This window comes from Electrophorus electricus, unplaced genomic scaffold (genome assembly GCF_041902795.1).
Source record: "Electrophorus electricus isolate QZ-2024a unplaced genomic scaffold, ASM4190279v1 Scaffold96, whole genome shotgun sequence".
Lineage (NCBI taxonomy): Eukaryota > Metazoa > Chordata > Actinopteri > Gymnotiformes > Gymnotidae > Electrophorus > Electrophorus electricus.
Window position 1 is genome coordinate 162,749 of NW_027658813.1, and position 72,089 is coordinate 234,837.

General features: G+C 38.5%; 1 protein-coding gene, 2 long non-coding RNA genes and 1 pseudogene across 3 annotated transcripts in view; 2 read left to right on the top strand and 2 right to left on the bottom strand.

The window, feature by feature from the left end:
• Positions 1-7,678: 7,678 nt before the first annotated feature.
• Positions 7,679-8,578, bottom strand: LOC145656900 (uncharacterized). Its single transcript, XR_014122489.1, has 3 exons — positions 8,542-8,578; positions 8,001-8,071; positions 7,679-7,766 (listed from the first exon to the last, which is right to left on the bottom strand). It is a non-coding gene; the product is annotated as an uncharacterized LOC145656900 (long non-coding RNA).
• Positions 8,579-28,286: 19,708 nt separating this feature from the next.
• LOC145656906 (cytochrome P450 2K1-like) lies at positions 28,287-36,593 on the top strand (annotated as a pseudogene).
• Positions 36,594-51,944: 15,351 nt separating this feature from the next.
• Positions 51,945-61,372, bottom strand: LOC145656903 (TOG array regulator of axonemal microtubules protein 1-like). Its single transcript, XM_081709812.1, has 15 exons — positions 60,279-61,372; positions 59,697-59,760; positions 58,200-58,331; positions 57,615-57,949; positions 57,391-57,403; positions 57,065-57,232; positions 56,613-56,783; positions 56,305-56,517; positions 54,729-54,846; positions 54,405-54,510; positions 53,868-54,103; positions 53,327-53,485; positions 52,874-53,000; positions 52,291-52,403; positions 51,945-52,092 (listed from the first exon to the last, which is right to left on the bottom strand). The coding sequence occupies exons 1-15, from the start codon at positions 61,311-61,313 to the stop codon at positions 51,945-51,947; spliced, it is 3,138 nt and encodes a 1,045-aa protein (XP_081565938.1). The 5' UTR covers positions 61,314-61,372.
• A 10,274-nt stretch (positions 61,373-71,646) lies between these two features.
• Positions 71,647-72,089, top strand: part of LOC145656909 (uncharacterized) — a 1,780-nt gene continuing 1,337 nt past the window's right edge. Inside the window, exon 1 of the long non-coding RNA XR_014122490.1 lies at positions 71,647-72,089. This exon is cut by the window's right edge and continues 636 nt beyond it. This is a non-coding gene — a long non-coding RNA (uncharacterized LOC145656909).

Here is a 72,089-nt window from a genome sequence, read left to right on the forward strand (position 1 = left end):
ATAATTGTATGGAAATGCAGAGTTTCAGTAGCTAGTTGGCGCTATAGCTTGCTAGCTACGAAGCCGCCGTCTTAGGATGTCAAACCCAGACTTGCTAGTGGGATGCTTTTTCCAGAGCACCATGTCACAAGGCCAAAATGATGATAACCAAGTGGCTCGGTGAACAAAACATTGACATTTTTGGTCCATGGCCAGGAAACTCCCCAGATCTTAGTCCCATTGAGAACCTGTGGTCTCTCCTCAAAAGTGCAGGGGACATGTAGAGTATGTCAACAGTACAATCCCAAACCTGCAATTAAGGTGGCACCCGGTAAGTATCCGTTGTCATTAACACCAGGGGAAGAGATAGTAATTGACTACACAGACATGGTGGACTCAGCACAGGGGTACACGTACGTGGCCAAAATCTGTGCACAGACAAAATTAAATTTGGTTGACACCTTCCCTTTGGCATTAATGCAAATGAGATGTTCAGTAAATGCAACAACTGGTTTTACCCCTTTTGAATTGCAGACAGGTCGAGGACTTCCAGGACCCCAGGGACCCTTAACAATAAATGAGAAAACAAAGACATCTCACACACACATCATACTTTAATGAATTGCAAAGTATCGTTTCAGCTTTCTCCACGCAGGAGGGGGACCGGACAGGGAGCAGACAAACCCAGACGATACCCGTTAGGGACTGGGTGCTGCTGAGAGTCATCAAGAGAAAATGGAGTGAGCCGAGGTGGACAGGTCCATTCCAGGTGACAGAAAGAACCAGCCACGCCGTACGCCTGAAGGGTAAAGGGGAAACGTGGTTTCATCTGAGCCAGTGCGCCGCCGCAGAGTCACCGCAGAGGAGTCTGCAAGAGACAGCGAGGGACCTTGCTGAAACATCACCTAACTCATGAGTGTCATTTTACTGGTAGCTTTAGGGGTCCACCTTAAGACTCAGGTGTCCATTACATGGTATAGTAAACTATGGTTAGAAAAGCATGTTTAAATGACGGTGGGAGTGATTTATCACACTGTAACCTGACTTAACCTACACATGTATTCCCACCTTTGTGTTCCTCAGCATCCATTCATATTTCAAATAAAAATGATGACACCCCTCTATGGGTTCATAATATTTCTTTATAGCAATTCATCAAAAGCTAATATCAGTTCCACATATCACAACAGAAAACAGATCTCCAAACAAATCTTGGTGTAAACTACCATATGAAAATTTACTGGGTCCCTTTGCTTTTGTGTCTACCTACACTTGATACAGCATGATTAGGATCTCAGAGAGCGTTACAGTTAGTAATGGAACTACAGGAGCCACAGGAAGTATGCTATTATTGGAGTGAGAGAGAGGGCAGGAGAGAGAGAGAATGTGAAAGAGAAATGGGACAGCACAGGACGCTTGCAGTCTGGAGAGATGGGAACAGAAACTAGCCAAAGGAAAAAATATGTAATAATACTTTTGGCATAGCAGGAATCACACTCTGATATGCCACTGGAAAAAAGATTTTTAAAAGGCATTAAAAGGGATAAAAGGCTCTTGGATATGATACATGGACTATACATCATACATTTTGCACATCTCTTATTATGTATGTGTCTGTATAAGAAAAGATGATTAAAAGACTAAATGAATAAAAAAGATGATTAAATACAGGCTGAGTTTGTAATAATAACAATGCTTGCTAGGATTAGCAATACAAAGACAAATAATCTGGAGAAATGCAAACATTCTAGGGAAACTGGACCAATAAGAATATGGACCTCATTAATCTGGATGGAGTAAAAATAACCACGTCTATCGCTAATCACAAAATGGAATGCATTATTCCATACTGATTATAAATGTGCATTTAACCTTCATTTTGCTGTCCAGGAAGCCATCTGAACCTTGACAACCTGCATATGGAATATGCATTAAGATTATGAAAAAAAAAGACTTAAATAGCCTGAGGAATGGGTGAATATAGGTCCTTGAGTGGTCCAAACACAGTTTTGAGAAAGGAAAGCATGTTGCTGGAAACCATTTCTGGCATAATAATAATAAAAAAAAAACAATCATTTTAATGAAGAGGGAAATTGCATTTGTTCCAGGGTATGTGCTGTCTGTACTCTCTGGACAACTGAAGAGCAACTGACAAAAACATTCTCTTCCCAGCTGCTGCATCCATGTATAAAATATTAAGGCCAGCAGACTTAAAATGACATGTTTCTCAATATGGACATGTGTAAAAGAGCTGTAATAAAAGAACTGCATCTTTCATCGAATTTTGCTGTGGTATATTCTGTTCAATTAGAAGGATTTAGTTAAACCACTCTGTTTTTTTTGTCCCCTGCCACCAACATCCCTTGCTGTGGGGGAGTGGCTGGTGTGGAGAAGCATGACGAAGCATTGTTTACTTTGAATCATGTGTCCAGAGTTACACATCACTTCACCCAGCATATTTTTTTAAATTGCAAAAAATTGTAGGGGGAATTGTGATGTTCATGGTAACGTAGAGTGTGCTTCACACTGCATATTAGAAAATTACTGCACCTTTTTTTGTCCTGTATCATATGACTTGCTATGTGGGTGTGTGTGTGTGTGTGTGTGTGTGTGTGTGTGTGTGTGTGTGTGTGTGTGTGTGTGTGTGTGTGTGTGTGTGTGTGTGTGTGTGTGTGTGTGAGTGAGTGTGTGAGTGAGTGAGTGTGTGAGAGAGAGATTTATCATAGTCTGGCTCCACATGAATAAGTACATAAAGGCTAAATTACTGTGCTGGAAAATGGAATCAGTCCACCAACATTTTAATTGCTTTAATATAGAAGACAATATGAACATCAAAAAATTCTGATTATTTGAGTGCTTTGTATCCTCAGAAATAATTGCACATAAAGCACAGTTTAATCAGTCTAGTGGTTAACAAATCTTGCTACCAAATGATGCCAAGTTACCTCTTACTTTTATTCACTTTAAATGTGGCCTGGTACAAAAGAGGGTAAGAGATTGTGAAGTTGAACTGACCTGAGAATGGTTATCTCTGTTCTAGCTGTACTCTGCTGTGATCACCTTTTCTTTCCAGAGGTCAGTTAGCTGAATGAAGCTTGGTTTGAATGAATTTCATTGGGCAACTGTGCTTATGACTGCAAGGAGCACTGTAGGGCATCCCAGGTGACAAATATCTGGAAATCAGCAGTGAATAATGAAATGCTTAGGTAAGACTGGTCATCACTGCAAAGAACACCAGACATGGCATGAAATGTCTTCCAAATTTGGATCTACTGACAAATTGGTTTCTTAGCTGCAATATTCAGAATTTCTTCTTGCTTTCTGGGCTTAAGGAGGATGCAGTGGCCACTGTTTGTCATCCATTTCCAAATGCTTTTTGGGACTATGCACTAGTATGAAAGCATGCATTAAAGCTTGAATGTATGATTTCCTCAACCTGGGCTTTCTTGAAAGCTATAACAATGAATGATGCAACATTGCACAGCCAGTGCTATGGCTTCTCCTGTTTCCAAGGCAACAGCTTACAATGCACATGGTGGTCATGCACCACCTTACATGAGTCCTAAAAATAAAAGCACTACAAAAGGCTGCAGACCCCCAGTGTAGCCTTGCGTCTGCTGTGCTCATTAAAGTCTATGAAACCTTGTTTGATCAGGACCAATAGTAATTTTTCATCAGCTTACACTAATGGTCTTTGTAATGATGAGCGTTAATGATTAGAGGGGGTATCTCCCTCAATTATAGAGTGGATGAACTCTTGTTATGCAATTGATTAATTGACAGAGGTGCTGCAAGTTCAGGAGCCTCTCAGTTGGAAAGGTGTAGGAAATACTGCAGTCAGCAAGGTATCAGCAAGCACTTAGAGTGCCAGAGAGTCTAAGAATAGAAGCTGTTTTTTTCTTGGCCTTCTGTTTTTCAGTGTGGCAGCATCGCTGAAAGGTCAAGATGTTGTTTTAGCACACAGAACCACCTTTGAGTAACACAAGACAAAGAACGTGTCTTTTCTGAGAAGCGTGTAAAGAGACAGCAATCACTTGCTAAAGCCTGCCCAAAAAACAATAGCATCGATCAGGGCTCTGCTCTGCTTCAGACAGGACTAGGGGAAAATGCTCTGACAGATGTGGTGATCATAGAGGGGAGACAATTGCATAACTATAAAGCAGTTAATGGATTGAATATTTAAATTACTGCTTTCATGTGCAAGTGGGTCCACCCAAAGTAGCTGATTAAAGCTTTTGGTGGACCTACGGTCTTTCCATTGTCTCTGCATAGCCATGAAAGCCACTAACCATTCACATTATATAAAATGATTCTTGGGAAGTTGAAGGTTCTGGGTGGTTGTATTTCTACAAGCCTTATTAAGTGTCACTATAAAATATCACAGGAGAAATGCTGATGAAATGCCAGGATCAGATTTAGCCTTGGCCTAAATGAACCAATCTTGTCATGGCATATTTGTTGTCATGTTGTGGCAAATCTTGGCCTAAATGTGTCTGCTAAACATTAAGGCTATATATCCAAAATCTGGGCAAGCAGCCAGATCTCTCTACATCTCTCTCTTGCGATCTCTCTCTCATACAAAACACATGTACACATGCATTCTATCACTGGCTGTTTCATAAACCCCCAGACAGTTTCTATCCTCTTACAGGTCAATTCGGAAGCATCTCCAGCAGAATATCAAGAAAGAGGTTGAATGAGACTCCAGGTACACTCTGTCACTTCCAGCGCAATCACATATTTTTTATGACTTTGGAATGTGTGTTGCGGTCATTTTTAGACATCTTTTATTGTGCAAAAACGGAAGGGTTGGCACAATGAAATTGGAGTTCCATGTAAATGGTTGTGTGTATTATTGTGAAAATTAAGTAAATGTAACAAGAACAAGACAGACCAAAACTCAGCTCAACATTAAAATCCAATGATATTGTTTATTATAGAACAGTTAGTTCTTTGATTAGACGATAGAGATTTCATGAGTGCTGATATAGAGTATAATGGTACTCTGCTTTACAAGTGCATTTTATTAACCCTTAATTACAATTGTTATCTATCTTAGATTGTAACATTTGCTGTTATCTCATCAGAGTCACGTCATCAAATGATTTGTCAAAAGACTCATATTTTTCTGTTTGCACAATAAATGGGAACATGCAGATAAATGTACATTATAAAAGTAGCCGGCCTGTGGTAACATAAACCTCCACAAAGTAGCAACCTATGGGAAAATGTTTGTGTTGTTTGGTGACAGTTCAGTACCAGTCCATTTGCGGAGCTATTTGTGTTGACAGAACCAAATAAATTAGTAAATAAACAAACAAATCATAACATATTGTAGATTATTAGTGTTAACTAATAAATGGCACTTGTGGAACTGTTGTATAAAAGCAATATCACATGTGATATTGTTTGATTTAATCTCTGGCAGAACTGGCAGAACAATAAAGGCTAAGTAAAACAATCCACACCCACCTCTTGTAACTTCTAACAAAACTCAGCCTCTTCCCAGTGAGTGACTAAAATGACAATGCAGGGATTTCCAGGATTACAAGGCTTATCAGGGGAGCAAATCAAATACTATAGGCACAACTATATAACATAATCTACCACAGGCACCACCCCTCATCGTATGGATACTGTATAGCAGAATATGGATATGATTATAAGTGTTAATAGAAGTGCCATATGGTAGACTCAGAAGATCCTAATTATTCATCACACTCTCCAGTATATATTTCACTTTTCCCAGTCCTTTTACACAGGGATTCAACTTGACTTATAATTGTGCGTTGCACATGCTTTTCATACATGTGCCCAAAAAGGTAACACCTTGTGTTTCTGTTTGTCAGGGCTCCTTTATCACATAAAACCAGGTTGCGCTGGGTTATCTTATTTCAGCCAATGGGCTGCGTGCTGCTAAGGCTTTTTCATGAGATTAAAGGCACTAATGCTTCAGATTGCAGTCATAATTCACAGAGGCCCTTGCGGTTGTGAGTTACAGCTCAACAGAAGTCACTGTGCCACTTTTGCCAGTTACTGAGCCCTTTTGGAAGTGTATGTTGGAGGTTTCTTGCTTCTTGGGGAGGTTACTGTTTCTTTGTTCTGAGCATGATGTCAAGACAACATTATCTTATCCATTGTACAACTTTCAAGTTCTAAAATGTCAGATTGACCCCTTTTTTGTTTCAGTTCATGACAGATATCAGCTGTAAGCATTTATAAACATAGGCAATTTCCTGAGATAGTGAAAAATAAAAATAGAAAAATAGATAGACTGTTTGTAAATGAGAATGTCCTAAAATCTAATCTGAGCTCCCCAGAGTATGAGCAATAATTCTTTTCAAATAGCATTTTGTTTCAGTTCATTCCTTTTAAGAATGAAAGTCTCTGCATTCAGGTAGTGGAAATCAGGGGTAAAATCAGTGGCAGTTTGATCTGCAGTGATAGAGGTGCCTCAATGATCTACAGTGATCATCTTCACACATTTTCAAACAGAAGAATGTGTAGCTGCAGTAGTCTTGACAGTTTGCCAGTTACACTCTGATGTGAATTGACAATGTTTAGGGACAGCTGCCATCATCCACATTTTTAGAATGAATTCTCTTGTTTAGCAAGGGAATTTTGTTGAAGAAATTTTGTACCACAATGATGTGATTATTTTTTATTGAAAGGAACACAGAAATAAATGTCACACTGGAGTAGTGTGTATAAAGCAAAATAATTTATCAGTCATTGCACAGCTTATACTGTGGGTGTCAATACATATAAGGACCTAAAGGTTAAGGCTGAATCTAAGGATATTGTGCTGGGTGGCGTGTCAAAGAAAAGGGTTACACAAGGGAGTATGCCATACTAACAATGACCAATTTTCTATATGATCTAACAGGAATATATATATAAGAAGTGAAAATAAGAATCAGTAACTACAACAGATAGCACCCTTTTACAAAATATTTTTCATATCACAGAAAGGAACTACTAGATTGTATCTCATAAAATTAATACATTTTGGATATATAAATTAAATTTGTTGTATAATCATGTTGTGATTATCCTGTTCCATGTATTTAATTTTTTTAATTAATTCCAGTATTTAATTTTTTACCATACTGATGTCATGACCAAAATAGACTTCTATATCATTAATTTTTTAAACAATAAACCATAAAACATCACATGAAGCGTGTTATTCTTGAAAACATTTACATTTTTTTATTCCAGTTAAAGAAAAAATACTTGGTCAGTTCAGTGCATGGCCCAGCTGACAGCCAAATGTATACACAACATCTTAGCAAAGTCTGCACAGGCTCAACTCCATTATCCTTGTTGATAATATGGCTACAACCATATTTACTTGCTAAACTCCACCTGTCCTCCAGCACTAATGCACCTCAAATGACAGCAGCTTGTGGGCATCATAACTCTAAGCATAACTCATAACACATCAAACAGAATTGGCAAAGCACTTCTCAGCATCTCTGCAGACAGCAAGTGTTGAATATATCAGATTGGCTTCCTAGAGTGCTGCTGAGGTCATTCTGTTCTGATTCTGAGTTCAGCTTCATGCCATAAGTCAGTGACCCCTTGTGTGCTCACAGTCTGTTTAAATAGCACCTTGGCAATAAGTGTCACAGAACGCTCATCTCCCGCGAGTCATGTGGTTTGGCCCGCCACGTACAGTTGGGAGGATCCCACACCTGGACCTTGTCCTGTCTGTGTATTTAAGCTGTTTGATGTACTTGGTCTTGTCTGCAATGCTGTGGACCTGTGCTTTGCTGGCATCTTTGCTGAACACACACAACAAGAGAGAAAATGTAAGGATTGGTTTATTGTAATAAAAAGAAATTTAATGTGGTTACAATAAATTTAAAACAACAACAACAACAATAACAACAACATAATCACCATCAAAAAGTAGAAAGATTAAAGCAGTTTCAATAGGAACTCATGTTTTTTGCTTTGATTGTTTAAAAATTCACCTGCTGACAATCTGAGGTTGACGGTTTATAGAGGAGGCATACCTCATTCCACCGCAAGGGATATAGCGCCTGCCTCGAGCTGAAGGGGTATCCTGAGGCTTCTCACCCGGGACCTAAATCCACATCAGCATCACTGGGTGATGACTCTCCAGATAATGAAGACCAAATGTTCTTTCATACTTTGTTTCTAACTACTGGGTCTGGGACTGCACTGTGCAATATCTATACCTTACTGTAAATACAATATTTGAACTATTATAATGGGAGATCACAAACTATTTACTAGGAGACAACTGTATTGCCTCATCTTTTTGTACACTGACATCTTTAATATATGATTTTGGCTTAATATATTTGCTGTATATACATACTGCTGTGTACAATGTGTGGTGCCTTGCACTGCTCTGTACTTTAGTATTTGTTTAAAACATTTGTCTACCTTGTCAGCTCTGAGGTGGGTTTCACTAATACTGTGAATAAGTTTAGTGAATAAGCTTTGTTTAGTCAGTAAGCTTACAGCATAGTGGCTGAATGGAATTAAAAATCCTAATCATATATACAAATATATGTGCTGAATTGTCACCTTGGATTTCAGAGTGAGGACAGTGGCCCTGATGGTGGGCAGGTCTTTGGTAGGGATGTACTTTTCCACCATCTTATCAAAGTCGTGATGAGACGAAAGGAACAGTAGCATGCGGCGACCAAAGTACCTGAGACAAATAACAGCCCCGTTCCCATGAGAGAACCATGAGGGAGGAACTTAAGGGTGACTCACAGCACACCAACAAATTGTACCAGTCTACTACATTTACTACAATTAAGCAGAGTCCAATATTTATTAGTATATTTATTTTACCAGGACACAATTCCAGTTGCCAAGACACTCTGTGTCTAAAAAACTTCTATTACTCTACAATTTAGCTGCATTTGCTGACTTCAGAGTGTCATAGTTGGGAGACTAAAAGAATAAACCAAAAGATTACTATCTGGGCATGTGAAAAGCTTTGATAGTTTTCCATCTGATCCTGGTACCAACCTGGTTTCTTGGGAAGAGTCTTGCGCCAATTTGGAGACTGCAGGTAGAATTCGATTAGTCACACCTTTTGTCCCAGACAATAAGCGGTCAGCGCCAATCTTTTCTATCAAAGTAGCCAAATGCTGAGAAGTGCACTTTCTTACTGCAGCATTCAAATGACTTTTGAGGAGAACACAAACGAGAAAAGAGAAGGAAATATTTAAAGGCACTCAAAAAAGTATGACATAATAACAAATATGTAGTAATCTAGTCAATGTATACAGTGCAATGTTTAACTCTTTCATCTTTAAAGTAACTTAATACACTTATCTATGAACTAAAGGCATAATCAAATTATCCTATTCTATTTGATGGCTTTAAAAAAAATCTTTAAGAGGATAAATCAACAAAAATACTGTCCAATGCCAAAAAACATTTCGAAACACCAAAGGATAAGTGAAAATAATAGCAAACAGCAGCCAAAGCGCTCTCATTTGTTGGCCTCTTGACTGCTGCAGCTAGATGAAAGCTATAGCTGAAAGCTAACTGCAAGTTAACTGACCCGAGTCCTCCAGCGAGAAGAGCGTTCATGTAAACCATCGGCTCTAGGATTCTTGCGTGGGTTTCATTCCTCTATTGCTCTGATAACTTCTTTTTTCCTAATTAATTCTTCCAACTCCTGCAGCTCCTCCCCTTGAATTCTAAAATAATCACCTGGAATGTAAACCTAGCCGAGGTGCAATTTGTAAAAGGACATTTTTTTTCTCTCAGAGTTAGAAATCTGGAGAAATAAATATATTAATTTATTACCCCCCATCAGAGGACCTTTAGAGCTTTATTATTAAAAAAAGACAGACAGATGAACAGAAAAACGCAAAATGTATATAGAATATTTTTAAGTATTCGCCATCTGCACCATTACAGGAATGATGTGTGTGTGTGTGTGTGTGTGTGTGTGTGTGTGTGTATGTATGTATGTATGTATGTATGTATGTATATATATATATGGTTATGTGCGAGTACATGTATGTTGGATTGTATATGTACACGTATTAGAGTGTGATATTTATCGTTTATGGATTGGCTCTGTATGGATTTTATCAATGGTGTCCAGTCTAGATGATCGGTTCTGTTATTGATTAATAATTAATAGAATTATTCTATTGATACATAGTCTATCAATAGATTTTTCTATTGGGTGACACTAATATTATTTTTTGTTTTCCAGTTCATGAGTATGTTTTTTTTGTTTGTTGTTTTTTTGCAATAATATTTTTATTATATCAATATAATAATGTTATACATAGTATCCTGTCATATTGGTTGATGATATATCTCCTAGGAGAAATAAAGATGGTGTTGGATGGATATGGTTATTTAAAGCATGGGATATGTTGGTGATGATGACTTGCCAAAATTGCTTGATAGGTGTGCTCTGCCACGTGGTGTGAATGTAATCGTCAGCTGTGTTTTGAGTAAAATATGTACAGATTGCTGAGCTTGTGAAACCAATTTTAAACATCCAATGTGTAGTATAATGTATTATTTTGTACTGAATACATTGTGGGTTAGTGTTGCTGTCATGTGGTAATTATTATTACACATTTTAATCCAAACTGTGGCATCGGGGGCTAGTAATAAATCTTCCTCCCATTGTCTCGATGGGAGAGTAACTGTGAGATTTGATTTCACTATTATTTTGTATATCTTAGATAATAGGTTTTTTGAATTAAGAATGTTTGTTTATAAAATCTGATATGGATGTAGGTATCGGAATTGATTTTTGAACACATAGGTGATCTTAGCTGATGGTATTGTAGGAACTGGGGCTTTCTATACCATATTTTGGGGCTAGTTGTGGGCGTGACATGAAAGAAGTCTTATGATAAATATGTTTAAGGTGTGTAATGCCTTTTTCTATCCAAGAGGTAAAGTTTAATATTTTTGTTCATGGTAAAGTCTGGATTGTTCCAAATGGGAGAATGACTAGTTTGTGTGAGTGTGGAGTTTGATATCTTGTGGAATTTCCACCAGACTGTTCGTGTCATGGCCTCCTTCAAACTGTTGAAACATGGATATTTTTGAATATGAGTCTGGGCACATTTGAAACACCTGCCGCAAACATTACTGACATTATTTCTTGTTTATGTGGTTGGCTGTGTTTCTCTAGTCACAAGTACTTCTGAATGCTCCTCCAGAGCACCCAGAAACCCTCATAGTGGGTTTCTCAACTTGCTCAGACTCAAATCTGAATATCGGCGTCTGAAACATCTTGGAGAGGAACAAAAAACACAACACATTTGATTAAATTGTTCTGGTCACCGGGACCGGAGCTCAACCCAGTGGAGCAGGTCTTGAGCTCAGCTCTGGTAAAGGCTACCAGTGCACTGAAGGGGTCCATGCTCTAAACTCTGGGGTCCCGTCGGACTGACGCGTTGGGAAAGCGGTTTCTCTGTATGCCCACTCATGATGAAAAGATTGTGAATCTTTTATGTGAATGTTTACGTAAATATGAGATTTTACACTCAGAATGTAAATAAAGGTAAGGAAATAAACACATTGTAGTTGATGGTGTTAACAATACCCAGCGTTAGCCTACTTGATCGAATAAACTAATATTATTAACCTATTAATAATACAAAAAAAAAATCTGTATTAACAATTTACTATTTGCCATACAGCTCTGCCTTGAGATCTGAAGTAAATGACTTTATGTAATATAGAATGTAATGTGAAAAAATAAATTCGGTAAATTCTGGCTTTAAAAAAGTTCTTTCAGTGTTACTACCACCTGTTGTAGATCGACAGTCACACACCCCCTCTGACAGCCGTGCTGGGCGGTTGAATGGGGTTTGTGTGTATAGGATATACTAATACTGGACGCTGCAAGCAAACGTGCGGCCACATGCTCTACGTCGGCACTGCAACGAGTTGGGGAGTATACGGCAGGAGGAGAGAGAAAGCTTCGACTAAGTGCATCCTCACCTGGGCACACTCCACATCATTTCCCCTTATGGAACATCCATACCTCCAGGGCACTACGCTCCATCACTCATGCCCAGCACAGCACATACTCACCTGGACACACTCCTCACCATGTCCCATGCTACATTCCGGAGCTCCAGACCTCCAGGAATGCAGCGCACCAGCCGACCCTTTAGGGACCACACTTAAGCCCCCCTCCTCGGGCTAAACCTCTTAGATTGGATCAAGGGCTAATTTTCAATGGATCGCAGCAACGTAGCTGCTCTGCCACTCACAAGAACCTGGCCCAGAATCAGGTCATTTAAGGTCAATTAGCACCAGGTTCTCCACAAACATGCTTTGCAGCTGAATCCCTGGTCCGTTCACACGTGTCTTTGCTCACTGGGGTCCGGGAGGATTCTGATTTGGAGGCGTTCAGTCATAATCCCACACGCACCAAATGTCTGAACCTGCGGTTCCTCTCATACTGAGCAGGATTACTGTTGCAACATCACATCATCAGTAGGGTAAAACTAACCTGTCTCATGACGGTCTAAACCCACCTCACGTTCCCTGTTAGTGAGTGAACAACCCAACGCTTGGTGAATTCTGCTTCGCAATCATGGGAAGAGCCGACATCGAAGGATCAAAAAGCGACGTCGCTATGAACGCTTGGCCGCCACAAGTCAGTTATCCCTGTGGTAACTTTTCTGACACTTCCTGCTTAAAACCCAAAAAGCCAGAAGCCCCATTTTCACGGTCTGTATACCTACTGAAAATGAAAATTAAACGAGCTTTTGCTGTTCTGCTCCATGGGAGGTTTCTGTCCTGCCCAAGCTCACATTAGGACACTTGCATTACGCTTTGACAGGTGTAAACCCCCCCCCCCCCAGTCAATGAAAACATTTTTAATATCTGTGGGAAAAGAGGGAGAAATGTATCCAACAACTTTCTTTTTTAATGTGCAACACAGTCAAAATTGTGAACTCATCTACATGCAAAAACCACAAAAAGCCTTTACAAACTGGAAACTCTTACTGCATAATTAAAACATTATACAACTTAAGAAAAAACATAACATAAAACATCGGTAAACATGAGAATTCAAACAACAAAATGAACCAAGCTTATTCAAACTGAGAAGTAACAGCAGTAACTCTAGGCATGACCCATGGCCTTGCGGTGTGGTGGGCCTCCTCCTCCATGTTGTTGTTGTTGGGGCAGGGGAGAACTTCGGCAGCACCGCAGAACGGTTCGGATAACCCTGGTACCAGCACGCTGTAGTTGACACAGAGTAAGCCATTGGTGTTGGTATGATAGCGCACGTTGTAGAGTGGCACGCCGAACCCATACATTTGACACAGGAAGTGCACAGCATTGCACGTCCGCGAGAAGTGCTGTGGGCGGGGGTCGTGGGAGGCCGCCCCCACTGACTGGAAGCGCGTGGGTGTGAGAAGAGCCTGGCGGACAGGTGTAGGACCCGGAGAGGCGAAGGCGCCCACTTCTTCACGCTCGTCATGTCTGCGCTTGGAGCTGCCAGAGAACCAGTGGGCAGTGATGAAGATTACTCATATAAACCTTACTCATATAAACACCACCTGGATTGGCTTTGACATATTCAGGTGGATTTGGGCATGTCATCCAAAGCACACAGAAGCAATAATCTGTTAATACACCATAATTCTATAATCCCAACCCATCAATAAGAACCCTTAACGGCAATTGAATAGAGAAGGCAGCATACCGTACTGAGTCTGCATTGTCTAGGGTGTTGGAAATTCAGGTTACTGGCCATCATAAATACATTCCAGGTTTACAGTTAATGAGAGGGAGTTTGGTACTCCATCACTACACCTACAAGACAGTCTATAAGGAGGCCACACTCTAAGTGATGTGAAGGCGTTTACTCCAGACCTTTTTGTGTATTAAATGGGTTTGTTCTAGACCTTTGCTAGCTCTCTAGTGCAGGATCTAATAACGTAATGACAAACAGCTGGCTGAGAAACAAGCAGCCATGGGGCCAGTTACTCATGGTCCCGTTAAATAAGAGGATTCAGAACAAACTGAGCAGTTATTATTGTATAGTTCATCCATTATTGATGTTAATTTCTCAAATTAAAGATGTGGTTTTGCAGCTTAATCTCAATGGAATTTTTTAAATTTAAAATGCTCTGAGTTAGACTACAGAGTCAGTACAGCATATGTGTGTGTGTGTACACATGTGCATGTGTGTGTGTGTGTGTGCGCGCGAGTGTGTGCGTGTGAGCACGAGTGTGTGTGCGTGTTTGTGCGTGCGTGCGTGCGTGCGTGTCTAATTGCGCACAAACGTTTCTTGTGCAATGTGAAAAAACAAAGAGCTAGATAGAAAAAGAGAGGGAGATTGATCAAACAAGGAGGGAGGACCTAGCTAAGCTAGGACTGAGGGGAATGACTTCAGGGCAGAGGTGGGTAGATGAATGGCTAAGATGATGGACTGTTGGATGGACTGATGGTGTTCAGTGTAGACCCAAAACAGGGCCTTAAAATCCAGCCTTAGGGGAAACCCACTTAAAGACAGACAGGTGAAGGTTGTAGGTCACATACCTACAATGGGCTTCCCTCACTGTCTATCCATCGGTACGTTACCGATACATACCTGTAGATGGATAAACAGATACATACATAACAATACATACCTATAGAGAGATAGATACATACAAACATACATGCACACAGAAAGACATAAAGAAGAATTTTAGGTCTACCTTTGATATCGAAGAAATCAAGAGTTGTCCTAACTATCACACACACAGGCACTAGGTTAGCTAGCTAACTATTCGACGAAACTGAGTACACAAACGCTATGGTAAAAACCTGTGTAAAAAGACCAAAACCTGAAGTAAATTGTTAACTGGAGATGGTAAATGTCATTAATGCATTATGAGCAAAAGATAAACTCGTATGTCAAATGCACCACGAAAGAGCTTAAACGTACCGCTTGTCTAAACAGACTTTTGGGGGATATGAATAAGCATAAAACAGGCAAGTAAGACACATGAAAATGACCATTGCCGGATTGAAGGAAAACTGATATTCAAGTAAATTATATTCAAAGGTATTTCAACTCGGACATCACCCCCGTGTGGTGATCTGTGTTAACTCTGAGTGAGCATGTTAATAGAGTTATGGTCAGTGCACAATATTTTCTTTTTTAACCTATCTTCCCTCCTTTTTTAAGCAAAGTAAAAGCCAATGTGTGGTGTGTGGTGTGTGTGTGTGTGTGTGTGTGTGTGTGTGTGTAGGCTCATAAAAAGAATAACTGGAGTAAAATATACTGGATGTGGAAGCATGTTCTGGTTCTCCGGCAGCACTAATTGCCAGGAAAGCCCTGCATGCCGCCAAGTCCAGGTCTCTACACCTCTGCACTGTTTCACTCACACATCAGCATGTGGGATGAGCAGGACTAAGACCTTTGAGGGATTTAACCTTTAAGAGATAATCTGTTCAGAACATCCTAAAAAATTTTAGGAAAGTTCTTAAGGGCTATGGTAGTGTTATTCAAAGGGCTATGGTAGTGTTATTCAAATGAGTTCATGAAAGTTTGTAAGGGTTACATTAGGGTTGATCGAAAGAGATCATTCCAAATGACCTCTATAAGGCTTCATATAATAAGCGCTTTTAGCCTCACAGATGTACTATATCTGTAGCCTTTAACAGCAGGCTAAGCTTCACACCACGTCTCTTCTGCCCTCAGGCGGTTGGCAGATGAGATGCCTAAACTGCAGGACTACCTGGAGAAAGAGGACATTGAAAAGAAGCTTCTGAGCCAAACCAATGAGGAGCTGCTCTGTAAGTAAAATATAAATATCTGTAAATATCTGTATAATATGTAAATAAAAGGAAGATGTGGTTGCATAGTGTAGTCATTTGATTATAAATAATCTCATAATAATCTTATCTACAAATTCTGCAGGAGTACCTGGAGAAAGAGGACATCAAAAAGAAGCTTCTGAGCTGAACCAATGAGGAGCTGCTCTGTAAATAAAATATCTGTATTATATGTAAATAAAAGGAAGATGTGGTTGTATAATGTAGTCGTTTGATTATAAATAATCTCATAATAATCTTATCCACAAATTCTTACACATTTACATAGTAACATTCACTCATATACTCAAATTCCATATCATACATAGAAAACGTCCACCTCATCTATTTCAGTTTTTTCCTGATCAATAATACAAAAAGAAAAAAGAAAAAAAGTGAACAGCACCCTCTAGCGATGAACCTCAATTATTTCAAGCGAACTAAAACATGGCTAGGTTAAGTCGGCGTTATCTTACAGCTAGAACAAAAAAAAAATGCTCAGATTAACTTGTGTCTCATGGCACGCAGCTGAGTTTAAAATTAAACACAATTAAATCAAATTAAATTGACCCAGCTGCAACAAGCTCAGCAGCCACATTTAATTTCACTGATTGGTCAGTTAGCCAGGCTATACAAAACAGGCTATTGTTAGAAATTCTGCACATGTGATTCGCTTAGCTTCACATCTCACACTGCTTATAATTATAAGATGACGTATCCACGTTCGTAATAACGTGGTGAAATCTGCCAAAAATGCTGAGACTGAGCATAATAAATAATAAGACAATCTGAGCACTTAGTGAACATATTTCTAAATGAGAAGAAAAAGTTCCTCCAAACAATATAAAGCACACAATTCTATATGGGAAAAGTTACATTTGTCATTAAGAGAAGCACTACTTATTACACAAATGTCAATAACTGTCGTAATATTAATAGTTCAACAGTCTTCCTCTGTCTATTATACGCACTGTACACATGTTAAATATCTGCCTTGAAGTTACAATGAAATGACTTCCGGGCGCACAGAAAATTGTTATATACACACAGACATCCCCATACCAACATAAGCATAGTGCAACTCTATGTTTACGCACCAGGGATTGAGTGGGCAAGTGCGTGTATATGCAAGTTTAAATTATTATACACAAATGTAAGTAGTAGGCTATTTATGTGAAAATGTTTCATATGTATGTACAAGTCGTGTTTCCCTGATTTCTCCCTAAAGGGCCCCTCATAGTTCAGCAGTAATGAGGCTAGTTAGATTTTGCTCAGAATGAAGTACACTTTGGGATGTTATATGTATCACAGTCTCCGGTGAGCCGTACATGGTTAATCAATCCAGGTTGAGGTAGAGTCACTGCATTAATGACACGTCTGTTTGCATTGCCAGTTGTTGCTATGGCAGCAATGAAATTAGGAAATTCAAAGAAAAACAACTCATCTACACTCTTGGAACTTTAGAACCCCATATGTCCTGTGGCCTGATGTCACATGTGAGGGGAATCCCATGAACACCTTTACAAATCAGTCTGTGGAAAGTCACTGAAGAGGACAGAGGAAAAATGAGGCGTTTCTGGAGATGGTGTACTGGACGCATCGAGGACGAATATACAGACACAAAGGATGTGGAGGGTAAATGTAAATATAATGCCACTCACACCTGCGATTGCTGGTGCTGCCACTCATAACTGCGGTTAAAATTGCTTTTTTGTCTTTAGCGCTGCATTGTCGCCTCTATCTCCCAATATTTCATAATCCAGGCTTTAGAAATCTATTTTTTAACAGTTAACAATTTACTTAAGGTTTTGGTCTTTTTACCACAGGTTTTTACCATTGCGTTTGTATACTCAGTTTCGTCGAATAGTTAGCTAGCTAGCTAACCTAGCTGATTTAGCTAACCTAGCTAGTCAAAGCAAAAGATCCGTAACAGTCCTGTGAGTAGCCTATTTTAATCACGCTAAAACGACACAGTGGTGTATATGACGTCACTGTGTGTGTGTGTGTGTGTGTGTGTGTGTGTGTGTGTGTGTGTGTGTGTGTGTGTGTGTGTGTGTGTGTGTGTGTGTGTGTGTGTGAGACAGAATAGAACAAGTTATTTTATAAAGGTCCGACTGCACGCGGTGTTGACATTACGGTCAGAGCGCAAACCGACACTGCAAAATAACGATTGCGTGCCTTTTCCTCATATTGGATAGTTAGGACAATTCTTGATTTCTTCGATATCAAAGGTAGACCTAAAATTCTTCTTTGTCTTCCTACGTGTATCTAATTACTTTTGTATGTTTGTATGTATCTATGTATGTATGTATGCATCTGTGTATCTGTAATTATGTATCTGTGTGTGTATGTATGTATCTATCTATCTATCTATCTATCTATCTGTAACTATGTATCTATTTATGTACGTATCTATCTGTATCTATGTATGTATGTATCTATCTGTGTATCTATGTATCTGTATCTGTGTATGTATGTAAGTATCTGTACTGTATCTGTGTATGTATGTATCTATCTATCTATCTATCTATCTATCTATCTATCTATCTGCGTATGTATGTACGTACGTATCTGTATGTATGTATGTATCTATGTATCTATGTACGTATGTAACTATGTATCTGTGTATGTATGTATGTATCTATCTAACTATGTATTTGTATGTATGTATGTATGTATGTATCCATCTGTAACTATGTATCTATGTATGCTTGTTTGTATTTATGTATGTATCTATCTATCTATGTACGTATGTATGTTTGTATCTGTATGTATGTATCTATGTATCTGTAACTATGTATCTGTATCTATCTATCTGTAAATATGTATCTGTGTATGATTGTATGTATGTATCCATCTGTAACTATGTATCTGTATGTATGTATGTATATATGTATCTATCTATCTATCTATCTGTAACTATGTATCTATTTATGTACGTATCTATCTGTATCTATGTATGTATGTATCTATCTGTGTATCTATGTATCTGTATCTGTATCTGTATGTATGTAAGTATCTGTACTGTATCTGTGTATGTATGTATCTATCTATCTATCTATCTATCTATCTATCTATCTATCTATCTATCTATCTATCTATCTATCTGCGTATGTATGTACGTACGTATCTGTATGTATGTATGTATCTATGTATCTATGTACGTATGTAACTATGTATCTGTGTATGTATGTATGTATCTATCTAACTATGTATTTGTATGTATGTATGTATGTATGTATCCATCTGTAACTATGTATCTATGTATGCTTGTTTGTATTTATGTATGTATCTATCTATCTATGTACGTATGTATGTTTGTATCTGTATGTATGTATCTATGTATCTGTAACTATGTATCTGTATCTATCTATCTATCTGTAAATATGTATCTGTGTATGATTGTATGTATGTATCCATCTGTAACTATGTATCTGTATGTATGTATGTATATATGTATGTATGTATCTATGTACGTATGTATGTTTGGATGTATCTATGTATGTATGTATGTATGTATCTGTATGTAAGTGTCTATCTATCTATCTGTGTATGTACGTATGTATGTATGCATCTATCTGTATCTATGTGTCTGTATGTATGTATGTATCTATCGCTCTATCTATCTATATCGGTAGGTATGTAACTATATCTATCTGCAGGTATGTATTGGTAGGTAAGCATCTGTCCATCTGTAGGTATGTATTGGTAGGTATCTATCTCTCTCACTGTAAGTATCTATCTATACATATGTATCAGTAGGTATATATGTATCTATCTGTAGGTATGTATTGGTAGGTATGTATCTGTCTATCCATCTACAGGTATGTATCAGTAAGTATGGATCTAGCTATTTGTCTGCAGGTATGTATCTATAGGTATGTATCTATCCATCTGCAGGTATGCATTGGTAAGTATGTATATGTTTTTATCTATCAGCATGTATGTATCGGTAGGTATGTATCTATCTATCTCTCTATTGATATGTATAGTTATGTATGTATCTGCCTATCCATCTATAGGTATGTATTGGTAAGTATGTATATATGTAATCTATCTGTAAGTATGTATCGGTAGGTATGTATCTATCTATCTCTCTATAGGTATGTGTTGTTTTGTATGTATCTGTCTATCCATCTGCAGGTATGTATTGATAAGTATGTAGCTATGTATTTATGTATCTGCAGGTATGTATCGATAGGTATCTCTAGATAGGTCTATCTCTCTTTAGGTATGTATAGTTGTTTATGTATCTGTCTATCCATCTATAGGTACGTATCGGTAGGTATGTATCTATCTACCTCTCTATTGATACATACATAACCATACATATCTGTCTATCCATCTATAGGTATGTATCGGTAAGTATGTATCTATGTATTTATCTATCTGCACGTATGTATCGGTAGGTGTGTATCTATCTATCTCTCTATAGGTATGTATTGTTATGTATGTATCTGTCTATCCTTCTGCAGGTATGTATTGGTAAGTAGGTGTCTATGTATTTTTCTATCTGCAGGTATGTATCAGTAGGTATGTATCTATCTATCTCTCTTTAGGTATGTATAGTTGTTTATGTATCTGTCTATCCATCTATAGGTACGTATCGGTAGGTATGTATCTATCTACCTCTCTATTGATACATACATAACCATACATATCTGTCTATCCATCTATAGGTATGTATCGGTAAGTATGTATCTATGTATTTATCTATCTGCACGTATGTATCGGTAGGTGTGTATCTATCTATCTCTCTATAGGTATGTATTGTTATGTATGTATCTGTCTATCCTTCTGCAGGTATGTATTGGTAAGTAGGTGTCTATGTATTTTTCTATCTGCAGGTATGTATCAGTAGGTATGTATCTATCTATCTCTCTTTAGGTATGTATAGTTGTTTATGTATCTGTCTATACATCTATAGGTACGTATCGGTAGGTATGTATCTATCTATCTATCTATCTATCTATCTATCTATCTATCTATCTATCTATCTATCTATCTATCTATCTATAGGTATGTATAGTTATGTATATATCTGTCTGTCCATCTGCAGGTATGTATCTATGTATTTATATATCTGCATGTATGTATCGGTAGGTATGTATCTATCTATCTGTCTGTCGGTATGTATAGTTATGTATATATCTGTCTATCCACCTACAGGTATGTATCGGTAAGTATGTATCTATGCATTTATCTATCTGCACGTATGTATCGGTAAGTATGTATCTATCTATCTCTCTTTAGGTATGTATAGTTGTTTATGGATCTGTCTATCCATCTATGGGTATGTAACTGTAGGTATTTATCTATCTCTCTCTCTATACAGGTATGTATAGTTATGTATATATCTCTGTCCATCTGCAGGTATGTATCGGTAAGTGTATATCTATGTATTTATCTATCTGCAGGTATGTATCGATAGGTATGTATCTGTCTGTCTCTCTTTAGGTATGTATAGTTGTTTATGTATTTGTCTATCCATCTATAGGTACGTATCGGTAGGTATGTATCTATCTATCTGTCTATAGGTATGTATAGTTCTGTCTATATCTGTCTGTCCATCTGCAGGTATGTATCTATGTATTTATATATCTGCATGTATGTATCGGTAGGTATGTATCTATCTATCTGTCTGTCGGTATGTATAGTTATGTATATATCTGTCTATCCACCTACAGGTATGTATCGGTAAGTATGTATCTATGCATTTATCTATCTGCACGTATGTATCGGTAAGTATGTATCTATCTATCTCTCTTTAGGTATGTATAGTTGTTTATGGATCTGTCTATCCATCTATGGGTATGTAACTGTAGGTATTTATCTATCTCTCTCTCTATACAGGTATGTATAGTTATGTATATATCTCTGTCCATCTGCAGGTATGTATCGGTAAGTGTATATCTATGTATTTATCTATCTGCAGGTATGTATCGATAGGTATGTATCTGTCTGTCTCTCTTTAGGTATGTATAGTTGTTTATGTATTTGTCTGTCCATCTATAGGTACGTATCGGTAGGTATGTATCTATCTATCTGTCTATAGGTATGTATAGTTCTGTCTATATCTGTCTGTCCATCTGCAGGTATGTATCGGTAAGTGTATATATTTATCTGTCTGCAGTTATGTATCGCTAGGTATGTATCTATGTATTTATCTATCTGCATGTAGGTATCGGTAGGTATGTATCTATATATCTCTCTGTAGGTATGTATAGTTATGTATGTATCCGCAGGTACGTATCGGTAGGTATGTATCTATCTATCTGTCTATAGTTATGTATTGTTATGTATGTATCTGTCTGGCCACCTACAGGTATGTATCGGTAAGTATGTATCTATGTATTTATCTATCTGCACGTATGTATCGGTAGGTATGTATCTATCTATCTCTCTATTGATATGTAAAGTTATGTATGTACCTGTGTATCCACCTACAGGTATGTATCGGTAAGTATCTATCTATGTATTTATCTATCTGCACGTATGTATCAGTAGGTATGTATCTATCTATCTGTCTATAGGTATGTATAGTTATGTATGTATCTGTCTTTCCATCTGCAGGTATGTATCGGTAAGTGTATATCTATGTGTTTATCTGTCTGCAGGTATGTATCGCTAGGTATGTATCTATCTATCTCTCTATAGGTATGTATTGTTATGTAGGTATCTGTCTATCCATCTGCAGGTATGTATTGGTAAGTAGGTGTCTATGTATTTTTCTATCTGCAGGTATGTATCGATAGGTATGTATATGTCGCTCTCTCTTTAGGTATGTATAGTTGTTTATGTATCTGTCTATACATCTATAGGTACATATCTGTAGGTATTTATCTCTCTCTCTCTCTATAGGTATGTATAGTTATGTATGAATCTGTCTGTCCATCTGCAGGCATGTATCAGTAAGTATGTATCTATGTATTTATCTATCTGCAGGTATGTATCGGTAAGTATGTATCTCTATCTCTCTTTAGGTATGTATAGTTGTTTATGTATCTGTCTTTCCATCTATGGGTATGTAATTGTAGGTATTTATCTATCTCTCTCTCTCTCTACAGGTATGTATAGTTATGTATGATTCTGTCTGTCCATCTGCACGCATGTATCGCTACGTATGTATCTATTTCTCTATCTGCATGTATGTATCGGTAGGTATGTATCTGTCTATCTCTCTATAGGTATGTATTGTTATGTATGTATCGGTAGATATGTATCTATCTATCTGTCTATAGGTATGTATAGTTATGTATATATCTGTCTGTCCATCTGCACGTATGTATCGGTAAGTGTATATCTATATATCTATCTGCAGGTATGTATCGATAGGTATATATCTGTCTGTCTCTTTAGGTATGTATAGTTGTTTATGTGTCTGTCTGTCCATCTATACGTACGTACGTATCTGTAGGTATTTATCTATCTCTCTCTCTATAGGTATGTATAGTTATGTATGAATCTGTCTGTCCATCTGCAGGCATGTATCAGTAAGTATGTATCTATGTATTTATCTATCTGCAGGTATGTATCGGTAGGTATGTATCTGTCTATCTCTCTATAGGTATGTATTGTTATGTATGTATCCGCAGGTACGTATCGGTAGGTATATATCTATCTATCTGTCTGTAGTTATGTATAGTTTTGTATGTATCTGTCTATCCACCTACAGGTATGTATCGGTAAGTATGTATCTATGTATTTATCTAAAGGTATGTATTGTAATGCATGTATCTGTCTATCCATCTACAGGTATGTATCGGTAAGTATGTATCTATGTATTATCTGTCTGCATGTATGTATCTGTAGGTATTTATCTATCTCTCTCTCTATAGGTATGTATAGCTATGTATGAATCTGTCTATCCATCTGCAGGTCTGTATTGGTAAGTATGTATCTATGTATTTATCTATCTTCATGTATGTATCGGTAAGTATGTATCTATCTATCTCTCTTTAGGTATGTATAGTTATTTATGTATCTGTATAGACAAATAGATAGATACATACCTACCGATACGTACCTATAGATAGATATCTATAGGTACGTATCGGTAGGTATGTATCTATCTATTTGTCTATAGGTATGTATAGTTATGTATGTATTTGTCTATCCATCTACAGGTATGTATCAGAAAGTATGTATCTATGTATTTATCTATCTGCACGTATGTATTGGTAGGTATGTACCTATCTATCTCTCTCTATAGTTATGTATTGTTATGTATGTATATGTCTATCCATCTGCAGGTATGTATCTATGTTTTTATCTATCTGCAGGTATGTATTGATAGGTATGTATCTATCTATCGCTCTTTAGGTATGTATAGTTGTTTATGTATCTGTCTATCCATCTATAGGTACGTATCGGTAGGTATGTGTCTATCTATCTATCTATAGGTATGTATATTTATGTATGTATCTGTCCATCCATCTGCAGGTATTTATCGGTAGGTTTGTGTCTATCTGTCTCTCTGTAGGTATATATATTTATGTATCTATCCATAGTCCATGCCACAGGGATCTAGAGCCACTCTGCTGGAACTGTGACTCTAGTTTCCTCCCATAGCGCTGATTCAGCTCTCTCACCGCCCTGTGCTTTCCGTATGCCACAGACTTGTACTTGTTCATGTTCCTGATGAGCCCCACGTTGTAGGCAGTAGTGTGAGAGTTCAGAGGCTTGCAGATGGTTTTTTTCTCACCCTGGTTGGGAAATGTCTTTATGGTGGCTCTTGGAATCATTTCGTCCACCAGTTTTCCAATAAACCCTCCTACTGCCTCCGTAAACTCGGTTAGGCACCATCAGCAGGTTTAGGGACCATCAGTAGGGTTAGGGACCCTCAACAGGGTTAGACACCATCAGTAGTGGGGTTTCTGTCCACAAAGTTTTTGCAGAATTGGAAAAAGCCCAAACACCCAAATATCACAAAAAGATTTTTACGCTAGGATGAGATGGAAAAGTCAGAATATTGCTAAAGTCAAAATGTGAAAAAGAGTTATGGAAAAAGGTTTTTTGAATAAACAATGATGTATCAAGCCAAAAAACTGAGCCATTTTGCTTGTTGAAATGCCAGCCCAAATCACGGTAGCCTATGTCATTTATACAGGGAGTGGGAGGTAAATCAGGAGTATGTAAAAATGATAGCTGAGTTGTAGAAGTATATTCATTTTTATCCCAGAGATGTTCTCAGTGAGCTCCACCTATATAAATCATCTCAATTTTTTGCAGCAAGGTGTGAAAATTGTCCATTGCCATCACTGATAAAGAAGAAAGAATCAAACCCCGGGTATTTAAATGAATCATTAACAGGAAATAAGGAGGGTAGTTGAATTGAACTGGCCATGTTGTTCAAAGATGTAAGAGCTGACCAGTTGGAAAAGTTGGACCAGTTAATCTCGTATCCTGAAAAGGACCTAAATGTGTCAAACAACTGCAGAAGGTGCACACTAACTCTCTAACTCTCCCCCTCTGTGATTTCTAGGTGTTTGCCATCAGCATGTACCTGAATGTCAACCTCAAAATTAAATTTATTTATTAATACAAATTTTTATTACTACTTCTTTTCCCACCAATTGCTTTACATCAGACACTGGACAAGTAATTTAAACCAATCATGATTAGACATTGAGGAGCTTAATTCAAGAAGTAGGCATCAATAGCATTCCATTCATAAACAAAATTATTAAAAAATTGAAATGTTATGAATACAATACAATAAGTACTACCTTGAATACTTGGTAGATTTCAAACAAAATTCTTAATTGCATCTATTCTCCCTATGATCAAACTTTATGGAACAATCCCATGTTTTTAATCAATAACAAACCCTTTGTATTTTGCACATGGAGGCAGAGAGGTATAATCAGCCGGGCACAGTTATTCTCTGGTATTTTCTTTGACGTCAGAAAAATACAACATACCAGATAACTCACTTTCAATTTGTACAAAGATGTTTTAAAGAAAACAGTCAATATCAGACACTTTTGTAACCATACTCCCCCTAGCCATATATATAACTACACTAAATTAAACCTCAGAAAATGTTAACACAAATACATAAACTCATAGCATCAAATAAATACAATATCTCACTCCTAGTTGAAAAATTGACCTCAGATATAAAAGAGGTGCTATCTCATCAGCTCTGACCCTACTGATGGTCCCTAACCCTGCTGTTACAGGCTTTGCTGAGCCTGCCCACCATTTAGTAGCGTTCCTGCTTGTTTTTAATTTTATTTTATTTTCATTTATTTTCTTTTGCTTCTATTTGAAGCTGCTTTGTTTTCTTTGTGTGTTTCATTAATAAATCGTCACTTAATGAGTACTGTTAATCGCGCCTTGTTCCTGATGATGTCACATTCAGCTTTTGTCCTTTCAGCGTCACTCTAGCATCTCCCACCATTCAGTGCAACCTGTTCCACATTCCAGGTCCATCAGCTCTGTGAATTTGCACCCATGTTTTGCCCCACAATCCCTTTACAACATCTTACTGCTGTTTGCACATTATACTGAGTCTACTGGATAAAGGCTGATATTAGTAAAAAATATTGTGATATTGTCGTTCCTAAATCCCCAGTCAGCTAGTTGTAAAACTGAACCTTCAAATATAAAATCCTGTAGAGGTCTGCATACAAACAATGACATATGTGACATCACTAATGAAAATTGAAAAATAAAATCAATGTCCCCCTAAAGTGCAGCCAAAGAATACTGGCCAGGGCATTAAAAAAATAAAATAAATAAAATGACATTTTTAGACTACTTTCAAGTTATTCTAACAAAATAGGGCTACTTCACATTAATTATGTAGTAAATGGTGACTTGTCATTTCTATCGTAACACTACACCTGCTGACCTGCTGGTTGGTTGAATGCAAGGAGAGTGACTGAACACACACACACAAGCAGAAGAACCAGGAGGTGTAGGATGGAGAGACACATGGAGGATGTTGTAAGGAAAAATAGGACCCAAAGATGTAGTTTTTAAAGTTTATCACTCTTTTACCATCATCATATACAAACTTAGAAGACAGATACTGCTCATTTTGGAGAACAGATTAAGTGACTATTTTTGCAGTGTAGACGTCACAACGTGTGGTTCTAGTACTACCACTGTGAACTACTCTGACAGCTAATTACTAAATGTGTCTAGAAATGCACATTTCACACCAAAAAACTCTTAATAACTTTGTTTATGTCTAAATCATTGAATGATAAAGAAAATTAGTCAAATCCATGAAGTTCCCCTTTAACTTTAGGAGCATGCTCATAGCTAGCTATGAGGTCACTGAGGTCCACACCTTGGTCATTTTCAGAGCTAAAAATTAAATTTTACCGAGAAGAGTGCATTCTTAACTTGGTTTAGACCTGTTATTTAGTGCCAGCTATGTGTGCGAGAACACAGCAGCCCCTGATGGCATCAGCACCTCCACTGACAGAATTCTAATTGACATACATTGACAGCAACACTGCAACAGGTGGCTTGTGTGAACTGGCAGACAGCGTAGCATTTAGTAAGACCAAGCAATGATTCATTAGACCATTATCTACAAGAAACATTCAGAACAGTACCCTGTGTAATATGGAACAGTAACAGTATAATATGTGTACTCTGGCTATGAAGACAAGCCTATTTTTTGCATATTAGTAGGTTAGCTAATGTTTCATAAATTGTTACTGATTAAAAAACAGCTTATAAAAGGAAAGGGTTAAGGTAGTAAAATGACAAGAAGGCTACAAAATAATTGTTTTACAACAATGGCTAAGTAATGCCTCGCTGTAAATGTCTCCTTTTACATCTGCCTCATCTAGGAAATGATGCAATTGTTCATGATAGTCACAGATACGTGACTCACATGGTAGAAATATTTACAAAGTGGAAGTGATATTAATTAAACACTGGAATAGTTTTCATAATGTTCATTTTTCTACTTTTTACAATAATGTTTGCATGGAACGTAGGTGTGAGCTAACAGTAGCTAGTTTACGGAGAAGATAGCTAGCTAGTTGGTATATAGCATTTTTTACAACAGCTATTGTCACAAATATAGTGTTATGATCACCTCAATAAATTGGCAATCAAAAATGATAAGATTACTTGGGGCACCTGTAAGGTGCGGCGGCCCGAGTGCCGTAGGGCGAGGGGCAGGATGCACAGACTCTACCGACTGGGACGAACATTTATTAACAAACGACACAATGGCACGCTTATCACAAACAAGGAACATGAAATGGTTAAAGTTAAACAAACACGATACACAAGAATACATCTAACAAACACATTACATTCAGACATTACGCCAACAATAACCAACATCCTGCACACTTTAACACGCGTTTATATACATTAAGGTGCAGGTGTATATACGAGGTGCAGGTGTGGTTACAGACAAGACAGTCCTCCCACTGCACATGGCGGGTCGAACCACGTGAATCGCGGGAGGCGAGCGTTCCGTGACAGAACCCCCTCCCAAGGGGCGCGGATCCCGACGCATCCGTCCAATGAACGTGAACCTCCAGGTACCGTGTACACGTACACACAAACACAGCATGGCAGTGCCCGGCGCCCAGGCGGGCCAGGTGCCGCCAGCAAGAGAGACCTCGCGGGGAGAGAGAGAAAGGCAGCTTCCCTGCCTCTCTCGGGGCAGTCCGGTACACTCCACCACACGTTGCGCCTGTAAACACAAAAGGCGCAAACAGAAACACACAATAGCACCAACACACAAACACAAGGCGCTGTGACGTGGCGCCCGCCGTCCCCGCAGGCTCCTTGACGTGTCCGAGGCCTCAGCGGACACGCGGGGGTGCACGTCCGCCCCGGTTCCAGACATCCCTAAACGGTCCTCCTCTTTCCCGCCGCTCTAAGAGCGTCCCAGAGGCGGGTTGCCTCTGAGGCTTTGGGCAGACCTTTCCAGTTTCGCTGGCAAGTCAGCTGAGGAGAAGGGTCTTGGGAGATCCCGCTGGCTCCACGCAACCGCCCTCTTTCTGGTGGTTGTGGTGCCCCTCGGTCCTCCCTGGCCCGGGCTCAACCGCCTGAGGCCCCCCCCAAGAAATTCCTGGGGCTGTTCCCCTCTACCTCCGGAGAAGACGCAGACAACGGTCCTCTCCCCAATATCCTGGGATCCAGGCAGAGGTGCAGAGGATGTTCATGCACCCCCCGCTAGGAATTACTTTTTTTGTCGAGGGAGAGTGCGTGCTGTAGCGGTTGGTTATTCTGTAACGTGTGCTGTAACATAGTCAATGTTCACTGTATTAGTGTTCACCGTATGTGTTTAATGTTAATCGTTTCTTGTTTGTATCAGTCGTGAGTGATTCTTGTGAGTGCCGTTAGTGTTTCATGTTAAATGTGAATAAATGTTCGTCCCAGTCGGAGGAGTCTGTGCGTCCTGCCGCTCCCCCTACGGCACTCGGGCCACCGCACGTTACCGCACCACTCTGATTAGCAGGGAAAATTAATGAATTAATTATTATTTAAGGACTATGTTAAATCAGTCTTGACTCATAAAGTCACAAGTTCAACAATGTGATTATTACTTCTGAAACCCTAACTAAATAAATAAATATGGCAGTGTCTTTACTTAAAATTCAAAAAAATCCATCAACCCATTGTATAGAGTACATTGTATTAACAGAAAACTTTTTATCCATCCAATTTGTGTTTGCAGATGTCAAAACAATATGGATCCATATTCACTGTGTATTTTGGTCCAAAGAAAGTAGTTGTCCTGACAGGATATCAAACTGTCAAACAAGCACTGGTGAATCATGCAGAAGAATTTGGAGACAAGAGACATCAGTCCCATATTCTATGACTTCAGCCAAGGATTCAGAAAACCTTATTCAGCCAATTTAGATGATGGAATGTGTGTGTGAGTTGATCATGGTACTATTTAAATTTTAATTAGGTAAATTATTTGTTTTTCATTCATTATTTATTTACTTTTTTGTTTTGATTTTTTTCAGAATAGATGGTGACTAGACTTCAGAAGAGTCCTAATAAGGAGCCTCCTGCTATTGAATATATTAGCCCAGGGTAATCTGTAGATAAACTACACCCTGTATGTTAATAGTGACTATGTAGAAATGTTCAAGTAGTGGTGTGCTGCCAAGAACTAATACTAAGGACTAACTGTTTCACATCCTGTTTAAGAGCCTTATAGGAGGGTAGAAACTGTTCATCAGCACAGAATGAGGTAGACTTCAGGAAACTAACTAGGAAGTAACAGAGACAATGACAGCAACAGCAACACCAAATCTAAACACAACTGGCAAACCAAAATAACCGACAAACTGGAAAGCAAAACAGGGCTTAAATAACCAAGACTGATGAAGATCCAGATAAACATTACCAGACACGGGTGAACATAATTACAGCTGGGGATACAGGCTCGGGGGTGGAACAGAACGAAACCAAAACAAGAGCTTGACAAAACCGAGCCAAGTATACCAGGGACAGAAACCAAACCAAGCACGTAAATATGTCGCCGTGGGAACTGCGATGCCTGTGACACACAGTGAGCAGGCTGTGTGCTGGGTGGCTACTGTCTAGCTGCATCATTTTCATTTTCCTCAAGCAGCAGGACTGATGGCTATCCTGTAAGGCTGGAGGTTTGTGGCCTATGATGGATTCTGCAGTCCTCACTACTCTCTGGAGGACCTTCAGTCACTTGCAGTGCAGCTGCAGTACCAGACAGTGATGCAACCTGTGGGTTTGCTCTCTGTTTTAGATCTATAAAAGGTGGTGAAAATGTCAGGCGGCAGGCCAAACCTCCTGAACCTTCACAGAAAGAAGAGGTGCTGTTGGGCTGATCTCACCAGTGTGTTGGTGTGGTTGAACCAGGTGAGGTCATCTGTGAGGTGTATACCGAAAAACTCAACCGACTCTTTCCCCTTGGGATACGTTGATGTATAGGCGAGAGTGACCACCCAAATGCAGCTTCCTGTAGTCCACAATCATCTCCTTCATTTTACTGACATTGAGCTGGAGGATGTTGTCGTAGCAACACTTTGACAGAGCACTAACCTTGTCTCTGTAGGTTGACTTGTCTCCCCTTGTGATGAGGCCTAGGATGGTTGTGCTATCAGCAAACTTGAAGATGATGTTAGATGTGTGTTTGGCTACACAGTCATGTGTAAATGGGGAGTACAGGAGGGGGCTGAGCACACAACCCTGTGGAGCCCCTGTGCTCAGAGTCAGTGTTGAAGAGAAGCTGTTTTCTACTTTCCCCACCTTGGGTCTGCATATCAGGTAGTCCAGTATCCAATTGTGGACCAGGTACCTTGCGTGGGTTAACTGCCTTAAAGGATCTGACCTCCTCAGACACAAAGCTCTCCTGATCTACTGGGAGTTTTGCAGCAAGGGGGATGTTTTCCTCAAACCGAGCATAATGAGCATTTAGCTTCTCTGCAAGTGAGGAGGTCAACCCCCCTATCACAGTACCAACTTCCTTTGTAGTCAGTGATCATGCAAAGTCTATTCCACATATGTCTGAGAATTCATTGATGTTAGTGCCAGCTGTGTCACAAAATATCCACCAGTCTGTGGTTTCAAAGCAGTCCTGAAGTGTGAAGGTGGCCTCTGCACTCCATTGATAGACTGATCAGAAAACCTTTTTTCCTGTTTGAGTTTTGTCTGTATGCAGGCAGGATAAGGATGGAGGTGTGATCAGATTTTCCAAAAGAAGGGCAGGGGAGGTGTTTATATCCTGAAGGAGAAGTCACCCAGAGTGACACCAACAAGGGAAACATTAATAAAACAAGATTCATGGTGAAAGAGCATGACTAAAGTGTAAGAGAAGAATTAGGAGAAAAGGGGAAACCGTTGTGAAACAGCCAGAGGGAAGCCAGGCCAGCAATGTTCTTCATAAAAGGCCATTTTCTGAAGACAATTATTATTTTATGTTATTTTCCTTATTAATCATGGTTATAATTTGGTTTTGCACTGGAATAGATCATAAGCAGTTTCCCAATGTGTGTTTCATCATGAATACCTGTTTTATATAAATATTGTAAAAACATGCAGTTGTCTCACAGTTAAGATGAAAAACCATTCTGCATTTTGTGTTTACATTTACATTTATGGCATTTCGCTGACATTTAGCTGTTTAACAACAAAGGTTTAATGATTTCTGTTTATGATCAAGGAATTCTGTTTTCTAATGGTGAGAACTGGAAAGAGATGAGGCGCTTTGCCCTTAGCACCCTGCAGGACTTTGGGCAGGGCAAGAGAGGGAGTGAAGAGAGAATCATAGAAGAGATGTGGAATTTGAGGGAAGTGGTGGAGAACTTTAAGGGTAAGAGACATAAGTATATATTTTCTATTTTACTCTTACCAGAAGTAACTATTTTTTGTAGTTGAGCCAAAAATGTAATTATCCAAATTATCCATAATGTAATTATCCATTTATCCAAAATGTAATATATGGGAACATTTAACATCCTGTTATTGGTTATTGTATAAATGCCTCAAATATCACCTCAGCCATTGTATATGGAAGCAGGTTTGAATACAGTGATCCTCGGTTCCAAAACATGGTAAACCGAAGCAATGAGAATATCAGGATCACTGGTTCAGCTTCTATACAGGTACCCTGCTATGTTTTTGAATAAGCAAGAGACACAAAGATAGGATGATGTATGGATAAATGTAGGAGGCACATAACAAAATGTTAATCTGTGTGTTTGTAGCTTTACAATATGTTCCCCTGGCTTCGGCTCTGGCTAAAGGACTGGAAAATTATCATGGCAAACTGTGAAAAAACTCTGAAGGATATAATGCAGCTTGTGCACAGCCTCCAGGAGACCCTGAACCCTCAGGAGTGCAGAGGCTTTATTGACTGTTTTCTAGCATGCAAACAAAACGTGGTATGTCCTTCTTGTGCTGTATACAGAAATGCTTAATGTGTCAAGTTTTATCTTGTACATAGTGCATATACAACCACTCATATTTTGGAGTATCCATATGACCTCTGTAGTGGTATGAACTCCTAATTTATAATTCTGCACTCATCAAATTTGTTATAGTTATAGTAAATTAATGGGGCACCATCGCATATGGAAATATTTTAATCAGTCTCAACTGGAAGTCGCAAGTTGTCTAACTCGTGATCATCCACCACAGGTTAGAAATGCCACCAGTGAAGCCACAAACTTGACAGCTAATGGAACGTTGAACTAATCAGCAATCGCATAGTGTATAATACATTGAAGAATAGAGGGAATAAAGAGAGAAACCAGATAAAACAAATGAGAATATTTGTTTAGAAAACAAAAGTAATCTACAGGACTAACTAGAAGACGACTCAATCTGACCTTTAATCAATAGGCAACTTAAGTTAATTTATATAGCACTTTTCATATACTGTGGCAATTCAAAGTGCTTCAGTAGCACTATCTGGCTGCCAAATGGTGAAACAGAAAACTCTCGTTTGCATCTCAGTGGGAGATTTTGAGTTTGATCAACAATCGATAGGATGTTTAGCAACTAATCACCAATTCTAAAGGAATTAATGTATTGATTCATATAGGTAATATCATTTTTAAAAACAGACAGGATAAATGAGAATAAAGGTCATACAGGGATCCCTAATAACTGACAGCATTACCTAGAGAACTACTAGATGTGAAGTTTAATTGCTAGTACTACAGTAAGTGGAAGCAGTAGTGGAAAGACTAACAAAATTAACATGTTTTGCTTAATTGACTATACTTGCACAAGGAGCTCTATGAGTGTGGGAAGCCTGATTGTCACACTGTGTAAAGGAATTCCCTGTTCGCTATGTCACAAGAATGACAACATCAAAGTTGGCTTTCAAAAGGCCGTTATCACTTCTTATTATGGGGCATTTGGACAGTTCCAGCAGCCTGGAACATTGTCCATGTGTGCGTGATGCTCTGTGTGGGACAAAAACAAGCACACAAAAATCACACAATTCACAATACAGATAGGGGCAATATTCATGGGAGACAGGAATGTCTTTCCCTTGCTCCAAAGCAAGTTCAGTCATGAACTGTCAAACACCTGTTTCAAGCTTGGTATACACCTCTTTAACTGGTGTTTAAACATTGATAATAGCAGTATTTATACACATTGTGTTTACAATTGGCAGAGTGTCCTTGATTGACTCTCTTAATTCAGTGGAAAGTTAAATGTAACACTGTTCAGATTGCAGAAAATAAAATTAAAAATAACACAAATGTACGATGAATGTGAAGACCCACTGTGCTGCAAATGAAACGTGATGCAAATTCAAAAAACGCATGCAACTTCAGAAACCCTGCAAATAACAGCTACAACACGACGGACATGTTTCTGAGGACACGGAGAGGGAATGGACTCCTATGAGACCAGTGGTGACCGAGTAGCTAATGAAAAATATTTATATTTGTGATTACCATGGTTATATCGTTTGTTATGGATTATGTTGATACAGAATGAACAACTGATCTATTCATGCTCAGCAGTTTTGCATATTTAATTCTGCTAGGTTGTAATGCAGCTTTAAAGAACGCTGATGAAAAAAAAAATCCCATTTAACGCGACTATGTTTCTGGCTTAATACGTAGTTAGTTAGCTAGCTAGCTAGCTACCTTCAGAGTGTGTTACTAATTTACAGGATACACTATGTTTTTGTTCAGGTTTGATAGTTTAACTGGTCTGCTACAGTGACCATCTTGTCAATTGTCTTATTCTTACTAGTTAATCTCAAGTGTGTTGTTTTTACATACATACAAAATATGGTTTGAAATCAATAACGCTCTAAAAGTAGGTATATGGACAGAAACCTAGTTGTATTCGACAGAATCTCTTTAGGCTGAACTGGAGTTTAAAATAGTAACACACTCTGAATGCATCTAGCTAGTTATTAACTGGCAGGATCAGGTTTATATTTCTGTTAGTTGGGATTTTGTTTTATCAGTGTTCTTTAAGGCTGCATTCTTTACAACCAAACATGTGCAAGAATGCAAAGCACAAATAGGCCAATTGTTCATTCTGTACCACCAGTGACAAAACTTTGGAAATCACAAATATAAATTACTTTTCACTGGCTGTTTGGTTGAATAACCCCTTTTTGTGTCCCCCTGAAACAACACTTTCATTGTGTTGTGACTGGATTTGTAGCATTTCTGAAGTTGCATGTGTTTTTTGAATTTGCACTGCATTTCTGAAATGTAGCATATGTTGTCATTTTGAATAAAATGTTTTTGGAATTTGTATAACATTCATGAATTTGCATTGCATTTCTGAAATGTAGCACATGTGTTTTGATGAATGTGTTTAATGTAGTTGCAGCATGTTGGGTCTTCCTGGCCACCATACAAATGAACATGGATGAAACAATGGCTTAAGTTGGCAAGCATAAATGGAACCTTATGATTTTAAGCTTCTTTATAGGTTTTAGCACAGCAAAACTGGTTCCTTAAAAATATAAATAAAATGGGACTTCTTAAGAAAACCTTTTCATGCTTGTTGAATTGGTTCACTGTTAGGCCAGCTGATTAGGCTTGGTATGGAAAAAGCCAGTGGTTTGATGGTTTTCAAACATCTCTCTATATGATCCCTGGTATTACTCAGTTGTACTCTGATGGAAGAAAGTGGTCTCTTATGTTGGCTGACTAATTGATCCCTTCTGATTATTGGTTAGGAGGCTGGAAAAAAGAACTCATTGTTCCATGCACAGAATCTCCTTCAAACTGTTTCCAACCTGTTTGCTGCTGGTACTGAGACAACCAGCACAACGCTCCACTGGGGCATTCTGCTTAATGGCCAAGTACCCCCACATACAAGGTAAGAATTCCAACTGCAATGTGAATATCCAGTGTCCAAGACATTTCTCCAATGAGGAAGACAAAGAGGTGCTTGATGGTGTTTGAGGGTTTACCATGGTTGCTTCTTGTATTTGTTTATATTGTAATATTGAAAGAGTTGATTGCTTTTGTCTTCTTAAAAACACGAGACAATATCTTCTGTTGTGCTCCAGATCAGGTACAACAGGAGATTGACAGGGTGGTTGGAGGCCGCCAGCCAGTGCTGGATGACCACAAGAACCTGCCTTACACAGATGCAGTCATCCATGAGACACAGAGACTGGCAGACATAGTACCCATGAGTCTCCCTCACACCACTACCTGTGATATTAACTTCCAAGGCTTCTTCATCAAGAAGGTCAGGCTGTTAGATTAACTGAGAAGAGTCTAAAAGCAATACAACAAAAGCATGCATAGGATAAAATTATTAAATGTACGTAGGAGACTGAGAGCTGAAACTGGCTGGTTTATAAATATAACAAAGACATGACAAAATGGCTGCGTAAATTTAAATTTTGCACTGTTGTCATACCAGAGAAAGCTGTCACTAGCTTCCTGCTTAAGCTAAAACTGTGATTCTTTCCAGGGAACCTGTGTATTTGCTCTTTTGACATCCGTGTTGAAGGATGAGAATGAGTGGGAGAGCCCTTACACTTTTAATCCAGGACACTTCCTCGATGAGTAGGGACACTTCATTAAGAGAGATGCCTTCATGCCCTTCTGTGGAGGTGCACTGAAATCATTTTCTGTCATTGATCTGGTGCTCCAGATTTCATGTTGTACTTTAAATGTCTGTCTGTGTGTCTGTTAAGGGCGTAGGGTGTGTCTGGGAGAGAGTCTGGCCAGGATGGAGCTGTTCCTCTTCTTCGCCACTCTTCTGCAGCACTTTCGTTTCACTCCTCCACCTGGCGTGTCTGAGGAACAGTTGGACCTCATGCCAGCTGTGGGCTTCACGTTGACCCCTCTCCCCATAAGCTCAGCGCAGTAAACTACTTGGCATAATCCATTCACTTTTAACATGTAAGGGTAGTATTTACATTCAAGGTTGGAATAATATTGGCAAAATACTATTTAAAAATTCACAGGCACTGGTGCAACCTGGATTTCAAAGTTCATCACACGTGACCAACACATTCACATGTAACTCACTTATCTGCCCCAACACTTGGCACCTAAAATTAAACCCTCATCATTCATATTGCTGAGTAACATTCAGTTTTATAATAAATGTATGATTTCTTATATGTGAATGAACCTTAATAATTTACAGTAAATATTAACAGTGCTTTTAGTTTTTCATGCCAAGTCAAGTTCATAGTCATCCCTCAGTATAATTCGTATATACATTATTACAAATGTTTCATCTGACAGTAGTGTGACACATATGAACAACATGGGAAGTCTGCCTCTGTTTTGCCATAATCTTCAAATAAAGTCTAATATTTCTACTGCACAAGGTATGATGCATTTCACTGTAAACACTCTCATCATCTGGAAACATTTGATAGAAATTGTTGCATCTTGTCCTCCCTAAGATGATCAAGTTTTTTGTTAGTGGATTGAAATAGTAGCAATGTATGTTTTAAATTTGTCAAAATACCTTTAACCAGGGCACCATGCTAAATGTAGGGAAATATGTTAATTATAATTGAAGTGTAATTACTTTAAAAAAAGCTTTATATTAATTCAGTCTCACTCAGGTTATGGTTAGTCAGAGTCCTAATCACGTATGCAGGGATTATAAAAATGAAAGTGAATCCTGCATTATATGGTAAATTAAATGTTAATAAACATATATAGTAAATAAACAGGGCTTGAGTATATGGAACCAACTAAAATTAAGCTATAGGTATAGTAATTGTTGTAGAAAAACCACAAATAACATTTGCAGATGCTTCTATCCAAAGCAACTTACAATTATGACTGAGTACAACTTGAGCAACTGAAGGTTAAGGGTCTTGCTCAGGGGCCCATCAGTGGCAACCTGGCAGCAGTGGTGCTTGAAACCACAATCTTCTGATTACAAGTCAACTACCTTAACCACCAAGCTACCACAAAACTAGAAAGAGAAAAAAAAATTGATTAACAACTAAATAGAGCCAAAAGGGAAATGCCATGGATTTTGGAACACTAAACTGGGACTCCTGAAAGGGAAGTGTGTCCTAAATAATCATTGAACTAGACTGGATTTGCCTAAATGTCATTCTGTGGTCAGGTAGTATGATAACACACAGCGAACTGGCATCAAAGTAGACCATGCTGACCCCGTTACCTGTTTGTTGAGTTGAGTTCAGGATCAGGTCACAGTTCACCCTTGAACTGGATCATTTTAGGAGCTCTATGAGAGCTCACTCACTCATAATCCCAAGATTTTCAATAGCACTGCGATGACACATTGTATATGTTGTTGGGGTTAGGTTTTGAGAATGTAAAATGACTTCCCCACTGCTGTCCATCAGATGGCATGGTTGAATAGCAAGGTCAAAGGCACTTGTTAAGCATTGCCACTGGTTTTGGAGTTTCTCATTTTAGACTCAACCGGAATCGATTTTGTGTTAGGGTATCTCGAGTCAGAATTTAAGGGCTGGGGTCGCTCATCACATGATTTCAGGGTGGCTTTTAGGTTTGCCTGTCGGGTAGGTGAGCAGAAAGTTCCCAATCCTCCCTACTCTCATTTGGCAAGCTAGAAGGTGGAACAGGTGTGGGGTTGTGTGTAAGTGAAGGAATGTAGAGCCGAACGAAGAGCCTTTCTAAAGAACATACATAAAGTGCAAGAGAGAAAATGTTTTATTTACATTTTCATTTTAGCAAAGTTGGAGCTTGATTCACACTCCACACCCACTACGGTTGCAGGGAAGACCCATCGTGCTGCAAATACATAAAGCACATTCATCAAAATGACAACACTTGCGATACATTTCACAAACGCAATGCAAATACATAAAGCACATTCATCAAAATGACAACACAACCCGGTTCAAATTCAGAAAACACATGCAACTTCAAAAATGCTTCAAATCCATTCCCAACACAACAGAAGTGCTGTTTCCAGAGGACACAGAGGCGATTGGACTTCAATGAGACCAGCGGGAAGCAACAACAACCAAGTGAAAAGTACGTTTTTAGGTTACCATGGTTTTATCATGGCTGGCTATTCGTGCTATACATTCTAGCGTATTTATTTATGCTAGGTTGTACATATCGCAGCCTTACAAACGCTGATATAAATCCCATTTAACACAATTCAGGTTCTGTCTAAATACCTGCCTACTATTTTACAGAATAGTATTCAATCTAAAGAGATGCTGCATAATACAACTCTGGTTTCTGGATAAATACCTACAATTAAGAGTGTTTTGTATGTATCTATAAGCATTACACTTCAGATAAGATAAGAACAAGATAGTTGGCCAGCATAACCAATGACCAAACTGGTTGCCCAGTATAATCAGATTGAGATTTGACCAGTATGACCCAACTGCTCAATCATACTGGTTGAATAGCTTGGTCAAGTTGTTTATGCTGCTGGACCTGCTGTCCAGTTGGAAATTGTGGCTAAACCATCAAACCTGAAACAAAACGTAGCTTTTGCTAGTCTACCAGTTTAATTTTTAATAAAGTACATCTATTGCCTGGATGTCCAGCTTTTCAACTATCTTGACCATCATTGACCAGATTAGATCATCTGACACCAGAAAATTATCTAGATTTTGTAGCTAGGGCTGTAGCATGCCTATTACGGAGGTCCACAGTTTATCATAGATATATACAGATCTATTCTAACAGTGCAAAAGTAATGATAGAAAAGTAATAACAATTTAGGTATTTAAAAAAAACCATTAGAATTCATGAAACAGAATGTCCCCACAATCTGCACATCCTAAAGGCATCACCTGTTCATTGCAGCATGTTTGGTCAGCACACTCTCATATTAAATGCTACATACACTTACAGAGCATATTATATTTCCATTTTCTTCTGTTTTCAGCTCATATTGTTTTGTCCTTTCTGTTGTTTCAGATACTAGAGTATACTACTTGCTCAAAGACTAAAGCTAACAGTATGTGTGTGAAAAATAGGTGGTGTTGAGGTAACTAAAAGAATGTTTACAGGAAAAGAGGCTTAACTAAACTTTAATTTTACTAAATCTAGGCCTATATTCTTAAAGCTTCTCAAAGCATGAGTGCTAACCTAAGGTGATATTTTTGTCTCATCTACAACACTGACAAACAAATCCTAGATAAGCATTGAGAAGCTTTATGTACATGCACCCCAATTAAAGCATATTTAAATGCTTATTGTAAAATTATTAATGAAAATTGTGACAACATTTAAGGCTCCAGGTCGTAAGAGGAAATGTGATAAAAACCACAAATCAAGTGGAATGGTGGAAATGAAGTCAGACAGCGACAAACCAAAACAGTTCAATGATATACAGTGTATTGTACAATAGACAGTATGATATATATATATATATATATATATATATATATATATATATATATATATATATATATATATATAAGAGACAGTGTAACACTGGATTATAACGTCAGGAGTGACACAGGCCAAAATAACTCACTAAACCTAAACAGACAAAAGAAAAATACACATACAACTACACTACGTGGAAAACACAGAGCAAACCCACCCCCCAAACAAAATGGCAGTCACTTCCTACTTACCAGTGAAACACAACAAAGGGAACAAAGTGGAACATATACAAATACACAACGGCAAAAACAAACTGCTAGTGCAAAGTCAACATGGGAAGCAAAGTCATACACTAAGCCAACCATCAACACTGCTAACAAACAACTCGAGAACATCTCTCTCTTCCTCTAGCTTCTTCCCTCTTTTATTTCTCCTCAGGGTGGGCAGAGTCTTGTCTCCTGATTTTCTGCAAACATGAAACTCTGTAATGGAATCTAGAAGTGGATCTAGAATGGAACACACACACACACACACACACACACACACACACACACACACACACACACACATTTACATTTACGGCATTTAGCAGACGCTCTTATCCAGAGCAACTTACAAAAGTGCTTTGTCATTTACTCATAGAATATATCCAAGTACAGTACAGTAGTTTAGAATCAGACATACCAATGAACTAGAATACTGTAGAATACAGGGATGAATGCTAATAACTAGAAGTACAAAATACATAAGGTCTATCTTAAACAATGATAAGTGCTATAAACAATAAGTGCTAGAGTTTGTTAAACAACATAAACAATACCCTACAAAAAGTATTAATTTAGTCAGTCAATATGGGAGCAGTGTCAGTTGTCCTTTAAATATTCTGCAAATAGATGGGTCTTCAGTCTGCATTTGAAGACTGCAAGGGACTCTGCTGTCCGGACAGGAAGTGGGAGTTCATGCCACCATCTTGGAGCCAAGACAGAAAATAGTCTCGATGCTTGTCATCCATGAGACCTGAAGCAAGGTATTTCAAGCCGAGCCGTACTTGAGGTTCGAATTACTCGAGGTATAGATTGGGCTTTGACCATTGACCTCATGTATGAAGGGGCTGGTCGATTTTTGGCTTTGTAGGCAAGCATCAAGGTTTTAAATCTGATGCGTGCAGCTACAGGAAGCCAGTGAAGAAAGCGCAGCAATGGCGTAATGTGTGAACTTCGGAAGATTGAAGACCAGTCGTGCTGCTGCATTCTGGACAACTTGTAGAGCTTTGATGGCTCTTAGAGGAAGACCAGCAAGTAGCAAGTTGCAGTAGTCTGGCTTTGAGATCACAAGAGACTGCACAAGCACCTGGGTAGCTTCCTGTGAGAGAAAGGGTCGAATCCATCATATGTTACAAAGGAGGAATCTCCAAGACCGGGTTAGATTAGAAACGAGTTCAAAACGACAACTGGTTGTCCAAAGTTACGCCCAGGCTACAGGCAGCTTCGAATGGTGATACTAGGGAGTTCTCAAAGAAAACAGTGAGGTCATGGTAAGGGTTGGGAGTACCTGGGATGAACAGAAGCTCGGTTTTACTGGGGTTGAGCTTCAAGTGGTGGGCTATCATCCATGACGCAATGTCAGTCAAACATGCTGAGATACATCTGGAGACCTGCATGTCAGAGGGTGGAAAAGAAAGAAATAATTGAGTGTTATCAGCATAGCAGTGGTAGGAGAAACCATGAGAAGATGTTACATCACCAAGATAATGAGTATACAAAGAGAAGAGAAGGGGGCCTAATACTGAGCCTTGTGGAACACCAGTGGAGAGTCTACATGGTTTGGATGTGGATCCTCTCCATGTCACCTGTGCCGGTTTGTAGCCAGACTGGTTGGGATCATGCAGCTGGTTCTGGGTGAAAAAAAGAATTGATTATAAACTGCTTTAAAGGGCTTTTGAGAGAAAAGAGAGAAGTGATACCAGTCTGTAGTTGGTAACACTGAAGCTGTCAAGTGTGGCCTTCTTGAGGATTGGTACCACCCTGGCGGTTTTGAATGCAGTAGGCACGCATCCAGAAGATAAGGAGTTGTTGATGATGAAAGAGATGAAAGGAAGCAGATCTCTTGCGATTGTCTGGAACAGAGGATCCAGCAGACATGTAGTCAGATTGCAGGAAGTGAGGAGTTGAAGAATTTAATCTGAGGAAAGAGGAGAAAAATAGGTCAGAGAGTTGGATGTTGGGGAATATATGTTGGTTGGAAGAGTGGGCACAGAGGAAAAGGACTGGCGGATTGCTGCAACCTTCTCCTCAAAGAAGGTGATAAAATCCTCCAGAGTAAGAGTAAGAGGAAGGAGGGGGAGGGGGAGGATTAAGGAGAGAAGAAAAAATAGTGAAGAGCTTGCATGGATCAGATGCTGATGATTTGAAATTCTCTCTGTAGTAGGATGACTTTGCAGATGTTACTTCCAGTGAGAACTTGGAAAGGAGAGACTTGTATGAGCTGAGGTCTGAATCTACGTGAGATTTCCTCCACCGCCTCTCTGCAGTCCTTCGTTCTCTCCTGTGGCAGCGAAGTTTTTCTGTTAGCCAGCGGGCAGGTGGGGAGGACTTAGCAAGTCTAGAGGAGAGAGGGCACAGAAGATTCATTAACGAGGAGAGTGTAGAAATGAAAGAATTTGTAACTGTATCCAAAGAGAGAGAAGACAGAGAGTCAGGGTGAGGAAGGGTGGACAAAACAGTAGAAGTAAGGGAAGAGGGAGTTATGGAGTGCAGATTGTGATGGAGGAAGGAGGAACATGTTGGAGAGGACAGGATGGAAAGAGAAGGAAGGGAGAGAGAGAAGGATAGAAAGTGATGGTCCGAGAGGTGGAGGGGGGTGACTGATGTCCGATGTTGTGGTGGTACAGGTGAAGATCAGGTCCAGAACATTGGCCGCTTTGTGGGTCGGAGGAGAGTGGTTGAGGGTGAGGTCAAATGCTGTCAACAGTGGAAGCTTGTCTTATGGATACACACACACACACACACACACACACACCAAACGAACACAGGACACAACAATTGAAAAAAATATGCTTTTTTCTCTTATGGTTAGTGTTTTTCAGTAATACTCACACGAATGCTTTATTGTCCAAGACAGGAGAGATTATGCTCTCCTGTCAGTCAAGAAATGCAAAGTAAACATTCACTGAGCCTCCTAAAGCTAGGTTGCCTTCATATTACTGGGCTTTCCAGAAAAAAGATTGATTAATACTTTGGTTCCACAGCCAATATAATTTATATATATAAAGTAGAAAGCATATGTAGATTTTTCATATGCGCTTTTACTTTGTTTAAAAAAGAAGGACGATAGGTTAAAAAGATAAAATATTGTGCAGTAACCATAACTCTATTAACACGGTCACTCAGGGTTAACACAGTTCGCCACACAGGGGCGACGTCTGCGTTGAAATACCTTTAAATATAATTGACTTGAATATCAGTTGTCCTTCACTCTGGCAATGGTCATTTTCATGTGTCTTACTTGTCCGTTTTATGCTTATTCATATCCCCCAAAAGTCTGTTTAGACAAGCGGTACGTTTAAGCTCTTTCGTATCTTTACGCACCGCATGTCTTGTCTTAAACTGGTTGTTTTTCCACAGCCAATAGTTTGACGCTTTATCGTGGACGTTGAGCCAAAGCCATCATTTAGGGCCAGCCGACGTTTATCTGTCTAAAACGGTATCTGGAGAGAGAGTCTAGCTAACTGGAATATGTCCACTCTTTTGAAGAAAAATCATGGACAACAAGAAGATGGAAACAGATGGCGGAAAAGAAATCATATCTGCTTATATACACGCAGTGTCCCCGATAAAAAAAAAAAAATGTCAACGTGAAACAACAAGTAGTTAAATGCAATAATTCAGATGGGCAGAGATGAACACCACCACTGGAGAAACATGAGGGTCGTGGCTGACAGAAACTCCACCAGTTAAATTAATAAAAACAACAAAAGTATTAAGTAAGTACCGATATTAAATCACTGTTAGAAATGTAACTGTTCGGGCAACCAATGGAGCGCAATGAGTTTCCTAGTTGTACCTGGTTTTGTGATCGCTAATGGCGAACGTTTTCTGCTAGCTAGCTATTTCTATTAGCTCGCTAGTTAGCTCTATATTGGCTAGCAAAAGTCAATCTATACCATCAAACCTGTACGTTTAAGCAACACCACATAAGTAGCCATCTATATCACTATAAATGGCACCTTTCCAAAGAATGAAACAAAGTAGCTAATTAATCTTCGCTATCTTGTTAATAGCGACATAATTGTATGGAAATGCAGAGTTTCAGTAGCTAGTTGGCGCTATAGCTTGCTAGCTACGAAGCCGCCGTCTTAGGATGTCAAACCCAGACTTGCTAGTGGGTTGCTTTTTCCAGAGCACCATGTCACAAGGCCAAAATGATGATAACCAAGTGGCTCGGTGAACAAAACATTGACATTTTTGGTCCATGGCCAGGAAACTCCCCAGATCTTAGTCCCATTGAGAACCTGTGGTCTCTCCTCAAAAGTGCAGGGGACATGTAGAGTATGTCAACAGTACAATCCCAAACCTGCAATTAAGGTGGCACCCGGTAAGTATCCGTTGTCATTAACACCAGGGGAAGAGATAGTATTTGACTACACAGACATGGTGGACTCAGCACAGGGGTACACGTACGTGGCCAAAATCTGTGCACAGACAAAATTAAATTTGGTTGACGCCTTCCCTTTGGCATTAATGCAAATGAGATGTTCAGTAAATGCAACAACTGGTTTTACCCCTTTTGAATTGCAGACAGGTCGAGGACTTCCAGGACCCCAGGGACCCTTAACAATAAATGAGAAAACAAAGACATCTCACACACACATCATACTTTAATGAATTGCAAAGTATCGTTTCAGCTTTCTCCACGCAGGAGGGGGACCGGACAGGGAGCAGACAAACCCAGACGATACCCGTTAGGGACTGGGTGCTGCTGAGAGTCATCAAGAGAAAATGGAGTGAGCCGAGGTGGACAGGTCCATTCCAGGTGACAGAAAGAACCAGCCACGCCGTACGCCTGAAGGGTAAAGGGGAAACGTGGTTTCATCTGAGCCAGTGCGCCGCCGCAGAGTCACCGCAGAGGAGTCTGCAAGAGACAGCGAGGGACCTTGCTGAAACATCACCTAACTCATGAGTGTCATTTTACTGGTAGCTTTAGGGGTCCACCTTAAGACTCAGGTGTCCATTACATGGTATAGTAAACTATGGTTAGAAAAGCATGTTTAAATGACGGTGGGAGTGATTTATCACACTGTAACCTGACTTAACCTACACATGTATTCCCACCTTTGTGTTCCTCAGCATCCATTCATATTTCAAATAAAAATGATGACACCCCTCTATGGGTTCATAATATTTCTTTATAGCAATTCATCAAAAGCTAATATCAGTTCCACATATCACAACAGAAAACAGATCTCCAAACAAATCTTGGTGTAAACTACCATATGAAAATTTACTGGGTCCCTTTGCTTTCGTGTCTACCTACACTTGATACAGCATGATTAGGATCTCAGAGAGCGTTACAGTTAGTAATGGAACTACAGGAGCCACAGGAAGTATGCTATTATTGGAGTGAGAGAGAGGGCAGGAGAGAGAGAGAGAATGTGAAAGAGAAATGGGACAGCACAGGACGCTTGCAGTCTGGAGAGATGGGAACAGAAACTAGAATATGTAATAATAAAAAATATGTAATAATACTTTTGGCATAGCAGGAATCACACTCTGATATGCCACTGGAAAAAAGATTTTTAAAAGGCATTAAAAGGGATAAAAGGCTCTTGGATATGATACATGGACTATACATCATACATTTTGCATATCTCTTATGTATGTGTCTGTATAAGAAAAGATGATTAAAAGACTAAATGAATAAAAAATGATTAAATACAGGCTGAGTTTGTAATAATAACAATGCTTGCTAGGATTAGCAATACAAAGACAAATAATCTGGAGAAATGCAAACATTCTAGGGAAACTGGACCAATAAGAATATGGACCTCATTAATCTGGATGGAGTAAAAATAACCACGTCTATCGCTAATCACAAAATGGAATGCATTATTCCATACTGATTATAAATGTGCATTTAACCTTCATTTTGCTGTCCAGGAAGCCATCTGAACCTTGACAACCTGCATATGGAATATGCATTAAGATTATGAAAAAAAAAAGACTTAAATAGCCTGAGGAATGGGTGAATATAGGTCCTTGAGTGGTCCAAACACAGTTTTGAGAAAGGAAAGCATGTTGCTGGAAACCATTTCTGGCATAATAATAATAAAAAAAAACAATCATTTTAATGAAGAGGGAAATTGCATTTGTTCCAGGGTATGTGCTGTCTGTACTCTCTGGACAACTGAAGAGCAACTGACAAAAACATTCTCTTCCCAGCTGCTGCATCCATGTATAAAATATTAAGGCCAGCAGACTTAAAATGACATGTTTCTCAATATGGACATGTGTAAAAGAGCTGTAATAAAAGAACTGCATCTTTCATCGAATTTTGCTGTGGTATATTCTGTTCAATTAGAAGGATTTAGTTAAACCACTCTGTTTTTTTTGTCCCCTGCCACCAACATCCCTTGCTGTGGGGGAGTGGCTGGTGTGGAGAAGCATGACGAAGCATTGTTTACTTTGAATCATGTGTCCAGAGTTACACATCACTTCACCCAGCATATTTTTTTAAATTGCAAAAAATTGTAGGGGGAATTGTGATGTTCATGGTAACGTAGAGTGTGCTTCACACTGCATATTAGAAAATTACTGCACCTTTTTTTGTCCTGTATCATATGACTTGCTATGTGGGGTGTGTGTGTGTGTGTGTGTGTGTGTGTGTGTGTGTGTGTGTGTGTGTGTGTGTGTGTGTGTGTGTGTGTGTGTGTGTGTGTGTGTGTGTGTGAGTGAGTGAGTGAGTGAGTGAGTGTGTGAGTGAGTGAGTGTGTGAGAGAGAGATTTATCATAGTCTGGCTCCACATGAATAAGTACATAAAGGCTAAATTACTGTGCTGGAAAATGGAATCAGTCCACCAACATTTTAATTGCTTTAATATAGAAGACAATATGAACATCAAAAAATTCTGATTATTTGAGTGCTTTGTATCCTCAGAAATAATTGCACATAAAGCACAGTTTAATCAGTCTAGTGGTTAACAAATCTTGCTACCAAATGATGCCAAGTTACCTCTTACTTTTATTCACTTTAAATGTGGCCTGGTACAAAAGAGGGTAAGAGATTGTGAAGTTGAACTGACCTGAGAATGGTTATCTCTGTTCTAGCTGTACTCTGCTGTGATCACCTTTTCTTTCCAGAGGTCAGTTAGCTGAATGAAGCTTGGTTTGAATGAATTTCATTGGGCAACTGTGCTTATGACTGCAAGGAGCACTGTAGGGCATCCCAGGTGACAAATATCTGGAAATCAGCAGTGAATAATGAAATGCTTAGGTAAGACTGGTCATCACTGCAAAGAACACCAGACATGGCATGAAATGTCTTCCAAATTTGGATCTACTGACAAATTGGTTTCTTAGCTGCAATATTCAGAATTTCTTCTTGCTTTCTGGGCTTAAGGAGGATGCAGTGGCCACTGTTTGTCATCCATTTCCAAATGCTTTTTGGGACTATGCACTAGTATGAAAGCATGCATTAAAGCTTGAATGTATGATTTCCTCAACCTGGGCTTTCTTGAAAGCTATAACAATGAATGATGCAACATTGCACAGCCAGTGCTATGGCTTCTCCTGTTTCCAAGGCAACAGCTTACAATGCACATGGTGGTCATGCACCACCTTACATGAGTCCTAAAAATAAAAGCACTACAAAAGGCTGCAGACCCCCAGTGTAGCCTTGCGTCTGCTGTGCTCATTAAAGTCTATGAAACCTTGTTTGATCAGGACCAATAGTAATTTTTCATCAGCTTACACTAATGGTCTTTGTAATGATGAGCGTTAATGATTAGAGGGGGTATCTCCCTCAATTATAGAGTGGATGAACTCTTGTTATGCAATTGATTAATTGACAGAGGTGCTGCAAGTTCAGGAGCCTCTCAGTTGGAAAGGTGTAGGAAATACTGCAGTCAGCAAGGTATCAGCAAGCACTTAGAGTGCCAGAGAGTCTAAGAATAGAAGCTGTTTTTTTCTTGGCCTTCTGTTTTTCAGTGTGGCAGCATCGCTGAAAGGTCAAGATGTTGTTTTAGCACACAGAACCACCTTTGAGTAACACAAGACAAAGAACGTGTCTTTTCTGAGAAGCGTGTAAAGAGACAGCAATCACTTGCTAAAGCCTGCCCAAAAAACAATAGCATCGATCAGGGCTCTGCTCTGCTTCAGACAGGACTAGGGGAAAATGCTCTGACAGATGTGGTGATCATAGAGGGGAGACAATTGCATAACTATAAAGCAGTTAATGGATTGAATATTTAAATTACTGCTTTCATGTGCAAGTGGGTCCACCCAAAGTAGCTGATTAAAGCTTTTGGTGGACCTACGGTCTTTCCATTGTCTCTGCATAGCCATGAAAGCCACTAACCATTCACATTATATAAAATGATTCTTGGGAAGTTGAAGGTTCTGGGTGGTTGTATTTCTACAAGCCTTATTAAGTGTCACTATAAAATATCACAGGAGAAATGCTGATGAAATGCCAGGATCAGATTTAGCCTTGGCCTAAATGAACCAATCTTGTCATGGCATATTTGTTGTCATGTTGTGGCAAATCTTGGCCTAAATGTGTCTGCTAAACATTAAGGCTATATATCCAAAATCTGGGCAAGCAGCCAGATCTCTCTACATCTCTCTCTTGCGATCTCTCTCTCATACAAAACACATGTACACATGCATTCTATCACTGGCTGTTTCATAAACCCCCAGACAGTTTCTATCCTCTTACAGGTCAATTCGGAAGCATCTCCAGCAGAATATCAAGAAAGAGGTTGAATGAGACTCCAGGTACACTCTGTCACTTCCAGCGCAATCACATATTTTTTATGACTTTGGAATGTGTGTTGCGGTCATTTTTAGACATCTTTTATTGTGCAAAAACGGAAGGGTTGGCACAATGAAATTGGAGTTCCATGTAAATGGTTGTGTGTATTATTGTGAAAATTAAGTAAATGTAACAAGAACAAGACAGACCAAAACTCAGCTCAACATTAAAATCCAATGATATTGTTTATTATAGAACAGTTAGTTCTTTGATTAGACGATAGAGATTTCATGAGTGCTGATATAGAGTATAATGGTACTCTGCTTTACAAGTGCATTTTATTAACCCTTAATTACAATTGTTATCTATCTTAGATTGTAACATTTGCTGTTATCTCATCAGAGTCACGTCATCAAATGATTTGTCAAGACTCATATTTTTCTGTTTGCACAATAAATGGGAACATGCAGATAAATGTACATTATAAAAGTAGCCGGCCTGTGGTAACATAAACCTCCACAAAGTAGCAACCTATGGGAAAATGTTTGTGTTGTTTGGTGACAGTTCAGTACCAGTCCATTTGCGGAGCTATTTGTGTTGACAGAACCAAATAAATTAGTAAATAAACAAACAAATCATAACATATTGTAGATTATTAGTGTTAACTAATAAATGGCACTTGTGGAACTGTTGTATAAAAGCAATATCACATGTGATATTGTTTGATTTAATCTCTGGCAGAACTGGCAGAACAATAAAGGCTAAGTAAAACAATCCACACCCACCTCTTGTAACTTCTAACAAAACTCAGCCTCTTCCCAGTGAGTGACTAAAATGACAATGCAGGGATTTCCAGGATTACAAGGCTTATCAGGGGAGCAAATCAAATACTATAGGCACAACTATATAACATAATCTACCACAGGCACCACCCCTCATCGTATGGATACTGTATAGCAGAATATGGATATGATTATAAGTGTTAATAGAAGTGCCATATGGTAGACTCAGAAGATCCTAATTATTCATCACACTCTCCAGTATATATTTCACTTTTCCCAGTCCTTTTACACAGGGATTCAACTTGACTTATAATTGTGCGTTGCACATGCTTTTCATACATGTGCCCAAAAAGGTAACACCTTGTGTTTCTGTTTGTCAGGGCTCCTTTATCACATAAAACCAGGTTGCGCTGGGTTATCTTATTTCAGCCAATGGGCTGCGTGCTGCTAAGGCTTTTTCATGAGATTAAAGGCACTAATGCTTCAGATTGCAGTCATAATTCACAGAGGCCCTTGCGGTTGTGAGTTACAGCTCAACAGAAGTCACTGTGCCACTTTTGCCAGTTACTGAGCCCTTTTGGAAGTGTATGTTGGAGGTTTCTTGCTTCTTGGGGAGGTTACTGTTTCTTTGTTCTGAGCATGATGTCAAGACAACATTATCTTATCCATTGTACAACTTTCAAGTTCTAAAATGTCAGATTGACCCCTTTTTTGTTTCAGTTCATGACAGATATCAGCTGTAAGCATTTATAAACATAGGCAATTTCCTGAGATAGTGAAAAATAAAAATAGAAAAATAGATAGACTGTTTGTAAATGAGAATGTCCTAAAATCTAATCTGAGCTCCCCAGAGTATGAGCAATAATTCTTTTCAAATAGCATTTTGTTTCAGTTCATTCCTTTTAAGAATGAAAGTCTGTGCATTCAGGTAGTGGAAATCAGGGGTAAAATCAGTGGCAGTTTGATCTGCAGTGATAGAGGTGCCTCAATGATCTACAGTGATCATCTTCACACATTTTCAAACAGAAGAATGTGTAGCTGCAGTAGTCTTGACAGTTTGCCAGTTACACTCTGATGTGAATTGACAATGTTTAGGGACAGCTGCCATCATCCACATTTTTAGAATGAATTCTCTTGTTTAGCAAGGGAATTTTGTTGAAGAAATTTTGTACCACAATGATGTGATTATTTTTTATTGAAAGGAACACAGAAATAAATGTCACACTGGAGTAGTGTGTATAAAGCAAAATAATTTATCAGTCATTGCACAGCTTATACTGTGGGTGTCAATACATATAAGGACCTAAAGGTTAAGGCTGAATCTAAGGATATTGTGCTGGGTGGCGTGTCAAAGAAAAGGGTTACACAAGGGAGTATGCCATACTAACAATGACCAATTTTCTATATGATCTAACAGGAATATATATATAAGAAGTGAAAATAAGAATCAGTAACTACAACAGATAGCACCCTTTTACAAAATATTTTTCATATCACAGAAAGGAACTACTAGATTGTATCTCATAAAATTAATACATTTTGGATATATAAATTAAATTTGTTGTATAATCATGTTGTGATTATCCTGTTCCATGTATTTAATTTTTTTAATTAATTCCAGTATTTAATTTTTTACCATACTGATGTCATGACCAAAATAGACTTCTATATCATTAATTTTTTAAACAATAAACCATAAAACATCACATGAAGCGTGTTATTCTTGAAAACATTTACATTTTTTTATTCCAGTTAAAGAAAAAATACTTGGTCAGTTCAGTGCATGGCCCAGCTGACAGCCAAATGTATACACAACATCTTAGCAAAGTCTGCACAGGCTCAACTCCATTATCCTTGTTGATAATATGGCTACAACCATATTTACTTGCTAAACTCCACCTGTCCTCCAGCACTAATGCACCTCAAATGACAGCAGCTTGTGGGCATCATAACTCTAAGCATAACTCATAACACATCAAACAGAATTGGCAAAGCACTTCTCAGCATCTCTGCAGACAGCAAGTGTTGAATATATCAGATTGGCTTCCTAGAGTGCTGCTGAGGTCATTCTGTTCTGATTCTGAGTTCAGCTTCATGCCATAAGTCAGTGACCCCTTGTGTGCTCACAGTCTGTTTAAATAGCACCTTGGCAATAAGTGTCACAGAACGCTCATCTCCCGCGAGTCATGTGGTTTGGCCCGCCACGTACAGTTGGGAGGATCCCACACCTGGACCTTGTCCTGTCTGTGTATTTAAGCTGTTTGATGTACTTGGTCTTGTCTGCAATGCTGTGGACCTGTGCTTTGCTGGCATCTTTGCTGAACACACACAACAAGAGAGAAAATGTAAGGATTGGTTTATTGTAATAAAAAGAAATTTAATGTGGTTACAATAAATTTAAAACAACAACAACAACAACAACAATAACAACAACATAATCACCATCAAAAAGTAGAAAGATTAAAGCAGTTTCAATAGGAACTCATGTTTTTTGCTTTGATTGTTTAAAAATTCACCTGCTGACAATCTGAGGTTGACGGTTTATAGAGGAGGCATACCTCATTCCACCGCAAGGGATATAGCGCCTGCCTCGAGCTGAAGGGGTATCCTGAGGCTTCTCACCCGGGACCTAAATCCACATCAGCATCACTGGGTGATGACTCTCCAGATAATGAAGACCAAATGTTCTTTCATACTTTGTTTCTAACTACTGGGTCTGGGACTGCACTGTGCAATATCTATACCTTACTGTAAATACAATATTTGAACTATTATAATGGGAGATCACAAACTATTTACTAGGAGACAACTGTATTGCCTCATCTTTTTGTACACTGACATCTTTAATATATGATTTTGGCTTAATATATTTGCTGCATATACATACTGCTGTGTACAATGTGTGGTGCCTTGCACTGCTCTGTACTTTAGTATTTGTTTAAAACATTTGTCTACCTTGTCAGCTCTGAGGTGGGTTTCACTAATACTGTGAATAAGTTTAGTGAATAAGCTTTGTTTAGTCAGTAAGCTTACAGCATAGTGGCTGAATGGAATTAAAAATCCTAATCATATATACAAATATATGTGCTGAATTGTCACCTTGGATTTCAGAGTGAGGACAGTGGCCCTGATGGTGGGCAGGTCTTTGGTAGGGATGTACTTTTCCACCATCTTATCAAAGTCGTGATGAGACGAAAGGAACAGTAGCATGCGGCGACCAAAGTACCTGAGACAAATAACAGCCCCGTTCCCATGAGAGAACCATGAGGGAGGAACTTAAGGGTGACTCACAGCACACCAACAAATTGTACCAGTCTACTACATTTACTACAATTAAGCAGAGTCCAATATTTATTAGTATATTTATTTTACCAGGACACAATTCCAGTTGCCAAGACACTCTGTGTCTAAAAAACTTCTATTACTCTACAATTTAGCTGCATTTGCTGACTTCAGAGTGTCATAGTTGGGAGACTAAAAGAATAAACCAAAAGATTACTATCTGGGCATGTGAAAAGCTTTGATAGTTTTCCATCTGATCCTGGTACCAACCTGGTTTCTTGGGAAGAGTCTTGCGCCAATTTGGAGACTGCAGGTAGAATTCGATTAGTCACACCTTTTGTCCCAGACAATAAGCGGTCAGCGCCAATCTTTTCTATCAAAGTAGCCAAATGCTGAGAAGTGCACTTTCTTACTGCAGCATTCAAATGACTTTTGAGGAGAACACAAACGAGAAAAGAGAAGGAAATATTTAAAGGCACTCAAAAAAGTATGACATAATAACAAATATGTAGTAATCTAGTCAATGTATACAGTGCAATGTTTAACTCTTTCATCTTTAAAGTAACTTAATACACTTATCTATGAACTAAAGGCATAATCAAATTATCCTATTCTATTTGATGGCTTTAAAAAAAATCTTTAAGAGGATAAATCAACAAAAATACTGTCCAATGCCAAAAAACATTTCGAAACACCAAAGGATAAGTGAAAATAATAGCAAACAGCAGCCAAAGCGCTCTCATTTGTTGGCCTCTTGACTGCTGCAGCTAGATGAAAGCTATAGCTGAAAGCTAACTGCAAGTTAACTGACCCGAGTCCTCCAGCGAGAAGAGCGTTCATGCTTCGGGTGGGGGTGCAGTTCTGCACCATGCAGTCCAGGGCTGTGTCCACATCCTGCCTAATAAAAGCATTGGACTCTCCTGCTTTGTGGAGGAGGACCTTGGCTGTAGCTTCCACCTCCTGGTCCATACTTTTCTGCAGGCCAGAGTACAACTCTCCCAAGGTCACCACCGCCACGCGTGACACTCCAGAGCGTAGGTTCTGAACCTGGGGGAAGGAAGACATTCCAGCTTGTGTTATGCCAAGAAATGGCTTCATCACTCATTATTACAGTTAAATATGGCATCTAAAATGCCCTTAGATGAAAATTATTTTTATAATAATTTCAAGCATTATACTAACTTTACTGAAAGATCTGTGTAGTTTTTGGCAGCAATGTCTCAATAACATAGGCTGATGGTGTATGACAAAAAATTTAATGGTATTATAGGTTAATTTTAGGAATCAGACAGATTCACAGGAAGTTACAAGGAGTCAGACGCAATAGTGAGCAGATATAGTCACTTACCTCTTGATTAAGAACAAGGCAGACATCATGAAGCCTACTACTAAGCACATCAGAGTGATACCGTGCTAAACTACGCATGAGTATCAGGCCATCAATCTTCTTCTCCCTGTATGAAAATATTGGACAAACACAAACTGTAAAAGTAGGTTATCATAACTGAAAAAAGATTATGAAAGAGGGGACAAAAGGAAAAAAGTGATAGTGATAAAATCACTTTACTAATTTCTAAGCATATGTATCATATATGCAGAAAATCATAAATTACTAAACTGTTTTACTTGACCCTAGCCAAATGCGTCATAATTTTACAGGTATGAGATTTACCAGTCATCAGAGCTAAGCAGTCTGAAGCTCTGAGTGACAGCAAGGTCCGGTTTAGAGAACGGCCGCAAAGCCAGCTGCTCATGGGGATTCTTCCTGGGGGTTCCTGGTGTGAGTTCATCTAAAGAGGAATACCGCACCACAAACAAACTGACTACTTATTTTAGGGCTACCAGTTCAACTTTGTTTCAAATCAACTTGACTGCAAAACATAACATTATTCAAGATGGCCAACTACATTTAATGGCCTTGCACAGTATTTTTTCTCCTTACTCAAAATGTTGTATTAGCTGGAAGTATGTGATTATCTTCATACTTCTGCTTCAGTTCAGTAGTTATTGGGCATTGTAGAGTGCATAAAACAACCTCTAATTGTTTTATTTTTTCTATACCGCCTAACTTCTATTTAGGACTTACACTTTATGTGGTGTTATCTTTGATGTCACAGATAACACTAATTGACTATAGGGAATCATAAGCTATGTAATATTGCATATACATGAACTGTGAAATCAACTGACCCTACTACACTTCAATCACTGCACATAGCTCTTTTCAAGGAACAGAGATGACATGTACATACAAATGCTCAGTTTTTGTATACAAACGGGAAAAGGGTTACTCTACATTTTATTCCAGAAAACAAGACCAAATCAAGGTTGCTCAAATTTCTTTCTGGGGTCTAAGTGACACCCAATACAAGAGTTTGTAGCAAGCATTTTACTGTGAAATAATTTGCAAACTGAGCTCAATACAGCTCTAGATTTGCCTGCCGACTATAACTGAAACACAACACCTTTCCCCACACTTACTGGAGGTAATATTGATAAGTTAGTAAGTCTTTGATATTAATTAACAGCCATTGTTTTCATTCGACACTTTATTCAATACCGTAGCAAGTAATGGAAAATATAACAAAACGTTAGTACATGCAAACGTTTGCTAATTTTGTGCAATTTGGGTCAACAAATGTATTTTTTATAACGTTATGATACACCAACACTATTTGAAATTGCCACCAGTCTCTGCCTGTCCCATGTTTAGCTCTCTCCATGCGTAGTCAAAGCCTGTTAGCTAGACCTGATTAACCAGCCGAATATACGCTAGTTAGCTAACGTTCCTTAATAGCTTTAATGTAAACATGATCAATATGTAATAAATGCACAGATGATATTGCTATAAATGTATTCTTAAAATACGAACTGTGGTGTCCTCTAATTGATTAGTCTATTTAAACACAGCAAGGATTCTGCTGTTGACCAAAATCCCTAATAGCTTTTCACACAGAGGCTGTCAATGAATCCTCTGAGGTCCACGCCCAAACAGCAGAATGGTAAAAGGACAACACTCTTTTTAATGTCGTTTTATGGTTTAAAAAAATGATAGTAGGAAGGTGACTGGAATATTTAACATTCTTTGGAATATATATGGTTGGGTTTTTTTTTGTTTTTTTGCATTTTTAAACAAACAACTGTGCAGGGCCTTTAAAACACAATTGTGTGATACAGCGTTTAGAGCAAATCTATTTACTCAAGAGCAGTGACCATGCATGAAGCGCAGAATAACAGGTGACACTCACCAGAGCAGTTTGAAAGGGGTGGACATGCTCTGTTCAGACTGGGGGCTTGTTGGCGTCGTGGCAGCATGCGTCTGGAAGGAGCCGTGGGAGGGCTGGGACGAATGAAACTTTTGACCAGGCTTCTGGGTGCGTGTGTGCTGTTGGGGCTCGAGGGCAAATCATCCAGGAGTTCAGCCTTCGTGGATGCTAGAACACTACCGTTGCGCTGCAAATCTGATGGGAAGGAGATTAACAGGCTATGGTGACTACAGAGCTTCCATGAGTCTCAGTAAGCACGAGGAGGAGCATTCATTGAGGTCAACCGTTACCTTTCAGAGATGCCGTGTCGTCTGAGCCCACGTCAAATGCCATGTGTCTAAAGTTCTGCTTCAATCGTTGCATGTTCTGCCACTCCCCCTGTATAGGCGGAACTTCTTGCTGCTCCAGACGATGTTGATGCATCTTAACCCTTGCAAACCTAAACGGCTTTACCCTCTCCAACAAATACACATACATGAATAACCACATAGCATCTCTATTCAAGACTGTCAATCAGAACCTGGAGGACCGGACTGAAATTATGCAACGTAGGAGTCAATTTGCATTAAAATCTTATCAAATCGTTATTTTATCAAAATTTTACTGTCAAACTGGCAACAAAGTCATTCCATATCAACAGCACATTCAAAAACCACTGCTGAAGTTAGGAAAGATTAAAGTAAAGGGAATCAATAAATATTAGCAGATTGTTCAATAAAACAAAATAAACATTGTCTCACCGCTGCTTTTTCTGGCTCAGTGCTTTCTTCCGAATCCATATGGCCAGCTGAAACAGCATGGCCATACACCCCAATCAGTGGCTCCCTGGGGGGTTTTCTTACCAACTCCTCCTGTTCTGGGGACAGAGTCACTCCAGGGTAGCAGGGAGCACCAGTGAAGCCAAAAACTCCTGTCATGGTGGTAAAAAAGTGTCAGTTTAAGGCAAAGCCACATCAACCTCTGTGTACTTCACATATGGAGAAACACACCAGTCAAAAGTGAAGGCAGCTGCATTACAATCACAGTAAACAGTTTACATTTTCATCCTGTAATTGGCATCCTTGTTACCAACTATCAAGTTCTTACTCAAAATGTGATTAGATATCACAAAGATATAACAAAGAATAACTGAAAGCAAGACATCCATTCCAGATTAAGTAGAGCTCATGTAAATGTGTGACCCAACAATGATTCAGTTTCTTTTTTTTTTTTAATTGAATCCTGAAATCTTACATTTCAATACAATTTGATATTTCAGTATGATTCATTTTTAATTCTGACACTGCTAAATACTGAAGAGCCAAAAATGCTTTGGCAGTTTCCCACTGAACAAAGACACATTTTCTAAGCAATGTAGCTATGCCCTCACCTGTTTTATCCCCCCATGAGCTGGGGTCCCTGTGACGAGGGATCGTATCTCGCTTGTTGGGCCATGTATTGGACATGGACAGTGAGGAGTTTGCATGGCATCTACGAGGCAGGGTGGGAGTCAGCTGCACTCCCGGAAGAGTGGCCAGAGGGTAGGAGGGCAGCAGAAAAGACCCGGGGGGGGGTGGATTGGAAGGAACTGAAAAGGTGCGCTCTACACTGGGGTTACCAGACAGCAAGCGGTTGGCTTTGGGCAAACCTGTATGGAAAAGAGCATCTATTCTCAAGAGAATCTTCCATGACTATTCATTTGGCAGCAAATAATGTTCAGTAGCTCCTTTCATTTGACACTCAGTGAGTGAAGTTTATGGTCAAGTGATGCCTTGATTCCAATTATTCTATTTAGCAATATTTTACAACAAAACAAATCTATTGCAAAAATTATGCAAATGTGCTATTTTCTACATTTTGTATATATAAATAAAGTAAAATCAACATCAACAAGTCACCTCTGTCAGAATCACTGAGATTAGCTGCTTTTAAAATATCTGGGTCCGCACCAAGGCTACCGCTTCGACAAAGTCTACCCACTGTCTCTCTTTTCCATCCTGGAGCATCGGGCTGGAAAGGCTCTACTGAATCTGGAGAATGAAACAGAAACAGGAAACTTGAGGACAATTTGAAGCATCAGCTCAGCATATGTAACTAATAGGCACACATCAGACTACAAATGCATACCAAAAAACAACTAAGCGGTAAACAAAAAGTGAGCAATAGCAATTTAGATTTTATAACTAAAGACTTTAACATAATTTTAAGAAAACTTAATCATATGGTTACATTGTTTACAGGAGACCTCTGTAGGCTCTTCTTGGATTTGAACAGTGCAGGTGGGATCTTTTATCAACAGACTGCAATAAAAGATTCAAGTCTAGTCTTGCCTGCAGTCTTATAATGTCAATGCCAACTAAAATAGGACTTGGTAAAAATCACAAATTCCTTACATCACACAGACCGCTGCAGCACACCAGAGCTCAACACTGGCCTTGTTTCACCCAGCATATTAAAGAAGCCATGTTATATAGATGATTGCGTTTGCAGCCATCTAGATGTGGTATCAGAAGCCAGCAAAGCAACATGACAATGTTTTGTTTGTTTGTTGGGGCGGGTTAAAATAATGACAAAGTGACAACTATAATCAATATACATGTATAGCCAGTATTATACTAAGCTTCTATATCAATGGTAGGAAGCATTATCATCCTAGGCTAAACAAAACTGCCCAACAAATAATGTGTTTCACCGTAAACCCACCCTGCATGTGGGTGGTCATGGTGCCCACTCTAGTGTGCTCTACTCAGTCATCTACAAACATATCACTGCTAAAATTAGTACTGGAGCATGAAATACACTCAAATTCAGACTTCCTCTAGTGTTTCTAATAAATACTACTCCCATGTTTCATAATCCACACACTGCTACATTGTGTTAATGCTTCGGTGTGGATTTTAGGATATTTTTCATGATGCCAAATTTTTTTTCCATAAAGTACAGGAATATTGAAAAGTACTGAAGAACGCCCATATTAATAGCAGCAGTCCGAATACTGATAGAAACCCACTTCAATGTATTCCATGTACTCATACACATTTAAAACTTAACAATGAGTTAACATTTTCATTTCATGTCTTGACCTACATGTTACAAGTCTGGGTGGCATGTTCAAGGACAAATGTCCAGATAAATTAACACACACACACACACGCACGCACGCACGCGCACGCACGCACGCACACACACACACACACTAATTAGCTAGATAATTAGCTGCTAATTTAAGGTGTGAAAATGAAAGCATGAGTAAAGGCAGAAACAGTAAAAGACACAAGAGACATGGGAATACAAATCAACATGTATTTATAGGTTGTATGTTGAAAACCTAGTAAGAAAATAGGACAAATCTAAAATAGAGGACACAAAGAGAAAACAAAGAGACATTTACTTACCAGAGTTTGTGCCACAGTTTTTCTGATTCAGCCTCAAGGAGGTAGTGAGATCTTCCACACTAAACTAAAGCAGCAACAACAAAAAACAGTCCCTTATTACTGAACATTTATAAGTAAGCATGTAGCAAACCATGATATTCCTTTTTTTAAATAGACATCTGTTCTGTTGTAGCTCAGTACACAATGCTTTCTTAACAAAAATGTACAGGACATTGTGCAATTTTATGCAACTAAATTACAATGAAAATAGTACTGAAACAGTTCAACATGAAAAATAATGGGGGTCATGTTATAAAAATGAAGTGACTCAAAACTTACACATTAGGCAAAACAGTTCAGGTCTGCAGAAGGGCAGTAATGTAAGAAGTAATGTTGATGGAAATTGGAATATGGAATAGAAAACTTGTAGCCTAACACAAATAAATAAGATTCACAGCTACATAAAGGAAAAAAAAGGTAAAGTAGCTTGTTGAGTTTGGAGCTGCATTCAAAATAGTACATTCTCTCATTTTTAACCTTATTTTTCCTTTTTTGTAATTCTGTGTGTGCATGTAAAATTAACTTCATGAGGTAATCACCCACCTTATCAGATAACTTTGCATTTGATGCACTGCAAGGCTGCTTGTTTACTAAACATGGGAGGAAAGACCTCTCCCAGGGTAGCTTGTTTTTCGCCTTCCTAGCGCTAACTACTCTCTTGTGTGACTGGAGGCCATCTGTAAGAGAACCAAAGCTGCCGTAGCCACTCAGTCGATCCGAATCTGGTTCTGTGTGGTGGCTCTGTGCACTGTTAACTTTCCCTCCATTAATAACCCAGTTCAGGTCAGCTCCAGAGCCAAACTGAGGTATTCGCCGTTGACCAGGCTTGGGGATGACCAGTGCGTATTCCACCATACCATCTGCAGACAATCGGGGGAGAATATGTCTGGCTCTTCGTGCCTGTACTGCAGCCATAAGTCCCTCCACATCTCCAGTGAAGTCCAACCTGTCAATGGCCTTCATGAGTAGCTGTTTTTTTCCTGTGTCAAGACAGCAGTCAAAAACAGCAAAGAGCTCCAGAGCAGCATGTCGGACCCTCTTTTTATTGTCTGCAAGATAAGGAGCCACTACAGAACACAGATTAGGGATATTGAAGTCTTTTCTGGGGTGTGTGAGCATAGCAGCTGTGATGATGTTGATGACATCTTCTCTGACTCTGGAATTTTTGTGCCTTAGCTGTCCTATTACAAGTTCCAAAACTTTCTGTGGACCTACAATCCTCATGAGGTGACGAAAAATATTCATGTACTCATTCCGGGGAACAGTCCGTGCGTCCCCCAAAGTTTTGAGGGCCACACATACAATCTGTTTATAATGTCTGTCCACGGCGTAGTCCAGGTTTTGAACCAGGAGGCTGATAACCTGTAAAGTGCCATACAAGACTTTGAAGTTTGTATCATCCAGAAGTCTACGTAAAAAATTGATGAATTCCACAATACTGTCAGAGGAAACGGTTTTCAAGTCCAGCTCTGAAATAATGTTCTTCAGCTCTTCTACCCCATTTGTTCGGCTCTGGTAGTTCTCGTGATCAAGGAGTTGTTCGTGTAACTCCGGCGATATTAGCGCATAAATCATCATTGATCAGACTCATTGATCCAATCACTGATTTGGAAAAGCAATATAGCCAGTTGGCTAGCTAGCGCACTTCAGCAGCGTGTTGGATAGGTGCTATATCACCAAGTCAGTTTGTCAGGAGCTCAACTTGGAAAGAATCCGTTAGCTAACTAGCTAAGCTAGTTAACCTAGGTTAGCAATCGCAATCGCAGTAACGCTACAGTTCAAGCAACACTGTCCAGTATTGTTGACAATTAGGATATTTACAAAGACTGTGTTCTCCAACAAGAATAAAAAGCACTTTCCTCTTTTGAATTCCAGTACGATCTTGAAAGTTGGGTATATGTAAACACATAGACTTGCTCGGAATTTTCTTCTCAGACCATCGTTCATCACAGTTCATCGTCTGGAATCAAAAAAACACTATGTCAAAAAACAACTGCTTCCATGGTGACGCGAGTTCTCGTAACCGCGAAGATTCGACCTCGCGCGTGAAAATATGGGAATTGTGACCAAATATGCTTGACCGTATTGGACCATAAATTATGTTCATTCAAATGGCCTATAACGATACAACAACTCTTCTTATGTGTAGCTGTTCACAATAACGTTATTCTGCGTCCATATCTCTGTTTAAGGACATTTACATGGTATAAAATCCCAATGGATGTCTGTACTCTAAAAAAAAGCTCAGCAGGTTTTCTAAATTTCACCCGTATGTCCGTGGTTTGTGGGTAATTTCAAATCTTTTGCATCTTTTGCATCCACACTAAAACAATGTTATGTTCCAGGGTGTATGGAACCCTCCAGATTCCAAACTATGTTTGGTATTAAATAGAGTTATTTTGTAATTCTGAACTGTAGCTTTTTTGTAGACACCAGATGCATACATTAGTTCTGGGTCTACATAGATTCAGAGAATCCCAAGTGAAGTTAAAGAAATATATATTTTAGTTTTAGAATTAAGCCTAGAGTGAGCCAATAGTGAACTTTCCCAGATATACCTAATTTAGTGTGTCTGTGTCTTAAACAACCTGGATCTCAACACCACCAAGATGTGGAAATTATAATGTACTTCAGGAAGCATCCTCTTGCACCCTCCTCATTAGTCATTAAGAAACTGGTCAATGCAGTGGAATCCTGCAAATTCATTTCAGATGCAGGATTCTACTATTACAAAGAAAGTACAGAAGCGCAGGTATGTCTTAATCAAAAGCTTAATTACATTTTAGGCTCCACTAATGCACAGTCCAGAAACCAGCTGCAGCATATCATTGAGTGCGCTCAGAAAGTCATCTTTCTCTTTCTCTCTTTTCTCTTTCTCATTCCTTGCTGAGCTTCATCACTCTAGAAACTCCAAAAGTTCTGCAAATCCCTTCACCTGGATGTCACTTATTTCAGAAACTCCCCAATGGAAAACACTTTAAAGCATTCAAAACCAATACTAACCAGCATCTGACCTGTTTCTTTCCCAATGGCATATCTTTGCTGAACCACAATCCTCTGCAGTCCTGATGAAAACCAGTTCAATTGAATTCAAATTTATTTCTGTAGCACCTTTTACTACATTCATTGTAACAAAACAGCTTTACTGATGTCAGAGTCTGGACCCCCCACTGAGCAAGCCAAAGGTGACATTGGCAAGGTAAAACTATGGGTGTAACAAAGAATCCTCAAGAGGAATCAAGACTTGAAGGAGGTATCTGTCCTTAAATGGTCAACACCAGACAGCACAACAACAAAATAAGCAATGAGATCAAAATATCAGTAAGAAAGGAGTCATTTAGGAGCAAATAGTGATTAGGAATTAGGAAAAACTTAGAAATGTAATTACTGCTGAAGCAATTCACACAGCCTAGTGAACTGTCATGTTTACAAAACTGTACCTTACATGTCACAAATTTTAATTCATTTTGCAAATAGAATTGTATACTGTAAAATGTTTCATTTACTTCTACATATTGTATACGTCTACATCTTGATATTTATCCCCAGTGAAATGTATATACTGCCATTTATACTGTAGTGTGCATGTTGTATTTGGGTTAGCTATTTTCTAGTCTTTCATCAATACGCTTTTGATAACAGGGCTGCTTCTAGCTGGATTTTTTGGTGGCCCATTCCCAAGTAATTAGTGACAATGACGTGTAACTCATGCAACATGGCTGTGTGTTTAACTTCTGCCCTCACTAACAAATGCACACATTTCGTCACACTACAATTTATGAAACAGCATGTTGGATAGACTAATCATGCTTTCTCATTCATGCCATGCCAAACTGGAATCTAGCATAAATATGCTCCAGTCTGATGTGCGATCAGTATAGGATAAAAATTGTACCACTCAGTTAACAGAACAGTTATGTAAATATGCTAGGCGATTGAAATATATTACATTTCTAGTTTCCAGCAGCAGTTATCATATGCCAAAGACTGTATATACATGAAAAAGATCAATAACAAAAACAAATCTTGTCTCAACATCCACAAAGAAGCTCTTACAGCCTACCACAACTAATCACACCACTACCTTATTGTGTAGTGGAACAGAGATTAAAGAGAAAGAGGCGCGTGGTATAAAGCAAATTGAATTATAAACACATACTATATAGGGAAAATGACATTTGTGACATGCACATTTTGAAATGGTAATGTGATTGGGTTGTTGTTTTTTTCTGGAGTGCTATTTAGTGCACCCTTCTCCCGGAAGTTACGCAGACAGAACCTCTTTTGTGTTTGTTTTTCCTGACAAACGCTCAAGGCTTCTGTCACTAGCGTGTTGATCTCCGCTACTGCGATACATTAGACCTCGTTGGCACATCCAAAAGGTTGAATACAGGTAATTAACATCAGTTTCGTAATATTTTCACACTGCTTGATTGTAGTAGAGCGCGCTGGACTAGTTTGTTGCTAACGTTACATAGACAGTCGGCACATCCTGGCAAAGTTTATTTTTAGCAGCAACTGTAGTTAGCTAGCGAGCTTGCGAACATTAACCACAATAGCGAGCCGTTAGCATGTCATCAAGCTAATGGTACCCGTCTAGCTAGCTACCTAGCTAGCATCATCAGGATTCAGACAGGTGATTTGATCTCGGCCATGAGCAGCTACTGTGAATGACCTTCTGATTTTTAACATTTGACTTAAGTATTATTAGATAGCTTTGTGAAGGTCAATAGCTAGGTTGAGCAAAGAACTAAGAAGTAAACGTTTTTAGCAAGATACTTAGAATGTTTATGGTTTTCTTAAAGTGCTGGTAGCTTAACAATTATTTATGGTCTCCTTGCTGTATAATCGCGTTAACTTGGTTCTATCTAGCTAACCTAGCTACGGCGGTAATAAACATTACTGTTAGCTAGCTACTTAGCTATTTTAGCCAGCTCACTCAATGTGTTAACGTTTCATCAGAAGCCAATGCGTTCTAACCGAGTAGGTACGATATTTCCGCTTGTATTTAACTTTAACGTATTAGTCGTTTTTAAAGTTGTTGGCTAACTAACTGATTCAGCCTCAAGGAGGTAGTGAGATCTTCCACACTAAACTAAAGCAGCAACAACAAAAAACAGTCCCTTATTATTGAACATTTATAAGTAAGCATGTAGCTAACCATGATATTCCTTTATTTTAATTGGACATCTGTTCTGTTGTAGCTCAGTACACAATGCTTTCTTAACAAAAATGTACAGGACATTGTGCAATTTTATGCAACTAAATTACAATGAAAATAGTACTGAAACAGTTCAACATGAAAAATAATGGGGGGGGTCATGTTATAAAAATGAAGTGACTCAAAACTTACACATTAGGCAAAACAGTTCAGGTCTGCAGAAGGGCAGTAATGTAAGAAATGTAAGGCTGTAACTTTCATCTTTGGTTATATCTTAAATTTTGTCTATAAAATTTCTAGATTCCTTTGATCAGAACTTCTCGGGTCATTTTTTTTCACCAAGAGGTATAAAAACAAGACGGGTGTCTAATTCCACAGTGATAACATTACCCAAGACTTCATAATCTTCTCCCTTCATTAAACATTCGACACACTGTCTAACTGCCTGGTTTCCATAAGCAAAACCACACGGCCCTATTATTAGAGACATTAGAGAGATAGATTGGATAGAATTCAGTTTGAATATATTTTTCACTAAAATGCTTGTGAAACAACTCTAGAAAAGCACACACTGACCCCAGATTATTAAAAACAGTTACATATGTTTTGCACAAAACCCCACCTTTTTACTGTTTGCGTGCTTACAAAGGAGAGATAAGTCAACAGGATGCCATTGCCTCGCTGAGCTTGAAGTAAACACGCAAGGTGATTTTCAGTGGCAAGGAAGAAACAGTTCCCTAAGGTTTCAACAGCTTAATTAAGACAAACTTCACATGCAGGCACAGGGAACAGTGAGACCTTTATCACAATATCTGCTTTGGGAATATGATAAATTATCTCTTAACGCCAAACAACAGACAACCTTTCTAACAATGGAAACTAAATGTTGTAGATATGTTGCCAAGAAACATGTAGTGTTACAAACACTTTGTAGATATTTTAAAGATCATTTTAGTGTGAGTCAATGTTATAATGTTAGCTACACCATGCAAGAAAATTAATCTAAGATAGATACCTAGCTTTACCAATTCAGCTGTATGTAAAATATATTTTAAACATCTTGCACTAATGCTTGGAACATTAGGCGTTTGATTACATCTGTGTCTGCGATTTTGAAAGTGTTTTTATCTTCCCTGTTATATCTACTATAATGCCCCATGTTGTGCAGTTTACCAAAGAGTTTTGGGGTCAGCACATGTCATGAATTACTTTCAGGTGAACAAGATATGTCATACCCTTTTAACCCACTGGTCCCTTTCTGCTTCGTGGGAGGTTGTAACCAGAACAGCACACTGTCTCTCTTTTCTCTGACAACCGACCCTCTCTAGTGAATCCTTTCTATTTGTTAGGTCCTACTCTCTGACCAGTCTGTTAAATCAGGGGGGAATCTGGATATGGTGAAGACTTGAGTTTGAAGATAAAACACCTGACAGTACATTAATCCTGTCTAAAAGAATACAAAGTTTAGGTTAGGTTATTTTATTCAACTGCAATTTAGTATTTCAGGTTCTTTCATTTTTAAATCCTTCCAATACAGCTATGGGAGAAGACAGTAGGCTATTCCAAGATTTATCAATTTGGTGGTTTCATACAAATACTACAATATATTGATGGAAATTGGAATATGGAATAGAAAACAACTTGTAGCCTAACACAAATAAATAAGATTCACAGCTACATAAAGAAAAAAAAGGTAAAGTAGCTTGTTGAGTTTGGAGCTGCATTCAAAATAGTACGTTCTCTAATTTTTAACCTTATTTTTCCTTTTTTGTAATTCTGTGTGTGCATGTAAAATTAACTTCATGAGGCAATCATTCACATTATCAGATACCTTTGCATTTGATGCACTGCAAGGCTGCTTGTTTACTAAACATGGGAGGCAAGACCTCTCCCAGGGTAGCTTGTTTTTCGCCTTCCCAGCGCTAACTACTCTCTTGTGTGACTGTTCCATGCTATTACCGTCAAAGTAATAAAGTATTTGAAGGTATATTAGGTCTACGTATACAATTCTGAGATTACTTTTTGTTACGGAGTAGCTACAATAATAAAACCTAGACAGTCAGATCCAGTGCAACTGTAAGTAGCTAGTTAGCTAGCGTTAACCTAATGAACCAGGATAGATAGGTTAGCTAACGTTAGACGGTGTAAAGCCAAACACGCCATCAGTGCTGAGTGTATTTGCCTTAGCTAGCGAGCTAACTACACAGCGGCAAAAGTCATTTGCTGGCTGTAGTGTTTGTAAGTAACACAGTAGCATTTACAATGTAATATTTAAAATTATATCTTGGCTACAAAACACAGCCAGGATCCCCGTTTCGTTGATTTGGTTGGGCTGCCAAGACAACAAAATAGTCCGCTGATGCTTTCGTTAAAGCTACAGTACTCCATCTCATGTCAGTGTCTATTTAGCTGCTATTTTTTTATTAGTTTCTGATAGGATCTTTAGACTACGTCCGATGCTTTTCTTTTGTTTTCGATGCTTTTGAAATTATCTTAAATTACCAGTTCTCTTCTTTTCTATAAGTATGTTTTACATCAAATTCGGAAACGTACAGCCTTGGTGGAAAAAAAACAACAACTATCGATTATATTTTTGACGAAGATGCTACCTATGAAACTACATTCACAACGGAGCTAGTTATGTAATGTAATGCAATAAATGTAGACCTGTTTTATATAGTCCATGCAACAAAGTTACACAGAATCCTACAATTAGTCTACCTTAAGCAAATCCAAACATTGCTGTGAAAAATCACTTCAGGGATATATTAAATACGTGCCACCACCTATGGTAGACATTTGACGGTTAATAACGCCTAATAAAAATAAACATGTTTTCTTCCAGTAAATTTACATTTACGGCATTTAGCAGACGCTCTTATCCAGAGCGACTTACAAAAGTGCTTTGTCATTTTCTCATAGAATACATCCTAGTATTCCCAGTACAGTAGGTTAGAGTCCAATATACCAATGATCTAGACTACTGTAGAAATACAGGGATCACTGTAGTAGGAAATCAAGAAACGTGTGTTGGAGCCTTTCGTGAAAAAAAAAATATAGCTAGGTAGAAGCATGATGCAAAGTTGACTTTGGTATTGACACCAAGAGTTATATATGCAACCAGGTAACTCGGGTTTACTCCTTTGTGCTCTATTGGCCTGTTGTTTCCATTAGGAATTACTTGACGTTTTTGTTGTAGGGTGCTATTCTCTGCTTATCCACTAGAGGGCAATAAAACGCATTTATTCTGAATGAGCCACACTTGACCAATTCGTCAACTAAATGAAATGTGGGTCATGCAAATTTCGCACGTCTGCCTTTCTTGACTTTACACTGGGCGTTTCTGAAATGGCTGTCAAACACAATAGACTTCCTCCGCAACTAGTATTTAATAAGTTATTAAGAGCATGCAGCAGATAGAAGATTTCAGTAAATAGAGGATATTGGTAAAATAAAACCTAAATAAGAGAAAAAAGGAATAGACCAGTGCCAAACCCCAAAAGCCTGTTTTATTTAGCAATCAGAGTAGTTAAAATTTTTTAGGTGCTTTTGTCAAATGCTTGGTTTTAGAGTTAAAGAGTTAATTAATAATTATGCCCTGTGGAAGTTTGTGAGAAGCAGTTTATTTGGGCCTTTCTGAAACTATAAAATCAAGCATTGTACAAGAACCACCTATACCTCAGTTGAATTTCTATCAGTTTACATACTCTCTCTCAGACATATCAAACATCATTTCAAACTGGACTTCCATCGCTAAGCCCAGATCTTTCTCAGGACCAAATCAGTTACATCTACCACTCAATCACTTAGAAGCATATCTTTCAGAAATTAAACTCTGGATGAAACACAACTTTCTTATGTTAAATAGCAACAAGACCGAGCTTATCATAGGCTCAAAATCAATCCTGAGTAAAACTGGTTCTTTCACTCTAACCACTGATGATATAGCTATGTCCCCTTCCCCTGGTTAGAAACCTGGGTGTTATCCTCAGTGCAATTCTTTCATTTGTACATTGTACATTGTGTATATAATCATAATATACATATATTGTACATACATTGTTAATATATTTTGTACATACATAGAAAATATATATTTATCTGTATATATATTTTTTTTCTCTATGCACCCCTGGTTCTCTTCCTCAGTTTGGACAGAGCACTCTCCACCATTTCACTGCGTGTTATACTGTGTATGACTATGTATGTGACGAATAAACCGAACTTGAACTTGAACTTGGCACCCATGTTCATGCTACTGTTAAGATGTACTTCTTTCACCTGTAATATTACTAAAATCCAAAATCCGTCTGCTAATAAATCTCTCATTCATGCTTTCATCTCTAGCCTCTCAGACTACTGAAACACTGTCCTTGCAGGCATTAGCCCTTCTCTCCTTCACAAGCTTCAGATGGGTCAGAAATCTGCTGCCTGTCTTCTCATTCAATCCCAGGTACACCAGCACATTACACCCATCCTCCAGGATTTTCACTGGCTTCCTGTTAAGTACCACATTCATTTCAAATCTTCCTTTTCAAATACAAAGCTCTCCATCGTCCAACACCTAAACTATCTGATCTTTTTGACTACAAACCCAATCGCTCTATCAGATCTTCTTCTGCCGGGCTCCTTACTGTTCTACACCCAACCTTCATAGCTTTGTTGATCAGGCATTATTATTATTATTATTATTATTATTATTATTATTATTATTATTATTATTATTTTAACATCATCATCATTACCATCACCATTGGAGCATTACCTTATGTCTTAGCAGTGTCTCAAGAAAGCAGAGATGCTTAAACGCATGCAGAGGAATAAGGATAAAAGGCACAAATAAAGTGAAAACCAGAAACAGACTTAGTTCATTATTTCCATTTACTCAGAAATAATGAAATAAGAAATAATGTACAATTGTACTGATTGCAATCCCACAGTTGTTTACCAACAATTATGTACATACTGTACTTTATACTGGTGTGATTCCTTCATTCACACTGTATTTGGGCAGAGAGCTAATGAAACATAATAAAGTGAGGAACACTAGCAAACACTGAGTCAAGTATAAAAAAAAAATGGTATGTTAAAAAAAATTCCTAGTTATGATTTCACTTTATTTTTTTATGGTTGATGCATCTTCATAAGTGCATTACTGACAAGCTTTAGTCAGAGAGGACATAAATATCTTGGTGACTTTGTCCAAGTCTTGGTGTGTTTCATAGAGAAAGCTTTGTTTTCAACATGGCTACATGTTGGCTACTATACTGAAAAAGCTTACAATGCCTCCAGAATACATGGCTCCAGTATTCATTTGAATGTTATAGCAAAGGGGATATTAAATTAGAGAAAATGTATAACTGAATATTACTGTTTTGGATTATATAATTATTTAACGTTTGAACCCTGAATACAACATAAATTATACAGCAGTTACAAAAAAAGTCAAATGGGCTAGTTGATGTCCTGTGGAGACAAGAGCTGAATAAACATGAATTAAGTGATCATTTCCTGAAGTCATCCAGCACTACTTACTTGCATGCATTGCTCCTCCCTTACAAACACAGAGCTGAAAGGCAAAATCTGGATGTAAAAACCTGTTTCTGGTGCCTGTATAAAATGTTTGGGAAATGTCTGTGTGCGTTTGCATGGCCTTAATTTTGCCTATTAGAAATGCTACACTATAATGGCCTATAATGCTATTAATCAATGTCAGACTATATAAATGTATTGTTCCATTAGTGCAATTCTTAAGCAATGTCATAACTATAAATACTTCATTGTATGTAGTAGGCAAATGAATAAATGAAGTACATCATTGGTGAGTAGTTATTGTGGAAACCAAATTTGTATTTTTATGTGATTAATGAGCAGCCCTTTTATTTTTATATATATATATATATATATATATATATATATATATATATATATATATATATATATATATATATATATATATATATATATATATATAATTGTATAGTGTGCATTGTCTTTAACATTCCTAACATATCCTCATTAAAACTGCATTTTGAAGTTAGTATCAAATAAATGCTTGAAATTAACTACTATTAATGTATATTGTACACATTCAAAGTTACTCATTTAAGTGTGTTCTGATAAATAAAAAATCATGATGACTATAAATAATATTTTATAATGAGATGATGCACCATCATGATTGCACACTTTGGATAGCAGAGTGGTGCAAAGAATACTGTTTTTCATATTTGTATGATACCTGTGGACTAGTTAGAAAGAACTACTTTGATCACTGAGTAAAGAATTATTTAAAAATGTCTTGTACACCACATATCTGTTTGCCACTATAAATGATTTAATTCCATATTCTAGCCTCCCCCTCTTGTCCCAGTGGAGTTATAATGTTTCATAATAAGTTACAATGGGAGCAGACTCTGACAACAGCACACTCTGAGCATGTATACATCTACAAGATCCTGATTACTGGTAAAAATCAGTTTGTCAATAAGTGAACTGAAGTGTTCACATGCACAATAATAATAATGTGATTATGTAAAAAAGGACAAAAAAGCATATGAAAAACAAACAAACAAACAAATTGCTATATGGGATCAGTGAAATCGGGGGAATTCTCTACAATGGACCTGATCTTAAAACCTTGTCCTCTTTGCCCGGCTGCAGAACAAGAGAGCCCATATTCCACTTACACTGACATAAAAAAAAAAAAATAGAAATCTGATAAAGCTGTTAATTTGCCCAGATTAATTAATTAATTAATCTGGGTTTTGCTTTGTGCGATGTAGAGCCGAACACTGATAAACGTTTACGTGACATTTTACATAGGAGTCTTATTTCCCTTTGCAGGGGTAAATGCACTCAGTGGCATTTGCAGTAAAGCACTGAATTACATTCAAAATAGACATGATTTATAGAAGCAAGCATTTCAGTTTGCTCAGAAAGTCCCCTGGATCCAGTCAAATGTTGTGCTCCAGCGGAGTACCAGGACAGAAGTGATCTTTGTCTAGTCTCTCACTCATCTGTGTGTCGATCGGAGGAGCCTCCTTACAGCAGAAGTATTGCTTCCAGAGCCGCTGGAACGCCGTGCGGAACTTCTTGATGCGGAATGCATACACGATGGGGTTGACGGCGGAGTTGCCGTGGGTGAGCAGGATGGCGATGTAGAGAAGGAACATGGGCTTCTCGCAACCAGG

Coding starts and splice junctions, on each gene's coding strand:
- LOC145656903 (XM_081709812.1), bottom strand. CDS start 61,313: ATGATGATTTATGCGCTAATATCGCCGGAGTTACACGAACAACTCCTT. Junction 56,784..57,064: donor CACTGAGCCAGAAAAAGCAG/CGGTGAGACAAT, acceptor ATGTGTATTTGT/TGGAGAGGGTAAAGCCGTTT. Junction 52,093..52,290: donor CAACCTCAGATTGTCAGCAG/GTGAATTTTTAA, acceptor GTGTGTGTTCAG/CAAAGATGCCAGCAAAGCAC.